The following is a 70,563-nucleotide window of genomic DNA, read 5'->3' as shown; positions in this document are numbered from 1 at the left end:
CAATTTGGATCACACTTTACATTGTGATTTAAACACATATGTAAATAATATAAATAAAACAGAAATTATGGTAAAATGAATTTCAACAACTTTTAAATACAATTTTTAGAGAAAATTTTGTCTTTACAATAGATGTGTAAATTTCAAACAAAGAGTAAATCTGTGGTGTAACAGTTAATGACAATTCTATTTAGAAAAAGAAAGTTGTAAAACAGCTTTCTGAGGGCAGCAGTGAAAGGGGAAGCAAAGATGAAAACCAAAATGGTTTAGAAAAAATTCCCGAAAAGAAGCAGAGAATGAGTTAAACAAAGTGAAAGACAACTGGAAAGTAGGGGGAGGGCATTCAGAAAATGGAAACCAGTGCCTTTCCCTATTTAAGACAGATGCACACAGCAAGGCCTTCAGAGACCCTAAAGGGGAAGGTTCAGGACCACAGAGCCCAGAGGACCAGCAGCATCTGCAACATTCACAATGGTCAGGCCCTGTGCTCTCCTGACATTCCTGGTGGTGATGCACTCCTGGTCAAGCTGCTGTCTGGGATGTGACCTGCCTCAGACTCATCACCTCAGGAACAAGAGAACCTCCACACTCATGGCACAAATGAGGAGACTCTCCCCTCTCTCCTGCCTGAAGGACAGAAAGGACTTTGCATTTCCTCTGGAGAAGGTGGATGCCCAGCAGATCCAGAAGGCTCAAGCCATCTATGTCATGGGTGAGGTGACCCAACAGGTCCTGACACTCTTCACTTCGGATGAATCATCTGATGTTTGGAATACAACCCTCCTAGACACATTCTGTGATGAGCTCTACCAGCAGCTCAATGACTTGCAAGCCTGTCTGATGGAGCATGTGGAGGGGCAGGAACCTTCCCTGAGCCAGGAAGACTCCCTGGTGGCTGTGAGGAACTACTTCCACAGGATCACTGTCTACCTGAAGAAGAAGAAACACAGCCCCTGTGCCTGGGAGGTGGTCAGAGCAGAAGTCAGGAGAGCCCTGTCTTCCTCAGCCAACCTGATGGCAGGACTGATTGAGGAGAAGGAGTAAGTCCTGAGCCAAAGTGATGAGAACTCTCCTGGGCTACAAGACTGCATAAATTCTCCTTTTAAAACTCTCATTTATTTTTGACATGAATTCAACCAACCTGACTAGATGTTTGGCAAAACAGCACAAATTTTATCTATATGTAAGGGCATTTGTTTCTGCATCCATTTGGGTATCTCTGTGTATTACGTGTGTATTTATTTTACTATTTATTTAATTTATTTAAGTTAAATCTTGCAATTTTGTATTTTATTTAATGTAGCAACCACCATATGCAATTAAATTATTTTGAATCCCATTCAATTTTGCTGTATAAAACACTTTGATTTGTTAATTCTGTAACTTTTCAGATTTTTACAGTCTTTTTAAGTTGATACTCTAAACCATAAAAATTTTACAAATGGACACAGTGTTAAAAAATTGTACTGAATACGTGTTCACTGCATAGTGTTTAGACAAACCCTAAATCTATCTCCCTAATTCTCCCAATATATAGTACTCTCTGTATGTAAAGCCAGCATACTGCCTGGTAGGAAGCCAGAGAATCTTGCTCCTGTCACATTGTGACTTAGTCTTCTTTGCCATATGTTTCCCAGAGAAATCTTCCCTCTGAACTCCATGACCTCTGGTACCTTTCATCTACTCTCATTTTTTATGAGTTTAACAGTTTTGGGTTCCAAATATGAGTGAGATCATCATGTACAGTGATAGAAACAGATCACAGAAAAATGATTAGCCTGCCTGAATACCACAGACAAACATACCAAGAAGAAATCAGGAAATCAACCCCATTCATAACAGCCTCGTGAAACATTCCTCAATTAAATCCCACCAGGGAAGTGAAATGCCTCTAAAATTAATCCTTTGCAACACTACTATTCCCTCTCAGTTTTCATGGTTTTTCTTGTCCTCCTACTCCTCTTCCTCCTCCTTCTCACACTTCTTCTCTTGGAGCTTCCAGTAGTACATGGATAGAAGGCCATCTCCTGGAGCTTACGTAGCCTGTCTCAGGGACTCCAACCCTGAGGACAACTGAATCTCTCTCTCAGAAGCTATCAACTGCCATAGTTCCTCAGCTAGAAGGGAACTTTCCTCCATTTTCCAAGCTGGGATTTTGTCCACCCTGGTCTTGTCCATTAGGTCATAGCCACTCTCGGTTCATTAGTGCAGCTGCCCTGCTGTGTCCGAGAACACTACTTTGCTATGGTCCTCATCTACTGCCTCTGGGTCTTGCACTTCTTCTGCTCCCTCTTCTACAATGAATCTCGGGGCAGGAAGTCAACCCTTTATTTTGTGTTCATGGAACAGTTGTAGGTCTCTGTGTTTATTGCCATTGACTGTGAGAGGCTTCTGTGGCAAGGGGTAGTAATCTTGCAGTAACACTTTCTTAGACATATAGTTGTAATGTGAATTCAGGTATTGTGACACCACAACACGGCTTTTATTCTTTTCTATCTTCCTGGTTCCATATGTGCTTTTTTTTTTTAATTTGTTCATTTATGATTTTTTTTGAGACAGGGTTTCTCAGTGTAGTTTTGGTGCCTGTCCTGGATCTCGCTCTGTAGATCAGGCTGTCCTCGAACTCACAGAGATCCACCTGTCTCTGCTTCCCGAGTGCTGGAATTAAAGACATGCGCCACCACTGCCCGGCCTATATGTGTTCTAAAAGTCATACTTCTGGGAGAAATATAACTTAAATTGTGTATTGTCGGGCTGGAGAGATGGCTCAGAGGTTAGAAAAACTGGTTGTTTTCCAGAGGTCCTGAGTTCAAATCCCAACAACCACATGTTGGTTCAAAAATATCTGGTGGCCCACAAACATGTGTAACGAGATGTGGTGCCCTCTCCCAGCCTGCAGGGATACATGCAGGCAGAACACTGTATATATAATAAACAAATCTTATAAATAAATAAAAATGTAATTAAAAAATTTTGTATTGTGTCATGGATTAAATAGGAATTTCCCCCATTGACCTATGTGTTTGAATGCTTGGCCCATGGGGAGCGGCACTATAGGAGGGACAGCCTTGTTGGAGTAGGTGTGGCCTTGTTGTGTGTGACACACAAAGTGTGTCACTGTGGAGGTGGACTTAGAGGTCTTATATGCTCAAACTAGGCCTTATGTGGCAGTCTCCTGCTGCTGCCTGTGGATCAAGGTGTAGAATTCTCAGGTCTTTCTCCAGTACCATGTCTGCCTGCATCCTGCCATGTTTCCTACCATGAAGATGATGGTGGGAACTGAAGTTGTAAGCCAGCCCCAATTAATTGTTTTCCTTTATAAGAGTTGCTGTGGTCATGGTGTCTCTTCATAGCAGTAGAAACCTTAACTAAGACAGATTGCATTGAACCTGAAGATCCCTAGGATATAGAGTCACTTTCATAGCATCACTGTATTTATTCAACACAGATCTTTTCCACTGAATCTTAGTAGGTAATGTTTTTGCTGCTGCTGTCTCATTTGGATGACACGGTGGTTCCTTTCTTCAGCTTTCATTTGCAATGACATCATATTTTGGTTCATTGCAACAGCCAACATCAGGGTTTTCTTCCTAGGAAAGTAGCAAAGAGAAATACAGCAGATGTGGAGACTTCTATCATCAAACCAACACTTCAAGAAAAGACAGGAAGAGTGACTGGAAAAGTATAGACAGTTGAAGTACTGAAAGCCTTCACTGTCTTTGAAAACAGCCTGAACCCCTCTACAATTAGACACATTGGAACTGAAATCAATAAGGAATTGATGGTTTCCAAATATTTTATATAGGGATCAGTGTCCTAGCCCAACACTGAAGGGGAAGTATGTATAAACATATATATATATATATATATATATATATATATATATATATATATATATATATATATATATATATATATATATATATATATGATGCACCATTTAATAGCAGCACATACTATATATAATAATGTACATATATGTGCACACAGCTTTCTTTCTGATATACTCCCAGTACCTGCCTGCTTCCCCAGACCCCATCTTTCAGCCTCATAGACCAGAGGTTTCCTCCTCCCTGATGTGGGAAAACATTGTTTGTTCCTCATTCTCTCCTCATCAACCAGCTCTGCCATTCTACAACTGATCTCTTTTTTTGTTTTGTTTTGTTTTGTTGTGTTTAAATCAGAGTGTTCTTCTAAAGAACTAATACTAACTAGGGCCAAAAACAGAGAGAGGGGTAGGGGGAGCGGAGGGTGGGAAGAAGAAGAGGCAGTGGGAGGGAGAGGGGAGAGAGAAAGGCAGGGTGAGGTGGAAGGGGGGGAAGAGAGGAAACAATCTGCCATGCTTGCAAACATTTAGAGAGGAAGAGAGCCCTCTACTGGCCATCACTTTCAAAGAAGAAACTGTTTAACTCTGGTGTGTTTTCTTTAGAAATTTTTTCCTAGAAGAGTTTTCTTCACAACTAAAACAGGCATTTTCCCCAGAAGAACTGACATCAGTTTGGAAGACTCAATTCCCTTCACTTCTCATCTGAGGGAGGGAGCACCCTCCCAGTTCCCCACGAGTCATGCCTTCTGGACAATGATCTGCTCAACATGCACAAAACAGTCACTAAGGCTTTTTCCCCTCTAGTCTTCTCTAGAGGAGGTTCTCTGGAGAAGGAGGAGTCTGTGTGCAGTCCCCTCAGTTGATAATTACAACCAAGCTCTGTGTCTGACCTCACATCATTTTGACCAGTAGGTAAAGCATTTGGAATGTGTCATGTAACTGAGCAAACCATGCCCCAGCTAGGAATGATGTAAAATAATGTCTGAACTCACAGAAGAGATTCTTCCCCTGCTGCTCTGCCTACTGAGACCAGCAACAATGGGCTTGGTAAATGCACTGATTTATGACTGTTGTTTGAACAATGACTTCAAAAGTTCAGATTACCTCTCCACAATAGAGCATGTCACAAGGGGCAACCTGAATCCTTGTTACAGACAATATTACAGTCACTCTTAATTGGTACAGAATGAACTAGTTCTTATTCATACTGGATTGAGATCTGTGTTTTGCAGGGTTACAGATCAACAGCCCAGAGTATCTTGACCCAACAGCCCCTTTGCATTCTTCAGTACAGATGTAGGGAAGAAGACAATGTCCGTCTGTAGGTTCAGCTGCCAGGGAAACCCTAGAGTTTCATCCACTTCATATATACATATATATAATACCTTGGGAATTTCACATCATGCACCCCAATCCTGCACCCCTCCCAGCACTCCCATATCTATCACTCACCCCCTTCAGCATTGACCTCTGACAGAAATTAATTAAAAACAAAATGAAACAAACATAAAAACCCACCTCAACCCACTGTCTTTCCCACTTCCCCAACCCTTCTTCATTTGTCCTAATGACATCAGGAGATTCAGTATGTCACACAGTATACCTTTTGCTTCAATCAGCCTCACCCTCAAATGATCTTTGCAATGAGTCATTGGTCTGGTTCAAGACTTCTGGCCTCTGGCACACCATCATCACTGGACTCTACAAACAAAAACTCCCCTCATATCCTGTTATTGCCCCAAGTCAGTCATAGAGATCCTTGGGTTATTGCTGTGGGATGTTCTGTATGTTAAATGTGTTGCTCTGATTGGTTAATAAATAAAATACTGATTGGCCAGTAGCCAGGCAGGAAGTATAGGTGGGACAAGGAGAATTCTGGGAAGTGGAAAGCTGAGGCAGAGAGACACTGCCAGCCACCACCATAACAAGCAAGATGTAAGGTACCGGAAGGCCAAGAGCTACATAGCAACTTATAGACTAAGAGACATGGGTTAATTTAAGGTGGAAGAATTAGATAGCAAGAAGCCTGCCACGATAATACAGTTTGTAAGCAATATAAGTTTCTGTGTGTTTACTTGGTTGAGTCTGAACGGCTGTGGGACTGGTGGGTGAGAGAGATTTGTCCTGACCATGGGTCAGGCAGGACTGGAGAAAACTCCAGCTACAGGTTATTGTTCTGTAGGACCAGTGCTCAGGTCATAAATGGGATAGATGATTGGGTGGACAAACCCAGGGGCAAGGATGTGGGTCCAAGTGGTAGCTGAGCTCTTCATTTGGACAGGTGGGACCAGCCTCCTCAGGTCGGGGTTAGAGACAGTTTTCCTAAGCCAATTCCTTTGGGGCCTCCTCTCCAATGCCCACAGTGAGGGGTGTGGTGCTATACATCCCAAGAGGGACTGGGCCAGCTCTCCTGCTACAGTGTCCAGTGAGAGGCAGGGCCAGTCATTCCAGGGCCAGTGAAAGGCAGGGTGCGCTCAGCATGTCCCTTGGATTTCAACATGTACAGTTTTTATGGACCTCTGTGGTAACAGTGGCCATGGACATCAACACAGACACCAGCTGCAGCAGGACTATGGACCCAGACATGGCCTTCAGGAGTAACCCAGGCCAATATGTCTCATCAACTCCTTCTGAAAAGTAACTTGTTAACTACAAATTCCTTCCTTCTGTCAGGTCTAGCCACTCAACTTCATGGTCAGGAGAAAGTTGTCATTGTCACTTTGTATGTGGAACATGCCCACATGAATGTTGCCATGTTGTAGTCATCAGGAGAAGCACAGGAATAGATAAAGGATTATACGATATATAGGGACAGACATTGTGGAGCATGTATTAGGGGAAAATTGATTGATACCAAGTTGATCTGCAGAGCTTGTAATTGAGAAGACTCTGTCAGGGAGTATGATTACTGATGAACCAGAATCTCTGTGTCATTGTGCAACATCATTTAGACATGACTTTCTGCATTCTTTCCTTGGTCCTAATTTTTAAGGTAACTTTAATCATCCTTATGTTTACATAATAGAATAAATTACTATAAAACAGTTCCATACTATTACCTTGCCCAGAAAATATGTAGAGCTATATCATTTTCTACATGTTAGATATAATAATCTGTTTTGGTTCAATAGAATTGGGGAATCAAGAGACAGGAATAAAGAAACTGACCAGGACCATGATGTGAGGAGAGCATCTCAGTGAGAGTTTCTATTGTTGTGAAGAGACACATGACCATGGCAACTCTTAAAAAGGAAAACATCTGGGGATTCTTGACACTTTGACCTCTGGTCATGTGTTTACTGCTGAGCACAAAAGAATGAATCCACTGACACCAGAGCAGTGATCTTCAAGGATTTATGAGGCTAAAAGCCAAGCAAACACCACAGGGTGTGTGAATGCTGATGTCATCAAGATACGGAGAGCACTCAGGGAGTGGGGTGCAAGAAGAGGACTGAGGACACCGTACTGCTGTGCAGCAGAAAGTTGTTGCTATTGCTTCTCAAATGGGACGACATCACTTCCTTTATTTTGATTTCATTTCAAGTGACACCACAATTTCATTTCAATGCCACCAACAACGTCAGTATCTTCTCTCTAGGAAAGTGGAAAAAGAAATAAAATATTCAGTGTAATGAAAATTCAAAAGAGAAATGACATCCACCATGGAGCCACCATCACCATTGAAAAATTATACAGATTGGCAGTACTGAAACTCTATTATGTGGTAGAATCCCTCAAGGCTCTTCTGCTCAATTTTCAAATGGACAAAGACAGAGAGTGTGCAGTATCTACTACTAAAGGAAAACTGCATAAATATCTGTAAGTCAAACTTCTGGGTAATTAATAGGCAATCAGAGTCACTGCTATCATTGTGTCTTCTGGTCTGTATTTCCACCTCCTAACTTCAGGCACAGCAAGCAGCATGTGAAAAATATTGATCACAAAAGTAGTATTGGGAAAAAACCTCAAACACTTATATCTTCCAAGGACAAACTGGGATATTTACACATCACTGCAGATCACAGGGTCTTCTGTTCTTGACATCTGGGGATTCTTGACATTCTGGCCTCTGGCCATGTGCATACTGCTGAACACAAAAGCCGTCCTGATGAATCCACTAAAATGAGAGCAGCTATTTTGTAGGATTTAGGGCGCTAAAACCCAAGCAAACACCACAGTGTGTGGTGAGTGCTGATGTTATCAAGATATGGTGAGCACTTCCAGGGAATGCGGTACAGGAAGACGGCTAAGGAGGCTGGAGAGATGGCTGACAGGTCAAGAGCACTTACTGATCTTCCAGAGGTCCTGCCCAGGAACCACATGGTGGCTCACAACCATCTGTAATGAGATCTGGTGCCAGCTTCTGGCCTACAGTCATATGTGCTGTATACATAATAAATAAATAAATAAACAAACAAATAAATAAATAAATAAATCCTTAATAAGGAGAAGAGGAGGAGGAGGAGGAGGAGGGGAAGAAGAAGAAGAAGAAGAAGAAGGAGGAGGAGGAGGAGGAGGAGGAGGAGGAGGAGGAGGAGGAGGAGGAGGAGAAGAAGAAGAAGAAGAAGAAGAAGAAGAAGAAGAAGAAGAAGAAGAAGAAGAAGAAGAAGAAGAAGAAGAAGAAGGCAGCTGAGGACACTGTGCCACTGTGCAGCAGAGAGTGTGAGTAGACTCAACTCCATAGAAGAAGTCACAGGGCACTTAGAGAAAAGGCAGCAAAAAGGGTTCACAGACTCAAAACTCAGACACAGCTAGAGAAATATACATGCTGTTTTGGGTAATTTGCGTTGGTAGAAAGATCCTCCATACAGGAATGGTGGGCAGAAATGGAGATGTATCCAAGGATCCCGACTTTGAAGGCACTGTGAAGCACAATCCCAACGCTGACAAAATTGGTCCATGACAGAGAGAAATTTCAGAGATGCTCTGTTAACAATAGAAGTCACAATGACTATAAAACAGAGAAGCCCGGAATGTTCTTCATTCAGACGAATGGTCTCCTGGAACACTAAACAGTTCACGAAACCTACAGGCAAAGATGGCATCCCTTTCCATCTTAAGGTCAGAGAACACCAAAAGTGGCAAAATAACGCCAAAACTTTTCCTTAGAGCAAAGCATAGATGATACATCTTATGAGTTTTTGTGAACATATGTGTGTGTGTGTGTGTGTGTGTGTGTGTGTGTGTGTGTGCAGCAAAGATGTAAAGTGAAAGAACAACTTCCATGAATAAGATTTCTGCTCCCACCATGAGTTACAGGGATCAAATGAATATGTCAGTCTTGATCAGGAAGCTCTTGTTGATTGTGCCATAATAACCACCAAATGATCATTCAATAATTACCTAGTAATATACAATACAAACCAAATTTGATCCTTCATGTACTTAAGAACATAAGTGTATTAAGACAACTAGAGTAAAATAACTCAACCTCACAACCCTAACCAACACAGACAAGATTTTCACATGTGCCATTGTTTCAAATAACACCTGTAGACTCACAAAAAATTAGTTGAAACAAAATTGACATTACAATTCAAGTAGCTATATTGAGAAATAAATATGATGCACAAAATTCAACTGCAGCATGGAATTCAAGAAATTTCCAGGCCAAGTATTAGAGGTAAGGTTTTATGGTTTACAAGTGAGTGATTTCACAGAAGAAAGATATATCTGTAATATAAATAGCAACCATAATTTCTTTCAGGAATAAACCCTAAGAAGGTTTGTTGAGGGGGAGCATTAAGAGTGGAAGCAATAATGAAAACAAAAATGGCGGGAAAAAAAATGGCCACACACAAGCAGAGAATGACTGAAAGAAAGTAAAAAGTACATGGGAGAGTATGGATGGGCAACTAGAAAATGGAAACTAGTGCTTTCTCTTATTTAAGACACATGGACCCAGCCAGGAGGGACTTCAGAGAACCTAGAGGGGAAGGTTCAGGACCACAGAGCCCAGAGGACCAGCAGCATCTGCCACATTCACAATGGTCAGGCCCTGTGCTCTGCTGACATTCCTGGTGGTGATGCACTCCTGGTCAAGCTGCTGTCTGGGATGTGACCTGCCTCAGACTCATCACCTCAGGAACAAGAGAGCCTCCACACTCCTGGCACAAATGAGGAGACTCTCCCCTCTCTCCTGTCTGAAGGACAGAATGGACTTTGCATTCCCTCTGGAGAAGGTGGATGCCCAGCAGATCCAGAAGGTCCAGGCCATCCCTGTCCTGCAGGAGCTGACCCAGCAGGTCCTGATCCTCTTCAGCTCAAAGGACTCATCTGCTGCTTGGGAGACAAGCCTCCTAGACACATTCTGCACTGGCCTCCACCACCAGCTCAAAGACCTGCAAGCCTGTCTGATGGAGCAGGGTGAGGTGCAGGAACCTTCCCTGAGCCAGGAAGACTCCCTTGTGGCTGTGAGAAACTACTTCCACACGATCACTGTCTACCTGAAGGAGAAGAAACACAGCCCCTGTGCCTGGGAGGTGGTCAGAGCAGAAGTAAGGAGAGCCCTGTCTTCCTCAGCCAAGCTGCTGGCAGGACTGACTGAGGAGAAGGAGTAAGTCCTGAGCCAAAGTGGAGAGGACTCTCCTGGGCTAGGATCCTGCACCTCACTGCTCAGATTGGGCCTTCTCCAAGATCTCTTTGACTTTGACATCATTGATTCAACTTGCCTGGATAGTTATCCTAATATTGGGTTGTATTGTGTTGATCTGTAAAAGCATTTGCTTATTGATTCAGATGTTTTATTTGTTTGTTGGTTTATTTATTTGTTTTATTTATTTATTAGTTCTTCTGCTTGTTGGCCTATCTACATGATTTTAGTTATTTTTTAATACCATAGAATTTTATATTTCCTTTAAATTAAACCGTTATTGTTAATGTATTTCTTCTAGTCAATAAATTTTTTACTATACATGCTTAATCTTATGTGTCTGCCCACGATCTTTTGAAAACTGTTTGATGCTTCTAAACTGATTCTGTACACTGTAGATATTACACACCTGGACTTGGTAGGAAAAAATACTGAAGCAATGTGTACTGCTTAGACTTAAGAGGTGAGTTGATGCAGCCATCTGGTAGTTCCTGTTCACTGATGGTAAAATCTTACTTCTCTACATGAGATAGTACTCCTCTGAATGTATAGCCAGCATGCTGTACAGAAGGAAACTAGAAAGTCTTGCTTGTGTTCCATTGTGCCTTAGTCCTCCTCACCTGCAAGTCCCCCCTACCTCTCTGGTCTCCCCTAACTAACATTTGACTCCCAATTTCTATCAGATGAACTCGATTGGATTCAAAAGATAAGGGAGACCATAAAACCAACATAAAATGAAGTACAAAACAAATGAGGATTTTCCTACATACCAATAAAGAAGTGAAACATGATAAAAGAAAAAATAGAGTGTCAGCCCTGTCTTGGTGATGGCTTCAATTGCTGACACAATATCATGATCAAAAGCTTTTTGGGGTAGATATGGTTTATTATAGTTTAAGATCACAGCATATTCCATCACTGACAGAGCTTTGGCAGGATCTCCAACAGGGCAGGAACCTGAAGGCAGTGGCTGATATAGAGGTCCTGGAGGAACACACTGTCTACTGCCTTGATGCCTCAGGGCCTGCTCAGCCTGCTTTCAAATACTCATCAGGACCACCTGCCCAGGGGTTGGATCACCCACCGTGTGTTGAACATGCCTACAGCAGTCATCAGTTATTAAATGATATAGAGACTGGTCTCTAGTGCGATTATGTAGAGACATCTTCCCTGGTGAGATCCCTTCTTCCCACATGACCCTATCTGGTGTCAAGTTGAATTTAGAATTATCCAGGGTAAATTCCCTTCATAATAGCCTCAAAAAACATACCCTGAAATAAATCTAACAAGGGAAGTGAATGCAATTCTTCTAAAACGACACAGCTCATCCCTCTCAATTTCATTTTTTTATTTCAATTTTTTTTTATTTTACATACTAAGCGCAATTGCCCCTCCCTCCCCTTCTCGTGCCCTCACCTTCCCCCCATGAAACACCCCCTATTCTAATACTGAGAGGAGATAAGGCCTCCCTTGGGTTGTCAACAAAGTGTTGCATACCAAGTTGAGCACATCTTTCCACTGCTTCATGGCTGACAAGATATCCCAGCACAGGGTTTAGCCTCCCAAAAGCCAGTTCTTGCACTTGGGATAAGTCCTGGTCCCACTGCCAGGGGCCTCACAAGCAGATCAAGCCACACAAGTGTTAGCCACATTCAGAGGGCCTAGTTGGTTCCCATCCATGTCCCCCAGCATGAGTCAGTCCAGTGTTCCTGAGCTCCCACTAGATAGTCAGCTGTCTCTGTGGTTTTCCCCATCATGATCTTGACTCCCCGCCCCCTTTGCTTCTAGGTTCCCACCTCCCTCTCTTCTGATCTCCAGGAGCTCAGCCCAGTGCTTGGACTAGGATCAATGAATCTGTTTGCTAACTGTTGCCAGTGGTGCATGGTTACACCGCCACCTAGTGGGACAGGGGCAACCTCTCAGGGGTCCCATTTCTGAGCATAACTGAATCATCTTCTCACAGCAGTCATCAATTGGAAATAGTTCCTCAGCAAGAGCTGGGACTTCCTGACATGCTCCCTGCTTGAAACTGGGATTTTTTTTCTGTCTCCATCATACTCAGACTGTGCATGAAATCACAGCTGAGATCAATATGGACCTGCAGCTACTATATTGTGTCTACAAACTCCTGTTTCCTACAGTCAGAAACTGTCTCTGGGAATCCCCATCTTCCTGCCAGCTCTTGTGTAAAGAGTACTGCCCTATAGAAGCCAGGAAAGCCATACTGGTTTTGCTCAAACACCTATTCCCTGTACATTAACCACTTGTAAGTGTCTGTGTCCACTCATCTATTGCCAGAAGAACCTCCTCTGAGGAGCACTGAGAGATGCACTTATCCTCTGTGGGATGTGGAGGGTGATGTGTAAAATCAGGCCTTTTGACACCACGGCCATTGCTCTTATTCTTGACATTCGTGCTCTCCAGCAGCTTCCTGTTTCCACAGGTGTCTTAAGATTGATGTTGCTAGGAAGAAAATCATTGAAATTTTGAGTGTGATTGCATTGACTCTCAGTTCATGTTCCAAAATGCACTCGGTTTCATGTAAAATTACTTTATTTTGCAGCCATTGAACTTTTAAGTTCAACACTCTCAACATTGTTGCTGTTGATTCCCCAATGGGATGACATCACTTCCTTTCTTTTACTTTCATTTCAAGTGACACCACAACTTCAGTTCAATGTCACCAAGCAACGTCAGTATCTTCTCTCTAGGAAAGTGGAAAAAAGAAACAAAATATTAAACGCAATGAAAATTCAAAAGAGAAATGACATCCACCACAGAGCCTCTATCACCATAAAAAAGTTAAATGAATAATTATATACATTGGGAATACTGAAACTCTTCTATGTGATGGAATCCTTCAAGGCTCTTCTGCTCAATTTTCAAATGGACAAAAATGAGTTTGGGCAGTATACACTACTAAAGTAAAACTGCATAAATATCTGTATGTCCAAACTCCTGGGTAATAGGCAATCAGAGGCACTGCTATCACTGTGTCTTCTGGTCTGTATTTCCACCTCCTAACTTCAGGCACAGCAAGCACTCAGTGAGCAAATATTGATCACAAAACTAGATTTTGGACAAGCCACAAATACTTATCTCTTACAAATGTAAACTGGGACATTTACACATCACTGTAAATCACAGGGTCTTCTGCTGATGACCTCTGGGGAGTCTTGACAATTTGATCTCTGGCCATGTGTTCACTGCTGAACACAAAACCTTTCTAATGAATCCACTGCAATGAGAGCAGTGATCTTCTAGGACTTATGACCCCAAAAACCAAGCAAACACAACACTGTGTGTGAGTGCTGATGTCATGAAGGGATGGTGAGCATTCTCAAAGAGTTTGGTACATGAAGAGGGCTGAGGACACTGTGCCACTGTGCAGCAGAGTGTGTGAGTCGACTCAAACTCCACTGAAGAAGTCACAGGGCACTTAGAGAAAAGGAAGCAACAAGGGATCACAGTCTCTAAACTCAGACACAGCTAGAAAGAATGTGCATTCCGTTTTAGGTAATTGTCATTAGTCGAAAAATCCTTGATACTAGAATATTCGCCAGAAAGGGAGATGTATTCATGGATCCAGAATTTAAGGCACTAAAAAGCACAACCCCAACACTGACAAAATTGGTCCATGACAGAGAGAAATTTCAGAGATGCTCTGTTAGCAGTAGAAGTCACAATGGCTATAACATAGAGAAGCCTGGAATGTTCTTCATTCAGACAAATGATCTCCTGGAACACTAAATAGTTCATGAAACCTACAGGCCAAGATGCCATCTCTTTCCATCTTAAGGTCAGAGGACACCAAAAGTGTCAAAATAATGCTGAAACTTTTCCTTAGAGCAAAGCATAGATGATACATTTTATGAGTTTTTGTGAACATGTGTGTGTGTGCAGCAAAGATGTGGAGTGAGAGAACAACATCCATGAATAAGTTTTCTGCTCCCACCATGAGTTCCAGGCATCAACATGAATATGTCAGTCTTGATCTGGAAGCTCTTTTTGATTGTGCCATAATCACCACCAAATGATCATTCAATAAATACCTAATACACAATAAAAACCATATTTGTACCCTCATATTCTTCAGAACTCAAGTGTATTAAGACAACTAGAATAAAATAACTCAACCTCGCAACCCCAACCAACACAAACAAGATTTTCACATGTGCCATTGTTTCAAATAACACCTGTAGACTCACAAAAAATTAGTTGAAACAAAATTGACATTACAATTCAAGTAGCTATATTGAGAAATAAATATGATGCACAAAATTCAACTGCAGCATGGAATTCAAGAAATTTCCAGGCCAAGTATTAGAGGTAAGGTTTTATGGTTTACAAGTGAGTGATTTCACAGAAGAAAGATATATCTGTAATATAAATAGCAACCATAATTTCTTTCAGGAATAAACCCTAAGAAGGTTTGTTGAGGGGGAGCATTAAGAGTGGAAGCAATAATGAAAACAAAAATGGCGGGAAAAAAAATGGCCACACACAAGCAGAGAATGACTGAAAGAAAGTGAAAAGTACATGGGAGAGTATGGATGGGCAACTAGAAAATGGAAACTAGTGCTTTCTCTTATTTAAGACACATGGACCCAGCCAGGAGGGACTTCAGAGAACCTAGAGGGGAAGGTTCAGGACCACAGAGCCCAGAGGACCAGCAGCATCTGCCACATTCACAATGGTCAGGCCCTGTGCTCTGCTGACATTCCTGGTGGTGATGCACTACTGGTCAAGCTGCTGTCTGGGATGTGACCTGCCTCAGACTCATCACCTCAGGAACAAGAGAGCCTCCACGCTCCTGGCACAAATGAGGAGACTCTCCCCTCTCTCCTGTCTGAAGGACAGAATGGACTTTGCATTCCCTCTGGACAAGGTAGATGCTCAGCAGATCCAGAAGGCCCAAGCCATCCCTGTCCTGCAGGAACTGACCCAGCAGGTCCTGATCCTCTTCAGCTCAAAGGACTCATCTGCTGCTTGGGAGACAAGCCTCCTAGACACATTCTGCACTGGCCTCCACCACCAGCTCAAAGACCTGCAAGCCTGTCTGATGGAGCAGGGTGAGGTGCAGGAACCTTCCCTGAGCCAGGAAGACTCCCTGGTGGCTGTGAGAAACTACTTCCACACGATCACTGTCTACCTGAAGGAGAAGAAACACAGTCCCTGTGCCTGGGAGGTGGTCAGAGCAGAAGTAAGGAGAGCCCTGTCTTCCTCAGCCAAGCTGCTGGCAGGACTGACTGAGGAGAAGGAGTAAGTCCTGAGCCAAAGTGGAGAGGACTCTCCTGGGCTAGGATCCTGCACCTCACTGCTCAGATTGGGCCTTCTCCAAGATCTCTTTGACTTTGACATCATTGATTCAACTTGCCTGGATAGTTATCCTAATATTGGGTTGTATTGTGTTGATCTGTAAGGGCATTTGCTTATTCATTCAGATGTTTTATTTGTTTGTGGGTTTATTTATTTGTTTTATTTATTTATTAGTACTTCTGCTCATTTGCCTACCCACATGATTGTAGTTAATTTTTAATACCATAGAATTTTATATTTACTTTAAATTATCAAACCGTTATTTTTAATTTATTTCTTCTATTCAATAAAATTATTACTGTACATGCTTAATCTTATGTGTCAGCCACACTATCTTTTGAAAACTGTTTGATGCGTCTAAACTCATTCTATACACAATATATATAACACACCTTGACTTGGTAGGAGATAATACTGGAGCAATGTGTACTGCTTAGAATTAACAGGTGAGTTGATGCAGCCATCTCGAAGTTCCTGTTCACTGAAGGCAAAAATCTTACTTCTCTCTGTTAGATAGTACTGCTCTGGATGTATAGCCAGCATGCTGTACAGAAGGAAACCAGAACATCTTGCTTGTGTTCCATTGTACCTTAATCCTCCTGACCTACGATTCCCCCGACCTCTCTAGACTCCCCTAACTAACATTTGACTCCCAACTTCTATCAGATGAACTTCATTAGATTCCAAAGATGAGGCAGACCATAAAACCAAAATAGAATAAAGTACAAAACAAATGAGGATCTTCCTACATACCATTAAAAAAGGGAAACATGATAAAAGAAAAAAAATGGAGTGTCATCCCTGTCTTTGTGATAGCTTCAATTGCTGAGACAAAATATCATGATCTAAAGCATTTTGGGGTAGAAATGGTTTATTATAGTTTAAAATCACAGCACATTCCATCACTGACAGAGCTTTGGCAGGATCTTCAACAGGGCAGGAACCTGAAGGCAATGGCTCATATAGAGAGGTCCTGGAGGAACACAATGTCTACTGCCTTCATGCCTCAAGGCCTGCTCAACCTGCTTTCTAATACTCTTCAGGACCACCTGCCCAGGGGTTGGATCACCCATAGTGTGCTGCACACTCCTACAGCAGTCATTAGTTATTAAATGATTTAGAGACTGGTCTCCAGTACGATTCTTTAGAGACATCTTCCCTGGTGAGATCCCTTCTTCCCACATGACTCTATCAGGGGTCAATTTGAACTTAGAATTATCCAGGGGAAATTCCCTTCATAATAGCCTCAAAAAACATACCGTGAAATAAATCTAACAAGGGAGTGAATGCAATTTTTCTGAAATCACACATCTCATCCCTCTCAATTTCATTTGGTATCTTTTTTTTTAATTTCAATTTTTTTCATTTCACATACTAAGTTGCTCCTCCCTCCCCTTCTCTGGTCCTCACCTTTTCCCCATCAACCCCATCGCCCAACAACTCCTGAGAGGAGGAAAGGTCTCCCTTGGGAGTCAACAAAGTGTAGCATACCAAGTAGAGCATAGCTACTCACTGCTTCAAGGCTGAGCAACATGTTCCAGCACAAGGTTTGGGCTCACAAAAGTCAGTTCTTGCACTTGGGACAAGTCCTGGTCCCTTTGCCAGGGGCCTCACAAACAGATCAAGCCACACAAGTGTCAGTCTCATTCAGATGGCCTAGTTGGGTCCCATGCAGGTCCCCCAGCTGTCAGTCCAGTGTCCCTGAGCTCCCATTAGTGCAGGTCAGCTGTCTCTGTGATTTTCCCCATCATGATCTTGACTCCCTGCCCGCTTTGCTTCTAGGTTTTCACCTCCCTCTCTTCTGATCTCCAGGAGCTCAGACCAGTGCTTGGACTAGGATCAATGAATCTGTTTGCTAACTGTTGCCAGTGGTGCATGTATACACCGCCATCTAGTGGTACACCGTCAACCTCTCAGGGGCCCCATACTGAGGATAACTGAATCTTCCTCTCCCAGCAGCCATCAGTTGAAAATTGTTCCTCAGCTAGGGCTGGGATTTCCTGACATGCTCCCTACTTGAAACTGGGATTTTATCTATCTCCATCATACTCAGACTGTGCATGCAGTCACAGCTGCTATCAATGTGATCCTGCAGCTACTATATTGTGTCTACAAACCCCTGTTTCCTACAGTCAGAAAGTGTCTCTGGGAATCCCCATCTTCCTAACAGCTCTTGTGTAAAGAGTACTGCCCTATGGAAGCCAGGAAAGCTATACTGGTCTTTGCTCAGACACATATTTCCTGTACATTAACCACTTGTAAGTGTCTGTGTCCAGTCATCTATGGCCCGAAGAACCTCCTCTGAGGAGCACTGAGAGATCCATTTATCCTCTGTGGGATGTAGAGTGTGATGTATAAAATCAGGCCTTTTGACACCATGGCCATTGCTCTTATTCTTGACATTCCTGCTCTCCAGCAGCGTCCTGTTTCCACAGGTGTCTTAAGGTTGATGTTTCTGAGAAGAAAATCATTGAAATTTGACTGTGATTGCATTGACTCTCAGTTCACGTTCCAAGATGCACTCGGTTTTATGTAAAATTACTTTATTTTATGCCATTGAACTTTTAAGTTGAACACTCTCAACATTGTTGCTGTTGCTTCCCCAATGGGATGACATCACTTCCTTTCTTTTACTTTCATTTCAAGGGACACCACAATTTCAGTTCAATGCCACCAACAACGTCAGTATGTTCTCTCTAGGAAAGTGGAAAAAAGAAATAAAATATTCAAGGCAAGGAAATTCAAAAGAGAAATGACATCCACCATGGAGCCACCATCACCATAGAAAAATTGAATGAAAAATTATACACATTGCAAGTACTGAAACATTTCTATGTGATGGAATCCCTCAAGGCTCTTCTGCTCAATTTTCAAATGGACAAAAATGAGTTTGGGCAGTATCCACTACTAAAGTAAAACTGCATAAATATCTGTAGGTCCAATCTTCTGGGTAACTAGTAGGCAATCAGAGTCACTGTGTCTTCTGGTCTGTATTTCCACCTCCTAACTTCAGGCACAAGAAGCACTCAGTGAAAAACATTGATCACAAAACTACATTTTGAAAAACCACAAATACTTACCTCTTACAAATGAAAACTGGGATATTCACACATCACTGCAGATCACAGGGTCTTCTTCTGTAGACATCTGGGGATTCTTGACACTCTGATCTCTGCCCATGTGTTCACTGCTGAATACAGAGCCTTTCTAATGAATCCACTGAAATGAGAGCAGCGATCTTCTAGGACTTATGACCCCAAACACCAAGCAAACACCATACTGTGTGTGAGTGCTGATGTCATGAAGGGGTGGTGAGCATTCTCAAGGAGTGGGGTACAAGAAGAGGGCTGAGGACACTGTACCACTGTGCAGCAGAGTGTGTGAGTCGACTCAAACTCCACTGAAGAAGTCACAGGGTGCTTAGAGAAAAGGCAGCAACCAGGGATCACAGTCTCTAAACTCAGACACAGCTAGAAAGAATGTGCATTCCGTTTTGGGTAATTGTCGATAGTCGAAAAATCCTCGATATGGGAATATTGGGCAGAAAGGGAGATGTATCCATGGATCCTGACTTTGAAGGCGCTGTGAAGCACAACCCCAAGGCTGACAAAATTGGTCCATGACAGAGAGAAGTTTCAGAGACCTCTGTTAACAGTAGAAGTCACAATGGCTATAACACAGAGAAGCCAATGTTCTTCATTCAGATGAATGATCTCCTGGAACACTAAATAGTTCATGAAACCTACAGGCCAAGACCGCATCCCTTTCCATCTTAAGGTCAGAGGACAACAAATGTGGCAATATAACGCCAAAACTTTTCCTTAGAGCAAAGCATAGATGATACATTTTATGAGTTTTTGTGAACATATGTGTGTGTGCAGCAAAGATGTGGAGTGAGAGAACAACTTCCATGAATAAGTTTTCTGCTCCCACCATGAGTTCCAGGCATCAACATGAATATGTCAGTCTTGATCAGGAAGCTCTTCTTGATTGTGCCATAATAACCACCAAATGGTCACTCAATCAATACTTAATATACAATAAAAACCAAATTTGATCCTTCATATACTTAAGAACTCAAGTATTCAGACAACTAGAATAAAATAAGTCAACCTCGCAACCCTAACCATCATAGACAAGATTTTCACATGTGCCAATGTTTCAAATCACACCTGTAGACTCACAAAAATTTAATTGAAAGAAAATTGACATTACAATTCAAGTATCTTTATTAAGAAATAAATATGACACACAAAATTCAACTGCAGCATGGAATTCAAGAAATTTCCAGGCCAAGTATTAGAGTTAAGGTTTTATGCTTTACAAGTGAGTGATTTCACACATGAAAGTTATATCTGTAATATAAATATCAACCATAATTTCTTTTAGGAACAAACTCTAGAGAAGTTTTGTTGAGGGGGAGCATTAAGAGTGGAAGTAATAATGGAAACAAAAATGGCAGAAAAAAATGGCCACACAGGCAGAGAATGACTGAAAGAAAGTTAAAATACATGGGAGAATATAGGTGGGCAATCAGAAAATGGAAACTAGAGCTTTCTCTTATTTAAGACACATGGACCCAGCCAGGAGGGTCTTCAGTGAACCTAGAGGGGAAGGTTCAGGACCACAGAGCCCAGAGGACCAGCAGCATCTGCAACATTCACAATGGCCAGGCCCTGTGCTCTCCTGACATTCCTGGTGGTGATGCACTGCTGGTCAAGCTGCTGTCTGGGATGTGACCTGCCTCAGACTCATCATCTCAGGAACAAAAGAGCCTCCACACTCCTGGCACAAATGAGGAGACTCTCCCCTCTCTCCTGTCTGAAGGACAGAATGGACTTTGCATTCCCTCTGGAGATGGTGGATGCCCAGCAGATCCAGAAGGCCCAGGCCATCCCTGTCCTGCAGGAACTGACCCAGCAGGTCCTGATCCTCTTCAGCTCAAAGGACTCATCTGCTGCTTGGGAGACAAGCCTCCTAGACACATTCTGTACTGGCCTCCACCACCAGCTCAAAGACCTGCAAGCCTGTCTGATGGAGCATGTGGAGGGGCAGGAACCTTCCTCGAGCCAGGAAGACTCCCTGGTGGCTGTGAGGAACTACTTCCACAGGATCACTGTCTACCTGAAGGAGAAGAAACACAGCCCCTGTGCCTAGGAGGTGGTCAGAGCAGAAATAAGGAGAGCCCTGTATTCCTCAGCCAAGCTGCTGGCAGGACTGACTGAGGAGAAGGAGTAAGTCCTGAGCCAAAGTGGAGAGGACTCTCCTGGGCTAGGATCCTGCACCTCACTGCTCAGATTGGGCCTTCTCCAAGATCTCTTTGATTAGGACATCTTTGATTCAACTTGCCTGGATAGTTATCCTAATATTGGGTTATATTGTGTGGATCTGTAAGGGCATTTACTTATTCATTCAGATGTTTTATTTGTTTGTTGGTTTATTTATTTGTTTTATTTATTTATTAGTTCTTCTGCTCATTTGCGTATCTACATGATTTTAGTTATTTTTTAATATCATAGAACTTTATATTTCCCTTAAATTATCATATCGTTATTGTTAATTTATTTCTTCTATTCAATAAATTTTTTACTATACATGCTTAATCTTATGTGTCAGCCACATGATCTTTTGAAAACTGTTTGATGCTTCTAAACTCATTCTGTACACCATAAATATTACACACCTGGACTTGGTAGGAAATAATACTGAAGCAATGTGTACTGCTTAGACTTAAGAGGTGAGTTGATGAAGCCATCTTGTAGTTCCTCTTCACTGTTGGTAAAAATCTTACTTCTCTCCATTGGATAGTACTCCTCTGGATGTATAGCCAGCATGCTGTACAGAAGGAAACCAGAACATCTTGCCTGTGTTCCATAGTGCCTTAGTCCTCTTCTCCTGCTAGTCCCCCCGACCTCTCTGGCCTCCCCTAACTAACATATGACTCCCAATTTGTATCAGATGAACTCGATTGGATTCCAAAGATGAGGGAGACCATAAAACCAACATAAAATAAAGTACAAAACAAATGAGGATCTTCCTACATGCCATTAAAAAAGTGACACATAAAAAAAGAAAAAATGGAGTGTCAGCCATGTCTTGGTGATGGCTTCAGTTGCTGAGACAAACTATCATGATTTAAAGCATGTAGAAATGTTTTATTATAGTTTAAGATCACAGCACATTCCACCACTGACAGAGCTTTGGCAGGATCTCCAACATGGCAGGAACCTGAAGGCAGTGGCTGATATAGAGGTCCTGGAGGAACACACTGTCTACTGCCTTGATGCCTCAGGGCCTGCTCAGCCTGCTTTCTAATACTCATCAGGACCACCTGCCCAGTGGTTGGATCACCCATAGTGTGCTAGACACTCTTACAGCAGTCATCAGTTTTTAAATGATTTAGAGACTGGTCTCTAGTGCGATTATGTAGAGACATCTTCCCTGGTGAGATCCCTTTTTCCCACATGAACCTATCTGGGATCGTTTTGAACTTAGAAATTTCCGGGGTGAATTTCCTTCATAATAGCCTCAAAAAACATACCATGAAATTAATCTAACAAGGGAAGTGTGTGCAATTCTTCTAAAACCACACAACTCATCCCTCTCAACTTCATTTGGTATCTTTTTTTATTTCATTTTTTTTATTTTACATACTAAGCCCAGTCGCCCCTCCCTCCCTTCCTCTGCCCTCACATTCCCCCCAGGAAAAACCCCCCATCTTCTAATCCTCAGAGGAGATAGGGACTCCCTTGGGATGTCAAAAAAATGTAGCATACCAAGTTGAGCATATCTTCCCACTGCTTCATGGCTGACAAGATATCCTAGCACAAGGTTTGGGCTCCCAAAAGCCAGTTCTTGCACTTGGGACAAGTCCTGGTCCCTCTGCCAGGGGCCTCACAAACAGATCAAGCCACACAAGTGTCAGCCACATTCTTAGGGCATAGTTGGGTCCCATGCAGGTCTCCCAGCTGTCAGTCCAGTGTCCCTGAGCTCCCACTAGCTCAGGTCACCTGTCTCCGTGGCTTTCCCCATCATGATCTTGACTCCCCCGCCCTCTTTGCTTCTAGGTTCCCACCTCCCTCTCTTCTGCTGGTCTCCAGTAGCTCAGCCCAGTGATAGGACTAGAATCAATGAATCTGTTTGCTAACTGTTGCCAGTTGTGAGTGGGTACACCGCTATCTAGTGGAACCCGGGCAACCTCTCAGGGGCCCCATACTGAGGATAACTGAATCTTCCTCTCCCAGCAGCCATCAGTTGAATACAATTCCTCAGCTAGGGCTGGGATTTCCTGACATGCTCCCTGCTTGAAACTGGGATTTTGTCTGTCTCCATCATACTCAGACTGTGCATGCAGTCACAGCTGCTATCAATATGGACCTGCAGCTACTATATTGTGTCTACAAACCCCTGTTTCCTACAGTCAGAAAGTGTCTCTGGGAATCCCCATCTTCCTGCCAGCTCTTGTGTAAAGAGTACTGCCCTATGGAAGCCAGGAAAGCCATACGGGTCTTTGCTCAGACACATATTCCCTGTACATTGACCACTTGTAAGTGTCTGTGTCCAGTCATCTATGGCCCGAAGAACCTCCTCTGAGGAGCACTGAGAGATGCACTTATCCTTTTTGGGATGTAGAGTGTAATGCATAAAATCAGGCCTTTTGACACCATGGTCATTGCTCTTATTCTTGACATTCATGCTCTCCGGCAGCTTCCTGTTTCCACAGGTGTCTTTTTTTTTTTTTTTTTTTTTTTTTTTTTTTTTTTTTTTTTTTTTTTTTTGGTTTTTTGAGACAGGGTTTCTCTGTGTAGCTTTGTGCCTTTCCTGGAACTCGCTTTGGAGACCAGCCTGGCCTCGAACTCACAGAGATCCGCCTGGCTCTGCCTCCCGAGTGATGATATAAAAGGCGTGCGCCACCACCGCCCGGCTTCCACAGGTGTCTTAAGATTGATGTTGCTAGGAAGAAAATCATTGAACTTTTGACTGTGATTGCATTGACTCTCAGTTCACGTTCCAAAATGCACTTGGTGTGATGTAAAATTACTTTCTTTTGTGCCATTGAACTTTTAAGTTGAACACTATAAACATTGCTGCTATTGCTTCCCCTCTGGGATGACATCACTTCCTCTCTTTTGCTTTCAAGTGACACCACAATTTCAGTTCAGCTTCATACAACAACGTCAGTATGTTCTCTCTAGGAAAGTGAAAAAAAGAAATAAAATATTCAATGCAACGAAAATTCAGAAGAGAAATGACATCCACCACAGAGCCTCCATCACCATAGAAAAATTTAATGAATAATTATACACATTGGCAGTACTGAAACTCTTCTATGTGATGGAATCCTTCAAGGCTCTTCTGCTCAATTTTCAAATGGACAAAGACAGAGAGTGTGCAGTATCCACTACTAAAGTAAAACTGCATAAATATCTGTAGATCCAAACATCTGGGTAAGAAATAGGCAATCAGAGTAACTGCTATCACTGTGTCTTCTGGTCTGTATTTCCACCTCCTAACTTCAGGCACAGCAAGCACTCAGTGAGCAAATATTGATCACAAAACTAGATTTTGGAAAAACCACAAATACTTACCTCTTACAAATGTAAACTGGGACATTTACACATCACTGCAGATCACAGAGTCTTCTGCTGTTGACATCTGGGGATTCTTGACACTCTGATATCTGGCCTTGTGTTCACTGCTGAACACAAAACCCTTTCTAATGAATCCACTGAAATGAGAGCAGTGATCTTCTAGGACTTATGACCCCCCAAAACAAGCAAACACCACACTGTGTGTGAATGCTGATGTCATCAAGTTATGGTGAGCACTCTCAAGGAGTGGGGTACAAGAAGAGGGCTGAGGACACTGTACCACTGTGCAGCAGAACATGTGAGTTGACTCAAACTCCACTAAAGAAGTCACAGGGTGCTTAGAGAAAAGGCAGCAACCAGGAATCACAGTCTCTAAACTCAGACACAGATAGAAAGAATGTGCATTCCGTTTTGAGTAATTGTCGTTAGTCGAAAAATCCTCGATATGGGAACATTGGGCAGAAAGGGAGATGTATCCATGGATCCTGACTTTGAAGGCACTGTGAAGGACAACCCCAACGCTGACAAAATTGGTCCATGACAGAGAGAAATTTCAGAGACGCTCTGTTAACAGTAGAAGTCACAATGGCTATAACACAGGGAAGCCCGGAATGTTCTTCATTCAGATGAATGGTCTTCTGGAACACTAAATAGTTCATCAAACCTACAGGCCAAGACAGAATCCCTTTCCATCTTAAAGTCAGAGGACACCAAAAGTGGCAAATTATCACCGAAACTTTTCCTTAGAGCAAAGCATAGATGATATATTTCATGAGATTTTGTGAACATATGTGTGTGTGCAGTAAAGATGTGGAGTGAGAGAACAACTTCCATGAATAAGTTTTTCTTGTGATATTGTGTTCCCCGAAATATTGTGCACCCTAATAAACTTATCTGGGGTCAGAGACAGAACAGCCACTAGATACAAAGTCTAGAAAATGGTGGCACTCACACCTTTAATCCTAGCACGCCAGAGGTAGAAATCCCTCTGGATCTCTTTGAGTTCAAGGCCACATTGGAAATGACAGGCATGGTGACACATGCCTTTAACCCTAGAAAGCGAGCCTTTAATCCCAGGGAGTGGTGGTAGACAGCAGAAAGGTATATAAAGTGTGAGGACCAGAAACTTTACAAGCATTTGGCTGGTTAAGATTTTATCTGGATAAGCTTCAGGCTTTCAAACAGCAGTTCAGCTGAGAGCCATTGGGATGAGGACACAGAAGCTTCCAGTCTGAGGAAACAATACCAAGCTGAGAAGTTGGCCAGGTGAGGTTAGCTGTGGTTTGTTCTGGTTCTCTGATCATCCAGTTCACCCCAATACCTGGCTTAGGTTTGATTTTATTAATAAGAACTTTTAAGATTCATGCTAAATCAATATGGTGGTATTGTGTTCCCCAAAATATTGTACACCCTAATTACTGGGGTCAGAGACAGAACAGCCACAATATTAAACATAGAAGTTAGACAGTTGTAGCACACGCCTTTAATCCTAGCATTCCAGAGGCAGAAATCCATGTGTTCAAGAATACAGCTAAGGCTGGTGACTCACGCCTTTAATCCCAGAAAATGAGCCTTTAATCCCAAGGAGTGATGGTAGAAAGCAGAAAGGTATATAAGGCGTCAGGACCAGAAACTAGAGGCATTTGGCTGGTTAAGCTTTCAGGCTTCTAGCAGCAGTTCAGCTGAAATCCACTGAGATGAGGACACAGAAGAATCCAGTCTGAGGAAACAAGACTGGCTGAGAAGTTGGCCAGGTGAGGTTAGCTGTGGCTTGTTCTGTCTCTCTGATCTTCCAGAATTCACCCCAATATCTGGTCCAGGTTTGATTTTATCAATAAGAACTTTTTAAGATTCATGCTACAAGTTTTCTGCTCCAACCATGAGTTCCAGGCATCAACATGAATATGTCAGTCTTGATAGGGAAGCTCTTGTTGATTGTGCCATAATAACCACCAAATGATCATTCAATAAATACCTAATATACAATACAAACCAAATTTGATCCTTCATATACTTAAGAACTCAAGTGTATTAAGTCAACTAGAATGAAATAACTCAACCTCACAACCCTAACCAACATAGACAAGATTTTCACATGTGCCATTGTTTCAAATAACACCTGTAGACTCACAAAAAACTAGTTGAAACAAAATTGACATTACAATTCAAATAGCTATATTAAGAAATAAATATGACCCACAAAATTCAACTACAGCATGAAATTCAAGAAATTTCCAGGCCAAGTATTAGAGGTAAGGTTTTATGGTTTACAAGTGAGTGATTTCACGCAGGAAAGGTACATCTGTAATATAAATATCAACCATAATTTCTTTCAGAAAAAAAAATCTAGAGAAGGTTTGTTGAGGGGGAGCATTAAAAGTGGAAGTAATAATGGAAACAAAAATGGCAGAAAAAAATGGCCAGACACAAGCAGAGAATGACTGACAGAAAGTGAAAAGTACATGGGAGAGTATGGGTGGGCAATCAGAAAATGGATACTAGTGCTTTCTCTTATTTAAGACACATGGACCCAGCCAGGAGGGACTTCAGTGAACCTAGAGGGGAAGGTTCAGGACCACAGAGCCCAGAGGACCAGCAGCATCTGCAACATTCACAATGGCCAGGCCCTGTGCTCTCCTGACATTCCTGGTGGTGATGCACTCCTGGTCAAGCTGCTGTCTGGGATGTGACCTGCCTCAGACTCATCACCTCAGGAACAAGAGAGCCTCCACACTCCTGGCACAAATGAGGAGACTCTCCCCTCTCTCCTGCCTGAAGGACAGAATGGACTTTGCATTCCCTCTGGAGAAGGTCGATGCCCAGCAGATTCAGAAGGCCCAGGCCATCCCTGTCCTGCAGGAGCTGACCCAGCAGGTCCTGATCCTCTTCAGCTCAAAGGACTCATCTGCTGCTTGGGAGACAAGCCTCCTAGACACATTCTGTACTGGCCTCCACCACCAGCTCAAAGACCTGCAAGCCTGTCTGATGGAGCATGTGGAGGGGCAGGAACCTTTCTCGAGCCAAGAAGACTCCCTGGTGGCTGTGAGAAACTACTTCCACAGGATCACTGTCTACCTGAAGGAGAAGAAACACAGCCCCTGTGCCTGGGAGGTGGTCAGAGCAGAAGTAAGGAGAGCCCTGTCTTCCTCAGCCAAGCTGCTGGCAGGACTGACTGAGGAGAAGGAGTAAGTCCTGAGCCAAAGTGGAGAGGACTCTCCTGGGCTAGGATCCTGCACCTCGCTGCTCAGATTGGGCCTTCTCCAAGATCTCTTTGACTTTGACATCGTTGATTCAACTTGCCTGGATAGTTATCCTAATATTGGGTTATATTGTGTGGATCTGTAAGGGCATTTGCTTATTGATTCTGATGTTTTATTTGTTTGCTTGCTTATTCATTTGTTTTATTTATTTATTAGTTCTTCTGCTTGTTGGCCTATCCACATGATTTTAGTTATTTTTTAATATCATAGAACTTTATATTTCCTTTAAATTATCAAACCGTTATTGTTAATGTATTTCTTCTATTCAATAAATTTTTTACTATACGTGCTTAATCTTATGTGTCAGCCACATGATCTTTTGAAAACTGTTTGATGCTTCTAAACTCATTCTGTACACCATAAATATTACACACCTGGACTTGGTAGGAAATAATACTGAAGCAATGTGTACTGCTTAGACTTAAGAGGTGAGTTGATGAAGCCATCTTGCAGTTACTGTTCACTGATGGTAAAAATCTTACTTCTCTCCATTGGATAGTACTCCTCTGGATGTATAGCCAACATGTTGTACAGAAGGAAACCAGAACATCTTGCTTGTGTTCCATAGTGCCTTAGTCCTCTTCTCCTGCAAGTCCCCCCGACCTCTCTGGCCTCCCCTAACTAACATATGACTCCCAACTTGTATCAGATGAACTCGATTGGATTCCAAAGATGAGGGAGACCATAAAACCAACATAAAATAAAGTACAAAACAAATGAGGATCTTCCTACATACCATTAAAAAAGTGAAACATAATAAAAGTAAAAATGGATTGTCAGCCCTGTCTTGGTGATGGTTTCAATTGCTGAGATAAAATATCATGATCTAAAGCATTTTGGTGTAGAAATGTTTTATTATAGTTTAAAATCACAGCACATTCCATCACTGACAGAACTTTAGCAGGATCTTCAACAGGGCAGGAACCTGAAGGCAGTGGCTGATATAGAGGTCCTGGAGGAACACACTGTCTATTTCCTTGATGCCTCAGGGCCTGCTCAGCCTGCTTTCTAATACTCTTCAGGACCACCTGCCCAGGGGTTGGATCACCCACCGTGTGTTGAACATGCCTACAGCAGTCATCAGTTATTAAATGATATAGAGACTGGTCTCTAGTGCGATTATGTAGAGACATCTTCCCTGGTGAGATCCCTTCTTCCCACATGACCCTATCAGGGGTCAATTTGAACTTAGAATTATCCAGGGTAAATTCCATTCATAATAGCCTCAAAAAACATACCTTGAAATAAATCTAACACGGGAAGTGAACGCAATTCTTCTAAAACGACACCACTCATCCCTCTCAACTTCATTTGGGTTTTTTTTTATTTTAGTTTTTTTTATTTTACATACTAAGTCCCCTTGCCTCTCCCTTCCCCTCCCCTCCCTTTATCTTCCCCTCATCACCCTCCCCCCAGGTCTTCTAATCCTCAGAGGAGATAAGGCCTCCCTTGGGTAGTCAACAAAGTGTAGCATACCAAGTTGAGCATAGCTCCCCACTGCTTCAACGCTGAGCATGGTGTCCCAGCATAGGATTTGGGCTCCCAAAAGCCAGTTCTTGCACTTGGGACAAGTCCTGGTCCCTCTGCCAGGGGCCTCACAAACAGATCAAGCCACATAAGTGTCAGCTACATTCAGAAGGCCTAGCTGGGTCCCATGCAGGTTCCCCAGCTGTCAGTCCAGTGTCCCTGAGCTCCCACGAGTTCAGGTCAGCTGTCTCTGTGGTTTTCCCCATCATGCTCCTAACTCCCCGCACCCCTTTGCTCCTAGGTCCCTCCTCCCTCTTTTCTACTGATTTCCAGGAGTTCAGCCCAGGGCTTGGAGTTGGATCCCTGAGTCTGTTTTCTATCTGTTGCCAGTTGTGCATGGATACACCGCCATCTAGTGGAACCCGGGCAACCTCTCAGGGGCTCCATTACTGAGGATAACTGAATCTTCCTCTCCCAGCAGCCATCAGTTGAAAATTGTTCCTCAGCTAGGGCTGGGATTTCCTGACATGCTCCCTGCTTGAAACTGGGATTTTGTCTGTCTCCATCATACTCAGACTGTGCATGCAGTCACAGCTGAGATCAATATGGACCTGCAGCTACTATATTGTGTCTACAAACCCCTGTTTCCTACAGTCAGAAAGTGTCTCTGGGAATCCCCATCTTCCTAACAGCTCTTGTGTAAAGAGTACTGCCCTATGGAAGCCAGGAAAGCCATACCGGTCTTTGCTCAGACATATATTCCCTGTACATTGACCACCTGTAAGTGTCTGTGTCCAATCATCTGTTGCCAGAAGAACCTCCTCCGAGGAGCACTGAGAGATGCACTTATCCTCTGTGAGATGTGGAGGGTGATGTATAAAATGAGGCCTTTTGACACCATGGCCATTGCTCTTATTCTTGACATTCCTGCTCTCCAGCAGCTTCCTGTTTCCACAGGTGTCTTAAGATTGATGTTTCTGAGAAGAAAATCATTGAAATTTTGACTGTGATTGCATTGACTCTGCAGTTCAAGTTCCAAAATGCACTCGGTTTTATGTAAAATTACTTTCTTTTGTGCCATTGAGCTTTTAAGTTGAACACTCTCAACATTGTTGCTGTTGCTTCCCCTCTGGGATGACATCACTTCCTTTCTTCTGCTTTCATTACAAGTGACACCACAATTTCAGTTCAATGCCACCAACAACGTCAGTATCTTCTCTCTAGGAAAGTGGAAAAAAGAAACAAAATATTCAATGCAACGAAAATTCAAAAGAGAAAAGACATCCACCATGGAGCCACCATCACCTTAGAAAAATTAAATGAATAATTATACAGATTGGCAGTACTGAAACTCTTCTATGTGATGGAATCCCTCAAGGCTCTTCTGCTCAATTTTCAAACGGACAAAGACAGAGAGTGTGCAGTATCCACTACTAAAGTAAAACTGCATAAATATCTGTAGATCCAAACATCTGGGTAAGTAATAGGCAATCAGAGTAACTGCTATCACTGTGTCTTCTGGTCTGTATTTCCACCTCCTAACTTCAGGCACAGCAAGCACTCAGTGAGCAAATATTGATCACAAAACTAGATTTTGGAAAAACCACAAATACTTAGCTAGTGCAAATATCCTCAGGACAAACTGGGACATTTACACATCACTGCAGATCACAGAGTCTTCTGCTGCTGACATCTGGGGATTCTTGACACTCTGATCTCTGGCCATGTGTTCACTGCTGAACACAAAGCCTTTCTAATAAATCCACTGAAACTAGAGCAGCCATCTTCTAGAACTTCTGACGCTAAAAACCAAGCAAACACCACACTGTGTGTGAGTGCTGATGTTATCAAGGTATGGTGATCACTCTCAAGGAGTGGGGTACAAGAAGAGGGCTTAAGACACTGTGCCCCACTGTGCAGTAGAGAGCTTTTGTAGACTCAAAAGCCACCGAAGAAGTCACAGGACACTTAGAGAAAAGGCATCAACCAGGGATCTCAATCTCTAAACTCATACAAACCTAGAATGAACCCGCATTCTGTGTTGGTGTAATTGTATAGGTTAAAGAACTCTCAATATGTGAAATGTGGACAGAGAATAGTATACATGGATACTGACTGTCAAGCACATCCCCATGGCTGACAAAAACTGGTCCATGAGAGAGAGAAATTTCAGAGAAGCTCTCTTAACTGTGTAAGTCACACGGCTATAACACAGGTAAGCTCTGTCTGTTCTTCATTCTGATGAATGCTGTTCTGGAGTACTAAACACTTAAGTAAACCCACAGACCAGCACAGCATTCCTTTTCATCCTAAGGACAGAGAAACAACAGTGTAAAGAACACGTTGAAACTTGGTCCTCAGAGCAAAGCATATATGATTAACTTTATGACAGTGTGTGTACATATATGTGTAAAAGTGTGTGTGTGTAGGCACATGTGTGTGCACATAAGCGTGTGTGACTACTAGTCACAGGCTAGATCATGCCACAGCAAGCATGTGGAGTAAGAGAACAGCTTCCATGAACCACTTTTTCATTCCTACCATGGGTTCCAGATTTGGTGGGTAGCCCCATGGCAGGTCTTGGGAGCACTACTCATCAGCATTGGATGAGATGGGGATAGTCTGTAGCATAGGGACAAAATTGTTGTTAATCCCATATTATCAAGTGCACAAGAGCGGCAGACTGGATGGGACTTTATATCCTTACCGGGCCCCTCAGGAGGAAGCCCCCTATGGCCCCAGAGGGGGCCATTCTCCATCAGCCTGGAGTCCCACAGTGCACTGGGTCAGGCATGCTCAGAGCTATGTGAGGCCCCAGGCAGCTCCTGCCTTCTCCATGCCATGTTGCAAAGTTTCCACCAGAGGCTCCCTGCAAGGGGGCCTGGCCTCAAACCTGCCATGTCTGGCCCCTTGATGCTCATGGCCTGCCTTAGCTCCCAGCAGCTAGGTAGCGCCCCCAGTCCCCATGGCAGCCCCTGGGCCACCTGACTGCCACTGCCAGACATGTTTCACAGCAGTGCTCTCCCCACCTGCTGCTGCATGTGCTCTGGGTCAGAGAGCAAGGAAGCAATGGGGTGTTAGAAGTGCTCTTAGTCTGTCCCAGTTCAACCAACGGGACCCTCTGTCCCTTCTGCTGAACATCTGGCCCCAAAGGCTGTCCATGTACAGTTTTTATCTGGAGTCACAACACATACATAACCCAGGCATAAAACATGCACACTTGTGGCCACATTTCTCACACATTCACACAATTATATAGGCAGGACATTCCAACAAAAAGGCAAACAATTTTCCCAGGGAAACAGTGACAGCTGACCAACTCAAAAAACCCTAAAATAAGAGTCTACAGTTCTTGTTAGTGAGGAAAAGAACAAAATTACAACACACAACACAACAAAACAGCTCTCCTGGCACCTGGAGGCAAAACCAAATGGAAGATGCTGGCCTCATGCCATCCAGGTCTGTACAAATCAAATTCAAATACAAATCAACCAAAGGAATTCAAACTCATCCAAAGAACCTTCTGCAGGTACTTCCTGTAAATAGGCCAAAAGGCCCATTTAAAAAAGGATATCCAAATGAAAGTAAGCAAGAAAACACGAACATAAACACAGAATCACAGAAACTTGCTGGCCGGCGTCAGGCTCTATGGGCAGTGTTCTCGGTGGGCTTGGGAGATCCTGGATGAGCCCCCAGATGTTATGCCAAGATGGTGGGTGAGGAACCCCAAAAGACCACCAGAGACCAAATCACTTATGTAAGAGACCAAATCACTTATATAAAAGCAAAGAGCCTTTATTTTAACGCTCTCGTAGACATATAGTTGTAATGTGAATTCAGATATTGTGACACCACAACACTGCTTTTATTCTTTTGTATCTTCATGGTTCCATATGTGTTTTAAAAGTGATACTTCTGGGAGAAACATTTTTTTTTTGGGATTTGGATTATGTGGTGGTTTGAATAGGAAAGGCCTTCATAGACTCATATGTTTGAATACTTGTCCCATGGGGAGTGGCACTATTAGGAGATAGGGCTTTGTTGGAGTAGGTGTGGCATTTTTGGAGGAAGTGTGTCACTGTGGAGGTGGGCTTTGAGGTCTTACATGTTCAAGCTTGGTCTAATGTGACAGTTTCCTTTTTCCTCTTTGACCAAATATTACCCAGACTTTCTTGCTCCTGAATTCCTTGACCTATTCCTATTGTTCTACTCTCAAGTTCTGTGGGTTTACCTGAAAACAAATGTGCTTCATATGAACAGCTAGAGATAAAATCAGTAATCTTCTAGGATTCATGAAACAAACCCAGAGGCCATGACTTCCAGCATGACTTCTGAAGTCATCCTTGAAGCCCTCTGTCATGGAGTAAGTACAAGAGGGAGGGCTGAGGATGAGATTTCACTGTGCAACAGAGAGTGGTAATGAACTTGAGAGCTACTGAGTAAGTCCCATGGTATTAGAAGTAACACCATCCTGGGGGCAGGCTCTGCACACACATACACACCAATGAGGAACCAACTCTGCAGGTCTGGGTGATTGTCACAGGTTGAAGAACACTGTAGACCTCAGTGCACAGGGGGTGAGCAGAAAGGGAGGTGTCAACACTGATCCTGACTTGGAGGGACCAGAAAAAACACAGCCATGTAGTTCTTGAGAGGGAGAATTTATTTCTGAAACGAGAAATGTCAGAGAACCCCTTTGTAATGAGTCACCTATGGAAATAAAGAGGAAAAGCACCATCTGGTTCTCCATTCTGAAGAGACTGCAATGAAGGCTCTGACAAATCTACTACCTAGTTATGGAAGACCAAGGAGCCATGGAATATCTCTTTCAGCTTAAAGTAGGCAAGAAAACTAAGTCGTAAATCTTGTCCCTCTAAGATAAATACCTACACATTGAATGAATTAAATAACTCTGTGTGTGTGCCTGTGCACATACGTATGTGTGCATGTTTGTGTGCACAGGCACAAAACTGTGTTCTTGAAATGGAGGACTGATGAACTTTCAGACAAACACACATGCTAAAGAACTCTGCTATCAGTAGACCATCCCTATGAACATGCTTAACGGATTCCTACATTTCTTTCACCTTCCTAAACATTTGAAATTCACGTTAGTCCTGTTATCCATGTGCATCCACAGGAATGACAGAAAGACAGACTTCCTGAGTAAAAATTCCAAGACACACATCAGAAGGCCATGGAGACTGAGGGGAGGAAAGGGCACTAGGAAGTTTCTGCATAGCAAGGGAAAGCATCACAAGGGTCAGTAGACACAGAGATGAGGGGATGTCCTGTCCGTCCACCTCGACCAACAAGGAAGACGCAACACCAGGCTCTTCACCAAGCAGTTTATTCAGGAACCTTGAACAATCTTCTGACCCCAGGGAAAGCCATCTTCTGACTCCGGGGAAAGCCAGCCCACGCCCTTTATAGCCACTGGGCAACCAACCCCATAGTGCCACGTGGACAATGCCGATAGGGTCAGACATACGCAAGCAAGCCAGATTCCACGCCCAAGCCAAATAAGGAGTTGTTTATCCCAGAGAACACCTGCCATCGGGAAGGCGGAAGCCGGACGCTGGCGCCATCTTTGAGGCGCAGCCGTGCACGGCTCTCTACAGTTCCCCCTTTATTGTTTTAAGCAGCAGGCAAGAGCAGAGGTCTAATCTCTGCCAAAATACAACTTGGACATTGTACTGGTGTTAGTTCAGGTGTCATCCACCCAGAGAACACTTGACCCGTCCGATACCCTTTTTTGCAGAGGTGGGAATTAGGGTATCAACCCACATGCAATTAGACTTGCTCTTCTTGGGTTTTGCAATACAGCTAGACCCAAGTGCAGTGCACTAGCCTCGCATCCTGCGCGATCAAGCTTTTAATGCGGCCAGCCAGGCCTGGGAAGACTGTCCAGCCTCTATGACTGTAAAGGCTTGGATAATCATGGCTGCATTGTGCTGCTGAGAAACCCTTAAACGAACAATGCACCACAGGCACATCAGGGAGATAAGTACCAGTAGGCCTGCCAGGGCACCTAATCCTGCCCACTCCTTTAAAAAGGTGATAGAATTTCGCAGCCAAGACATCATTTCCACAGTGGAGGCCAGGTGCACACGGGTGGAGTTGACCGCAATGATCTCATTGCGCAGGATCTGGGTCAGGTTATCAAACTCCACCGACCAGGTTCCACTCGTGAGTCGATCCTCAGCTGCTTCCACTGGCACGCTTGTCAGAATCAGGGCTATCTGGATCAGGCACATCAGCTTCCGGGGTGTCATCACATCTCTCCATCTGAGGGGCCCGTCACACCAATCATTCAGGTACTCAGATAGGGTCTAGCCGGTCCTGTGGGAAAACACAAACAGAACCTCGTGCCCATGTCAGCACGGGATCGGGGCCATGCCAGTTACCCGTGAGGATATCTTTCCACTTCACCATGCCCTTCATAGGGCTATGTGGATTATGATGCCTATCTTCTGATGAACTTCCCGAGGCATCCAAATTCAAAAAATTTAAGGTGAATAATGCCAGAGAGAGTCTTTCTCTTGGGGTTCGGTCATGGCCTATTCCCCCTTTTTGTTTTTGAAGAATTTCTTTAAGGGACCGATGCGCACGCTCCACAATGCCCTGGCCTTGAGGATTATAAGGGAGACCGTGCGTTAACTGCACATCCATGCCCTGATAGAAGGAATTAAATTTCTGTCCTGTGTACGCCGGCCCATTATCAGTCTTTAATTGCTGAGGTTTTCCCCATGCTGCCCAGGCTTCCAGACAGTGGGAAATGACATTCAATGCTTTCTCCCCAGTCATAGGTGAGGCATGTATAATCCCTGAACAAGTATCCACAGAGACATGCACGTATTTGAGGTGTATTATGCAGTGTCCCTGGGGAAAATTGATGTATGACTGGTGTCCCATTATCCACCATATATGCTCCAGCACCAGTTTTAGAACCAAAGTCAGGGATATGTGTAACATCCAAACTTTTAAGGGACATAAACCACGGGGGTTAATTCCCAAACTAGGGGGATGATGAAAAATAACACGTTGAGGACAATCCATGACTACTTGGCGCGCATCCACATGGGAAAGGGAAAATTTAGCCTGCAAAGTGCGTGCATTCACATGGAATTCTTTATGAAAATCAGAGGCTCGCTGTATAGCTGAAGCCATAAACATCCACACTTGTTGGGTACACTGATCTACTATGTCATTGCCTTTAGCTAAAGGACCAGGCAATCTTGTATGAGCACGTATGTGCTGAACGAAGAATGGATGTTTACGTAGCCAAATCAAACTTTGTAATTGCTGAAATAAGGAGCTCACAGAACTAGAGGGTTTAATCAGTCCTGCACATTCAAGATATTTCAAAGCATTAACAACATAGCAGGAATCTGATATCAAATTAAAAGGAAAAGGGCAAGCTCTAAAACAATTTGCAGCTCCACCTGTTGCAGTGTCCCTGGGGAAAATTGATGTATGACCGGTGTCCCATTATCCACCATATATGCTCCAGCACCAGTTTTAGAACCATCTGTAAAAATAATGCTTGCTCCCACAATGGGTTGAGCGGCAGTCACTTTGGGAAACACCACCGGATGTTCCTTGAAAAAGGTTAACAAGGGATGTTTAGGGAAATGACAATCAATGGACCCTGAAAATGAACAACGTAATATGGCCCCATGCATCTATTGTGGCAGTTAATATTCTAATTTGATTGCTATCATATGACGTAATGAGTTCTTTGGGTGACACTCCAAAATGTTGCACACATAATAAGATTCCTTGTTGGGCAAGCTCTGCCACAGCAGTGGGATAATGCTGTATAGTTTGTGCAGGCGACAACTTTGGGTGAATCCACAACAGAGTTCCATCTTGCCATAAAATCCCTGTAGGCTGTAAAAGGGTAGGCAATATGCATAAGCTAATCTTGTCTGGACTCTGTACTCTCATAAGGAACGCCTTTTGTAGTCTATCTTCTACCTTCTGCAATGCATCCCTAGCCTCTTGAGTTAATACTCTTGGTGAATCCAAGGCCGGATCTCTATTTAAAATATCAAAAAGAGGCTTCAAATCATAGTTGGACATATGCAAACTCCCTCGGACCCAATTTATGTCTCCCAATAACTTTTGGAAATCATTAAGAGTACGAAGATGATCCTTCCTCAGCTATACCTTTTGTGGGACAACCTGATTAAAGGTTATATTAGAGCCTAAATAATGAGCGATCCCATTCTTCTGAACCTTTTCTGGGGCAATGCAAAGACCTTTCTTTCTTAATGCTTCATCCAAGCAGGAATAAGCTTCCTCTAATATTCCTTCATCTTTTGCGGCAAGGAGGATATCATCCATGTAATGGACACATCTTACTACGGGAAAACGCTGCCGCATAGGCGCCAGAGCTGCAGCCACATAGATCTGACACATGGTGGGGCTGTTACCCATGCCTTGAGGCAAGACCACCCACTCATATCTCTTATCAGGTTCCTCATGATTGATGGAAGGGAGAGTAAAGGAGAATCTGGCACTATCATCTTGAAATAAGGGAATGGAAAAGAAACAATCCTTTATATCCACGGCAATAATATGCCAGGAGGCTGGCAGAGCCGATAGAAGCGGTAGCCTTCGATGCACTGGACCCATGACCTGCATCTGATTATTAATAGCCCTAAAGTCATGTAACAATCAACACTTTCCAGATTTTTTTCTAATGACAAATATAGGTATATTCCAAGGGGACACAGAGGGTCGTATATGTCCAGCCTCAAGCTGTTCTTTTACTAGCTCTTCTGCTGCTGATAACTTTTCAGAGGAAAGTGGCCACTGAGGTACCCATACTGGGTCCTCTGTTTTCCAGGAAATGGGAATTCCTTCCTCAGTGGCCCCTATGAAAAACCCAATCCCTGCCTAGGTGGTCTACTCTGCGCCTGAACTGGATCTTTTCTGCCTTGGAGAAACTTCCCCAAACCAAACCTAGGATGACATCCCATCTTCATCATAATTTCCTGAGACTCCTTAGAATATTCATTACTCAATTTGAATCCCATAGATTGCATAAGATCCCTTCCCCAAAGGGACACTGGAAGCTCGAGGACGTAGGGTTGCATAACACCCGAATGGCCCCCTTCATCCTGCTACTGTAATTGTCCTGCACTAATATCTGGTGAATTGGTATATCCTAGCCCTTGTAGAGTTTGAGAGGAGACTTGCACTGGCCACCCACGGGGCCAGTCTTTACGGGCAATGATGCTCCGATCTGCACCAGTGTCCAGGAGTCCCGTTATCTTGGTACCATTAATAGTTTTGGAGACTCAACCATAATTTTCACGATCCCAGTATAATCAGGATCAATCACTCCTGGGTGTACTTTAAGACCTTTTATGGTGGTGGAGGATCTTCCTATCAATAAACCCACTGTGCCCGGCTTCAAAGGGCCTTTAAAATCAGACTCCACTAATTGTACTCCCATCTGCGGAGTCAGTACGAGTCTGGTGGTGGCACGGAGGTCCAACCCTGCTGAACCTGTAGTGGCTCTCCGTGGTTCCTCGGATGACGGAGGGTTGGCCACTGCTCCGGGTTCCCGCCTTGCTCCTGATACTCCACTGCCCCATATATTTGCGGGCCCTGAGGCCGAGGGCCCTGATGTCCATTTTTTGAAAGATTGCCCGTTGTTATAGGCTGACCATTTATGTCCTTGACTGACCTACACTCATTCACCCAATGCTTCCCCTTTTTACACCTAGGACAAAGTCCAGGCTGTGTAGGGCATTGGCTCCTCCCTATTCCTTGGTTACCTTCTCCTTGAGGGCAGCTACATTTGAGATGGCCCATTTTTCCACACCGAAAACGTGCCCCAGTGTTCCCTCCTTTCTTGTTACTAAGTTGTATAACTGCAGCCGCAAGGCCTGCGTTAGTTAGAGGTCCCCCTAATTCTCTGCACACTTTCATCCATACTTCTAGACCTTTGTTCTTATAAGGGGAGATCACAGCCTTGCATTCTTTGGTACATTGTTCATAAACTAGCTGCTTTATAGGCGGCATCGCGGCATCTGGGTCCCCAAAGATTCTGCCTGCAGCCTCGACCATGCGGGCCACAAAATCTGAAAAAGTTTCCATAGGTCCCTGAAGGATCTTAGTAAGGTTGCCGCTCACTTCCCCTTTATTAGGTAGGGACTTCCATGCCCTTGTTGCTAGTTGATTTATCTGGTCATAAACCTGCTGTGGATATCCATTTTGTTGATTGGCAAATCGGCCTTGTCCCAGCAGCATGTCTACATCCCAAGCTGCTTGACCTCTACCTGCAGCCCTGTTAATCGCAGCTTGTTCACTGGCAAATTCTATCAAAAATGCCTTCCAATCTAAATACTGCCCTGCGCGCTGAGACATGCTCGAGCAAGATTCATCCAATCGGATGGAGTCATGCAAAATCTGTGCAGAGCCTCCACTTGAGCAACAGTATATGAGGCTGTGATGCCATAAGTCTGGACAGATTCTGCTAGAGACTTGATGACCTTAAAATCCAAAGGTTCATGGTATCTCTGTTGAGTCTGGGCATTGAGAAACACTGGGCAAGCTAGCTGCATTTCAGTTCTAACCTGTCTCCAAACTTCCGGGTTAAAAGAATTCCCCATAGAGACAACTCTAGACATGGAGGCAGATTCCAGATACAGTGGAGGAGCTGAGGGAGCGGCTAAACACTCAGACTCACATCCTTTAATTCTTTCTCTTTCTCCTTTATTTCTACCCCTTTTCTTTCTTATTCTCACGCTCTGCAAGGTTTCACATAATGACTCTACATCATCAGAATCAGGGGAAGAGATGGGGACTCAGAACGCTCTAGGTCCGAAAGGTCAGGATATAACCTTGTTTTTTCTTCCCCCTTTTTTGTTTTACTTCTGGTAGACGATGCTTTAGCAGACATGGCCTTTTCTGATCTTTCCTCCTGCAACATTTCTAAGGCTGCCTGCCCATTCTCTACCGCATCGCTGCAGCGCTGGTCTTTCAGACACCCTCTCACTAATTTCCAAACTGGTCTAACCCCATGTTTAAGCATCCCTTGTTCTGCAGCGAAGTCTAGATCATGGCCTAACTTTTCCCAGGAAGCTACCGTGAGGCTTCTGGAAACTGCAAACCAAGGTGCCACGACATCACATTCCTCTAGAAATCTTTCTAAAGTACTCTTCTTAATCTCTAATTTCTTTGAAAGGAGCAGCTCGTTAAGAGCCAGAAAAATTGGGTGCAAAGAAGTTGCGCCCATGATACTAGCAGCACTTTTGCCTTCATCTGCTTTCACTTTCTTTAATTTTTCCATCTGCTTTTATGGTGGCTCTACATTTTAATTTTCCCATCCGCTCTTGTCTCGGCTCTACTCTTTAATTTTCCCGTCCGCTTTTGTCGCGGCTCTATGTTTTAATTTTCCCGCTTTTGTCGCAGATCCCCACCTTACCTGGGGACTTACCAGTGCACTGCCCTGACTGCGAAGAGTTCTGAGCCTTAAAGGTTCCCCGTACGGGCCACCACTTGTCGCATCCGCCTTGACCAGCAAGGAAGACGCAACACCAGGCTCTTCACCAAGCAGTTTATTCAGGAACCTTGAACAATCTACTGACCCCGGGGAAAGCCATCTTCTGACTCCGGGGAAAGCCAGCCCACGCCCTTTATAGCCACTGGGCAACCAACCCTGTAGTGCCACGTGGACAATGCCGATAGGGTCAGACATACACAAGCAAGCCAGATTCCACGCCCAAGCCAAATAAGGAGTTGTTTATCCCAGAGAACACCTGCCATCGGGAAGGCGGAAGCCGGACGCCGGCGCCATCTTTGAGGCGTGGCTGTGCATGGCTCTCTACAAGGGGACATGTTTCCAAAGAAATTATCAACAGTAGAGAAGCAAATATTCTAGTTAGATGCGGTTTGGAGGTGAGGGGAATAATGACTCTAATGTTATCCTACACAGAAGGGCTTTTACATAACATAAAACAAATGTAACATTATTGTTGTGGTTATTTAAATTAATTAATTTATTATTTACAGAATGAAGACAAAGACTTTGATATTCCACACACACAGAAATGACCCTGCAGATCCCTAGCTGCTGTAGGAGACATAGAACTGCTTCTCTTATGATGTGACACAAACGTTGTTTACAGGGACTCAGCCATATTGCAGTGTCCTGTGCATGAGGATAAACATCACATGCTGATTAAAATGATTATAAATTTGGTATGATTGTAATAGTACTCATGGCATAGTATTTGAGATCCTAAGCCTTTGAAATCGAGTGTTCAGACACTTTACCTATGTGTGGTTTGGATATGGAATGTCTCTTGAGGTTTCCTGTGCTGGAAGCTGGTACTCATGGGATCAGTGTTCACAGGGAACATGAGCCTTCATAATCCTCAAGGAACAAACTGTATCAGTGAAAACCCGTTGTTTGTTAGAGATGAATGGACTACTAGGTAGCGAGGCTTTGCTGGAGGAAGGTTAGGGGGCTCCATCTAAGGACACACTTTGTCCCTGTCTGCATCTTTGGCCACCATGAAGTGAGTGACTTTTTGAGTCCCATTGTCTTCCTACTATGCGATGGATCCGAAAATCCATGGAGTTAATGTTCAAATTTGTGAGACAAAATAAGTGAAAATTAACCTTTGACATTTTTAATAGCTTCTCACTCTTGTGTATGTATGTGAGTGTGTGTCTATGCAAGTATTTGTGTGTGACTATACATGTGTATCAGTTTGAGTGTGTGTGCATGTGTGTCTGTGTGTATGTATTGTGTTTGTGTATATATGTGAAAAAGTATGTATGTTAATGTATGTGTAAGGCTATGCATGTATGTTTCTGTGTGTTAGTTTGTGTATGTTGTATATATGTGTGGAATGTGTGATTGTGCATATGTGTGTGTTTGTATAAATGTGTTTATATGTGGAAATTTGTGCATGTGTGTGAGTGTTTATCTTTGAATGATGGTATATATTTGTATGTGTTGGAATGTGTACATTGGTGTGTGCTTGTGTGTTTTCTTGTATAGCTGTGTGTATATGTGTTGAAAATCTGTATTAAGTGTGAGAATATGTGTATGTGTGTGTCTGTGTGCATGTGTGTGCGAGTCTGTTTATGTGTGCGTATTGTGGGAATATGTGTATGTGTGTGCATGTGTTTGTCTATCTCTGAGTGTGTATATGCGTGGATATTTGTGTGTTGGTGTATGTATGTACATAATTGTGTGATGGTGTATCAATGCTCTCTGTCTGTGAGTATGTATCTGTGTGTGATGGTATGTGTGTGAGTGTGTTTATGTGTCCTGTGCATGTGTATATGAGAGTGTGTGTCTGTGTGTTTGTGGATGTTCATGAATGAGTGTGTGTATCTGTGTTAGTGTGTATGTGTGTCATGGTTGGGGGGCTCTGTGTGTACCTGCATACACTGAATGTGTGTTTGCAGGCACAAGGTTGTCAAATTGTGAACATAGTGGTTGGAGCCCACCTTATAGGAGTCAGTTTCTTTATTTCAGCAATGGGTTCCAGAAATCAAATACAGCTCATCAAGCCTGAACAACAAGCCTTTACACACCGAGACCTGATGAAGGCATGACAATCATTGGATGAATAACTAAGACACACTGTTAATTCAATTAACATTTTATATAAATTAATAGTAGAATTAATGAAAGCAATTTGAAGAAAATAAGTTTTAGTCTTTAAACATTGGAAAAATTTAAAGTATACCATTGCATCAATACTTTAGCTTAGGAACACTTTTTGCATCATACCATACATTATGACAAATATTTATTTAAATGATAGAAATAAAAAATATAAAGTGAACTACAATAACTTTGAAATATAATTTTTAGAGAAAAATTTTGTCTTTACAATAGATGTGTACGTTTCAAACAAAGGGTGTCTGTCTGTGGAGTAATAGTTAACGATAATTCTATTTAGAAAAAAACTGTAAAACAGCTTTCTGAGGGCAGCAGTGAAAGAGGAAGCAAAGATGAAAACCAAAATGGCTTAGAAAAAATTCCCAAAAACAATCAGAGAATGAGTTAAAGAAAGTGAAAAGACAATTGGGAAATGAGGGGGAGGGCATCCAGAAAATGGAAAGTGGTGTTTTCCCCTATATAAGACAGATGCACACAGCATGGTCTTCAGAGACTCTAAAGAGCAAGGTTCAGGACCACAGAGCCCAGAGGACCAGCAGCATCTGCAACATCCACAATGGCCAGGCCCTGTGCTCTCCTGACATTCCTGGTGGTGATGCACTACTGGTCAAGCTGCTGTCTGGGATGTGACCTGCCTCAGACTCATCACCTCAGGAACAAGAGAGCCTCCACATTCCTGGCACAAATGAGGAGACTCTCCCCTCTCTCCTGCCTGAAGGACAGAATGGACTTTGCATTCCCTCTGGAGAAGGTGGATGCCCAGCAGATCCAGAAGGCTCAAGCCATCCAGGTCCTGGGTGAGCTGATCCAACAGGTCCTGACCCTCTTCACCTCCAATGAATCATTTGCTGCTTGGGAGACAACCCTCCTAGACACATTCTGTGATGAGCTCCACCAGCTGCTCAATGACCTGCAAGCCTGTCTGATGGAGCAAGGTGAGGTACAGGAACCTTCCCTGAGCCAGGAAGACTCCCTGGTGGCTGTGAGGAAATACTTCCACAAGATCACTGTCTACCTGAAGGAGAAGAAACACAGCCCCTGTGCCTGGGAGGTGGTCAGAGCAGAAGTCAGGAGAGCCCTGTCTTCCTCAGCCAACCTGCTGGCAGGATTGACTGAGGAGAAGTAAGTCCCCAACCAAAGTGGTGAGAATTCTCCTGGGCTACAACACTGCATAAATTATCCTTTAAAGACTCATTTATTTTAACATGAATTCAATCAACCTACCTAGATGTTTCAGCAAAACAGCACAAATTTTATCTATGTGTAAGGGCATTTGTTTCTGCATCCATTTGGGTATCTCTGTGTATTATGTGTGTATTTATTTTACTATTTATGTAATTTAAGTTATTTAAATTAAATCTTGTAGTTTTGTATTTTCTTTAATGTAACAAACGATCATATGCAATTAAATTATTTTGAATCCCATTCAAATTTGCTGTACAAAACACTTTTGATTTGTTAATTTTGTATCTTTTCAAAATATTTCAATCTTTTTAGTTGATACTCCAAACCATAAAAATTTTACAAATGGACAGAATATTGAAAATTGCACTGGATACAAATGTTCACTGCATAGAGTTTAGACAAACCCTAAATCTGTCACTCTACTTCTCCCAGTATATAGTATTCTCTGTATGTAAAGCCAGCATACTGCCTGGTAGGAAGCCAGAGAATCTTGCTCCTGTCACATTGTGACTTAGTCTTCTTTGACATATATTTCCCAGAGGAATCCTCCCTCTGACCTCCATGACCTCTGGTAACCATCATCTACTCTCAACTTCTATGATTTTAACAGTTTTGGGTTCCAAATATGAGTGAGATCATGTACAGTGATAGAAACAGATCACAGAAAAGTGATTAGCCTGCCTGAATACCACAGACAAACACACCAAGAAGAAATCAGGAAGTCAACCCCATTCATACAGCCTCATTAAACATCCCTCAATTAAATCCCACCAGGGAAGTGAAACGCCTCTAAAATTAATCCTTTGCAACACTACTATTCCCTCTCAGTTTTCATGGTTTTTCTTGTCCTCCTACTCCTCTTCCTCCTCCTTCTCACCCTTCTTCTCTTGGAGCTTCCAGTAGTGCATGGATACATGGCCATCTCCTGGAGCCTAGAAAGCCTCTCTCAGGGGCTCCAACCCTGAGGACAACTGAATCTCTCTCTCAGAAGCTATCAACTGCCACAGTTCCTCAGCTAGAAGAGAACTTTCCTCCATTTTCCAAGCTGGGACTTTGTCCGGCCTGGTCTTTTCCATTAGGTCATAGCCACTCTCGGTTCATTAGTGCAACTGCCCTGCTGTGTCCGAGAACACTGCTTTGCTATGGTCATCATCCACTGCCTCTGGATCTTACAATTCTTCTGCTCCTTCTTCTACAATGATCCTTGGGGCAGGAAGTCAGTCCTTTATTTTGTGTAGATGGATCAGTTGTGGGTCTCTGTGTTTATTGCCATTGACTGTGAGAGGTTTCTGTGGTAAGGAATAGTAATCCTGCAGTAACGCTCTCTTAGACATATAGTTGTAATGTGAATTCAGATATTGTGACACCACAACACTGCTTTTATGCTTTTGTATCTTCATGGTTCCATATTTGTTTTAAAAGTGATACTTCTGGGAGAAACATCATTTTTTTTGGGGGGGGGGATTTGGATTATGTGGTGGTTTGAATAGGAAAGGCCTCCATAGACTCATATGTTTGAATCTTGTCCCATGGGGAGTGGCACTATTAGGAGATATGGCTTTGTTGGAGTAGGTGTGCCATTTTGTAGGAAGTGTGCCACTGTGGAGGTGGGCTTTGAGGTCTTACATGTTCAAGCTTGGTCTAATGTGACAGTTTCCTTTTTCTGCCTGTGGATCAAAATGCAGAACTCTCAGCTTCTTCTCCAGCACCATGTCTGCCTGCATGTTGCCATGTTTACCACCATGATGATAATGGACTAAACCTCTGAAGCGTAAGCCAGGCCCAATTAAATGTTTTTCTTTATAAGAGTTGCTGTGGTCATGGTGTCTCGTCACAGCAATACAAACCCTAACTTAGACAGGAACCATTCTCTTTCAAACACCATAATTCACATCATATGCTTACACATTACTGTGAGTATTGAAGTAACAGACTACAAAATTATCAAGAAATATAAATGGATAAGGTTAACATAGTTCATGCTATATTGTATTGTTCAGATTCACAGGGAAAAAACACAAAACTTCATTATTTATGTGATTCTATTTATGCAAAATGATACAAAAATAATAATATGTTCATTCACAAAAAAAATATTAGTCAGGGACTACTCCTAGGCTCTTTGGGTATGCTACATGTGCTATTGTGGTATGTGCCTGGCCTTGGATGCCCAGGCTGCACAGCCTCATCTGGAGCTGCCCAAGTGCTGGCACCGCAAACCCGTACAGCCTCCCGAGAAGCATGACTGAGGCAGCCTGCTGTCAGCAGGGCCTCCCAGATCCCTAGAGCCTAAGCCCCGGGGCCAGAGAGCCAGAACAGCAGAATGCAGTGTGTGGCCTGGTGACTGCCACATGGCCTGGTGCCCCGGAGCCTCATGCTCTTCTCATTAGGCATGGTCCTGCTCTGGTGCTCAACCTGCTACAGATCCAGCAGAATGCCACGCTCCTCCCTGACAAGGTGATCGCCAACGTCTTCTCCTCTACCTGGTGGGTGGCCCCATGCAGCCACAGTTGTCAGCCTTCTGTACCCCTATAGTGACGTCACCTGGGAGAACCACATAAGAGCGTGACCCAGTCATGTGTTATATTGCAGTGTTCGTTGGCATCAATCATGCCAATGCCCAATTGGATTTTGTCAATAATGTTCAGCTGTACTTGATTTTAACAGCCTGTCTTTGGGCCTGTGGTGGACTGGACGATTGATTGCCCCAGAAGCAGCCTTAGGCTTGGGCTCATCATCGCCTTCCTAGCTACGCTGATCACTCAGTTTCTTGTGTATGGTGGTGTCTGCCAGTATACATCCTCAGATTTCCTCTGTATTTGTTCTTGGCTCCCATGCGTATTTTTCTCAGGAGGCATCACAGTGGGAAACACAGGACAGCAGTTAGCTATGGGTGATCCGGCAAAGCTCCACAGTGACTGAGCTTCAGAGCATGGTTCAGAGCAGAGGCAGGATGAGGGGACACTGGTGCTGGGTGTGATGAAGACGCTTTTTCCTCAATGTCCCATTTAGACTGGGCTGACGATGATAAAAGACTCCTGAAGAAGGGTTCACATGGTCTCGACTAACAAATGGAGGCAAGGACAACTTACATAAAAGTCTTACCTTGCTCACCCACCCTCACACCTGTCCGTACTGGAACATTCCATCCCAGGCTGTATGTGAGCGTGGGATGGAAGGCTAGCTTCCCAAGTATTATATTTTCTTCATCAATCAGAGCAAGTGGCTGTATTTCAAAGCCTTGGATCAAAATGAACTACCAACCTGTCAGCGCCTAAAGGAGAGAGGTTGATAGTGCTTAACAGACATAAAGAACATGTAGTAAGAATATTTATTCAGAATTAAAATAGAGGGTTGTGTGAGGCAGGGAACAGCAGTGAGTTGAAGGACGGTCACATTACCATTCCCAGTGCAGCCACATCTCCAGGAAGCTCGCAGGTAGACTCTCACATGTGGGTCTCATCCGTGTGGGAACTATGCTTTTCACGGTCAGAGGTTTATAGACAATCCTGCTGAGAGCCAAGGACACACAATGTCGTGACTCCGCACTGTGATTTCACCTCCATTTACATGACGTTTTGTCCAAGATCTGGACTAAGAGTGTCTCTGCTGTTTCAGTGTTAATGAGCCAAAATTGTTTCTGTCACTCCAGAGTGGAGAGGACTTTTTCACAGCTGAATGGAGCTTGCAATCTGTGATCACCTTGTAAAAGGTTGAGTGCACACATCATGTCACTGCATTAAACACGCAGTGCCCTGTATGTGTTAATGGCATAGACCACATGGGACCTAATTTGCAAGTACTGGGTCTTCGGCTTCAAGTGCAATGTGTATGAAAACCAATCTGAGTCTTGTATTCTCTTAAATATTTTATTTGTTTGTTGTTTGTTTGTTTGTTTATTTTAATGCATGAGCTCTTCCAGAGAAAGGTTCTCAGGTCATTTCAGAGCTGTGTGGAGGTGAGCTCAAAATATTAGTATCAGATGTGATGCTCCCTGGGTCACACCCTCCACTACACCCTAGTCCTCTGACATACTCCAGCTCTATAAGTTTAGTAATCTTTACTTACAAATTTGCCCTTTTTTGTATTCTGCAATGCAAGTGGGTTTGTTTTGCTTCAATTCTGTGGCACTGACTCGATGAAGCAGAATTTGATCCCCAGGCAGGACAGGAGCTTGGCGCCTGTGTGGACATTTGGTTTGGGGTTCATTCACATGGTGATGCTCATTGGGGTTTTGCTTATTTTGTTTTGAGGCAAATGTCTGGAATAAATTGGTTTTCAAAAACTACTTTGGTTGAGAGAAAATGGGTTGTTCTGAACTTTGGAACAATCCTTGAAATTTCCTGAAAATGAAAACAAATGATTGGTCCTTTGAAGGCATTCTTCAGCTAAGATTTAACTGTCTTATGAAAACCACAAGTGACTAGAAGCAAAGCAAGTGAACCTGGTAATGTACTTGATTGTATCCAGTGAGGTGTTTCCTCTTAAACTGGAAATAAATCTTTTAGAAATAATGTAGCCAAACACTGTGAATCAAACAAAGGATGTACGTGCCAATAGTTTACTATAGGCACACTGAACCAAAGTGACTGAATTTGTAAAAATGGTAATTAGTACCAACCACATTCACTGTCCCAGATAGGAACACCCATTGACGTTCACATTTACACTAAGTTTGCAGCATTGTGCTCTTTTCCCTTTCTTGAAATTGTTATTAAAGATTCAAAACCAAAAAAAAAGCTTGTCATAAAAAATACAGAGGAAAAATTATTGAATAACATTAGGTGCCTACTGAATCATGAAATTACAGAAGTATAATTGGCAATAGGGTGTATAGTTCTATAATTAATGACATAGGTAGAGATATAAATCCAAATTAGGATTCCACACAAGGTAATGAGGACAGGAAATAGATTTTTATTTGCTGCTATTATGTATAGGCTGACAATCCATTTTGTACCTGAGTAGAGAGGATACAGGTATAAGTCTTCCTGCTTTATTGGTAACGTTTACACACAACAATTTTGGAAAGAGCTCAGACAATACAGACATAGCTCAAAGATAATTTGAAGGATCTTTGCAACCACTCAAAGAAGACAAGACATAAACACAAAAGCAACGCATACCCTAGCCTACAAAGAAAGACCACATGGGGATGGAACTTGTGGCTGTGTGCACATTGACCAAGTCAACCCATGTAACTTGAGAAAACGAACAAGAAAAGGTGGTGTCAGAATTAATTGTACAGTAAGAACATGAATAGAATGAAAATAAACTTAACAAATAGGAAAAAATATCTACTGCTCATCTAAAAACTAAGATAGACTACAATCTAATGACAATAGGTAGAAAACACAAAGATGGAAACAAGGAAGAAAACTGCACAGAAAGGCAAATTCGATTAATAGTGTGCACAATAATCAAAGGAGTATAGCATTCAGAAGAGAAAGATAGAGCATTCCTTAAGTGAAAATATGAGAGACAAAAGAGAGACAGAGAAACAAGATGAACATACTTCAAAGTATATGTAGATTTGAGAAACGTTATATGCACATGTAAGTCATGTATAAATGAGGATGGAAAAATTGGATTGACAAAAAAATGAAAAAGAATATCCACAGAGATGTAACAAGTGAAGAAATGAAAAACTTGAAAACAAAAAAGAAACACATAATCAGAAGAACGACAAAATTAAAAGTTTATGGACTGCTTCCAAAAACCTTCATCAAAGACATCACCAGGGGCCAGCAACTGTCATAACAAAGGGCACATGGAGCTTATACCCAGCAGGAGGAGCACAACACCAATGTATTCAGAACATTCAGCTAAAGAGAATAGAGATCTCAATAAACATATAAGGAGAGAATAAAGGAGAGATACATATAGCCAGGGAAGAGAGAAACAAAACATAAAAAAATAAAGAGAAGCCAACAACTCAGAGAACTCCATAGATATCCAGAAAAAAAAATTCTCACAATGCACTGAAAAAAGGATATAATAATAATCCACAAAGGGGAGGGAGCGGAGAGGGTAATGACAGGGGGAGAGGAATTGAAACTTCTGTTTTGGTTCTAGAGGGACAGTGTATCTGAGGAGTAGCAGAGAATGGGTCACTTCAAGAAAGCACACTGAGGCAGAGGAGGAGGCTATCTATCTTACCGAAAATGCCACTGGACTGTGTGTGTGGTTCAAGCAAAAGAAGGCAGAGAGCTGGCCAGCAGGAGCACAAAACTCCTGCTTCAAGTCCTTCAGGGCTGAAGTCAGCGCTGGCTGGTTCCGGAGCGCGCCTGGGGCAAGCCCTGACCATGCCCTCTTTGGGACCCTCTTCCTTCCCGGGCAGAGCTCTGGTCTTTCCCACCCCCCACTTCCGGCTTCCCCAGGTTGCCAGCTCCTGCGGGAGAGCAGGAAGGCCACCAAGTCCCAAACACACCACTGGCGGGGAGGTTGAGACCAGAGGAAACCATAACCAAACAAAGTGGGGCTCCCTGGGATTGGAGCCTCCACATTTTGCCCGCAATGAGTCCTCTGTCCAAGCGAGTCCGTGTGGGCTTAGGTTCCAGGCCCCCGTGGGCCGAACCCGCAGAGCTCAGGCAGGACGAGGCCGGCGATCGATCGGGCTCCTGTGCGGCGCTCGATTTCGGGCCAATGCACGAGCCCGGTCAGCCAGAGCCCAAACAATGCTGGAGCCTTCAGCCTGCACTATTAAAGTAGAAACCAAAACTCCGTGCCCAATGGGTCTGCAGCCTTGCTATACGCGCGCGCCCCCTGTCGGCCAGCTCCGGAATCGTTACGCTTGGGCATGGTGCCTGGGCTTCCCCTCCTCCTGGGAGTGATGCTGGGCTGCAGCACAGCCTGCTCACTGGACAGGGGTGCATCTTGGAGACTGCACCTGCAGCACAGGGAAGCCGCCAGGTTGTTAGGGCAGCTGAAAAGCCTGCCGGGCCACCAGTGCCTGCAGGACAGAATGGATTTCAGATGTCCCTGGAAGAAAGGGCGGATCACCCAAGAGAAGCAGAAAGAAGATGCCACCTGTTGCCACTCCGAGATGCTCAGGCAGCTCCTCCAGCTCTTCGGGACAGAGGCCAGCAGAGATGCCTGGGCAGAGAGGCCGCTTGGGCAACTTGTCACTAGTCTGTTGAGTGGCCTGGAAGCGCTGGAGGGGAGAGCAGCGGAGCCAAGCCTGTCCTGTGCGCCTCCTTTGGCCATGGCCATCCGCACCTACTTTTTGGGGATCTCCCGCTATCTCGAGGGAAAGGGATACAGCCCTTGCTCCTGGGAGATCGTCAGAGCGGAAATGCAAGTGGCCCTTTCAACATTCCCAGTGCCTGCAGAGAGAAGCCCCAAGAAGAGAAGAAGGTCCATGGAGGAATTCCCGCTGCTCAGCTGACAGCATGCTCAGGGCCTCAAGTCCTCAAGTCAGAACACACACACACACAGAGTCAACTCCGGAACCGGGTGAAAGGGGTCCCAATGGAAAAGGAGGACACGAGCATCCATTTCTTTGAACCATCCCGACGTACGTCACGCTCTCCGAATGGGAGACTTGAAGGGCTGGGTGTGCCATATCGCATCTGTTTCCTAATAAAGCTATGATTCCAAATCTTCTCGATCGGTTTCCATTCCTGGTTGGGGTCGGGCACCAGCCACGGGTGGGAAAGATTTTTCCAGGTGGCAACATGGATTGAAGCTCTGCGGGTCCTGGCTTCCTTCTGTTAGCTAGGAACTCAAGACTCTGGAGTCTGGAGGCAGAAGGCTGCCTCCTCTTTGCTCACTGAAAGGGCCCCAGGGAGAGGGATTGCAAAGCCCCTGGATGAATGCTGCCAGCATGGCCCTCCTGCAAGCCCTGGGCCTTGCGTGTCTCCTTGCCTACCAAGACAGGAGACGCCAACTGTGTCCCTGGTGTTGGCAAGATGGGTGGCCATCACTCTAGGAGGAGTAAGGGTCCAGCGATTCACCTGGGATGGTGCACTGGGACCGGGCGACAAGACTGTCCTAATACTCCAGGAGACAAACAAGGACTCTGACCTGTTCGCTCAGCCTGCATCTGTTCTCACAGGACAGCAGTGCCTTGCGCTTATCAGCCCAAAGCTAGCCACTGGGTGACCAGAGGCATGAGGAGGCACGTGTAGGAACACTGAGGAGACCCTTCCTGGTCACCCTCTTTGTGGCCCTGCTGCTTGCCAGGTTGCTCAGACATGTCTCTTGTACGTTCCCTTCCCTTTATCCTGTGGAGACACACAGCTGCGTCAAATAGCAATAAGAGCCTGGTATGGAGAATGAGACTCACAGAAGATGTCAGCTATTCAAGTTCACAGACTCTAGGCGACTTTCAAGAAGCACTGCAATAGACAGACTCAGGAAGGGATCTAGGCTCTTGAGTGCAGGAGTGTGTGTGTGTGTGTGTGTGTGTGTGTGTGTGTGTGTGTGTGTGTGTGTGTGTGCGTTTGGTGGCTATGAGGCAATGCCACCCGTAGACAAGCTGACTCAAAGGACCCTGGAGGTGAGGGAGACCTGATCATGCAAGTCCTTGCAGAGCACCACAGTGACCCAGACACCACACTGGCTGGCCAGGCAGCCCTGCCTTCTTCATAGACTCCTTCTCTCTAAAGCCAGGGCTGGGATGATTAGAGTCGGCAGGGTGCACTAGGAAGGTTCCTGCCAAACTCCTCGGGCTCTCCTCTGGGTACTGAGTCCCTGGTTCTTCTGCTGATGCCCACTAAGGGCCACCGAGAAGTGAGGCTGACTTCTGGTCTCCTATCCTCTGTCCCCAGCTGCCTTCTCTGCTGCCAGGGCACATTCACCTCCCAGGCTCCCCTTACTGATCCATTCCCCACAAGAAGCAGAATTCCAAGACAGGACACTGGGCTCAAGACTGAGCTGCAGACACATCCCTGGGAAGTCTGCTCACGGAACATTCTAAGGAGCTCCTGGTGAGGGGTATTGCAGAGCCTAGCCTTCCTCTCCTCCAAGGTCCCATAATAGGCCATCCCAAGAGAAGAGAGCCATGCCTCATGCAGACCCAGGTCTTCCCTGGCCAAAATGATCAGCTGACGACTGAGAACCCACTGAGAAGCCCAAGAGCTCAGGTGCCCCACAGGCCACCCCTGTCCCACTGGAAGGTGCACCCCGGGGTATTGAAGAGTGGAGGAATCCCAACAAGAAGCTCAGACTACACCAAGCAACACAGCGAGATAGAGGCTGCACATGAGTTGTGAGCACTGTGGCTCCTGGCCTGGGCCTTTTCCTGGAGAGGCAGGTAGGTGCAAGAGATGGTGTGGATACCCAGCAGGTGGCTTCTGGAACTTCCCAGTGCCTGTGGTCCCCCAGCACTTCATTCAACTTCCAAGGTGGTGTCAGTTCCCGGGTTGCACGTCCCTTTCCCATTCCTGTTCGTTGTATGGAGTGCTTGGGAGTTGAGAGACATTGGTGCTTTCCCCACTCTCAATCTCCTTGAAAACCACCTGTGTAGGTGCTGCTGTTGTTCCTGAGGTCAGCTTCTTGGGATCAGAGTGTCCTGTGGTCTGCCCGGGAGTCATGAAGTTGCCTGGGGAAGAGGAGAAGGCAGCTGAGCGGGGCTGACTGACTACTGGGATCCGATGTCCTTGTGAGTGAAGAAGGGTCAGCGGCAGAGGGACAGAGGACCTCCCTCCGGGAACACTGCTCCTGGGGTGAAGAAGGGCAAAGGAGGCCCTGGGAACTCCTGAAAGCCTGCTGGACAAACAGCAGGTTCAGGTTGCCCTGCACTGCTTCCACAAACCTCCATCAGAGTCACCAGGCTCCACCCACTGAAACAACAGAGAAGTACTTGGAGCCTCAGGCCGGCAAGAGGAGCCCAATGCCCACGCTTTAGGACCATTCTGCTAAAGACAGAAGAGATCTGACTAAACGTTTCAAGAGAGAATGAGGGAGAGATCCATATAGCCAGGAAAGAGAGAAACAAATATAAAATAAAATAAAATAAAATAAAATAAAATAATTAGAGAAGTCGACAATCCCTAGAACTCCCTAGACACCCAGTGAAAGAATTTCTGAAAGCAAGCTGAGAAGAAGAGGACATCATCATAATCCGGGGGTGGGGGGGAGGGCCGGGGCGGGGCGGGTCCAGTCACTAGGAGGGGTGTTCAAACTTGTGTTTCCGTTCCAGAGGGACAGTGGATCTGAGGAGGCCCAGAGACTGGGTCACTTCAAGAAAGCACACAGAGGCAGAGGAGGAGGCTATCTATCTCACTGAAAATGCCATTGCGCTAAGGGTGTGGTTCAAGCAAAAGAAGGCAGAGAGCTGGCCAGCAGGAGCGCGATCCTCCTGCTTCAAGTCCCTCTGGGCTGAAGTCAGCGCTGGCTGGTTCCGGAGCGCGCCTGGGGCAAGCCCTGACCCGTGCCCTCTTTGGGACCCTCTTCCTTCCCGGGCAGAGCTCTAGTCTTTCCCAAACCCCACTTCCGGCTTCCCCAGGTTCCCAGCTCCTGCGGGAGAGCAGGAAGGCCACCAAGTCCCAAACACACCACTCGCGGGGAGGTTGAGACCAGAGGAAACCATAACCAAACAAAGTGGGGCTCCCTGGGATTGGAGCCTCCACATTTTGCCCGCAATGAGTCCTCTGTCCAAGCGAGTCCGTGTGGGCTTAGGTTCCAGGCCCCCGTGGGCCGAACCCGCAGAGCTCAGGCAGGACGAGGCCGGCGATCGATCGGGCTCCTGTGCGGCGCTCGATTTCGGGCCAATGCACGAGCCCGGTCAGCCAGAGCCCAAACAATGCTGGAGCCTTCAGCCTGCACTATTAAAGTAGAAACCAAAACTCCGTGCCCAATGGGTCTGCAGCCTTGCTATACGCGCGCGCCCCCTGTCGGCCAGCTCCGGAATCGTTACGCTTGGGCATGGTGCCTGGGCTTCCCCTCCTCCTGGGAGTGATGCTGGGCTGCAGCACAGCCTGCTCACTGGACAGGGGTGCATCTTGGAGACTGCACCTGCAGCGCAGGGAAGCCGCCAGGTTGTTAGGGCAGCTGAAAAGCCTGCCGGGCCACCAGTGCCTGCAGGACAGAATGGATTTCAGATGTCCCTGGAAGAAAGGGCCGATCACCCAAGAGAAGCAGAAAGAAGATGCCACCTGTTGCCACTCCGAGATGCTCAGGCAGCTCCTCCAGCTCTTCGGGACAGAGGCCAGCAGAGATGCCTGGGCAGAGAGGCCGCTTGGGCAACTTGTCACTAGTCTGTTGAGTGGCCTGGAAGCGCTGGAGGGGAGAGCAGCGGAGCCAAGCCTGTCCTGTGCGCCTCCTTTGGCCATGGCCATCCGCACCTACTTTTTGGGGATCTCCCGCTATCTCGAGGGAAAGGGATACAGCCCTTGCTCCTGGGAGATCGTCAGAGCGGAAATGCAAGTGGCCCTTTCAACATTCCCAGTGCCTGCAGAGAGAAGCCCCAAGAAGAGAAGAAGGTCCATGGAGGAATCCCCGCTGCTCAGCTGACAGCATGCTCAGGGCCTCAAGTCCTCAAGTCAGAACACACACACACACACACACACACACACACACACACACACACACACACACACAGAGTCAACTCCGGAACCGGGTGAAAGGGGTCCCAATGGAAAAGGAGGACACGAGCATCCATTTCTTTGAACCATCCCGACGTACGTCACGCTCTCCGAATGGGAGACTTGAAGGGCTGGGTGTGCCATATCGCATCTGTTTCCTAATAAAGCTATGATTCCAAATCTTCTCGATCGGTTTCCATTCCTGGTTGGGGTCGGGCACCAGCCACGGGTGGGAAAGATTTTTCCAGGTGGCAACATGGATTGAAGCTCTGCGGGTCCTGGCTTCCTTCTGTTAGCTAGGAACTCAAGACTCTGGAGTCTGGAGGCAGAAGGCTGCCTCCTCTTTGCTCACTGAAAGGGCCCCAGGGAGAGGGATTGCAAAGCCCCTGGATGAATGCTGCCAGCATGGCCCTCCTGCAAGCCCTGGGCCTTGCGTGTCTCCTTGCCTACCAAGACAGGAGACGCCAACTGTGTCCCTGGTGTTGGCAAGATGGGTGGCCATCACTCTAGGAGGAGTAAGGGTCCAGCGATTCACCTGGGATGGTGCACTGGGACCGGGCGACTAGACTGTCCTAATACTCCAGGAGACAAACAAGGACTCTGCCCTGTTCGCTCAGCCTGCATCTGTTCTCACAGGACAGCAGTGCCTTGCGCTTATCAGCCCAAAGCTAGCCACTGGGTGACCAGAGGCATGAGGAGGCACGTGTAGGAACACTGAGGAGACCCTTCCTGGTCACCCTCTTTGTGGCCCTGCTGCTTGCCAGGTTGCTCAGACATGTCTCTTGTGCTTTCCCTTCCCTTTATCCTGTGGAGACACACAGCTGCGTCAAATAGCAATAAGAGCCTGGTATGGAGAATGAGACTCACAGAAGATGTCAGCTATTCAAGTTCACAGACTCTAGGCGACTTTCAAGAAGCACTGCAATAGACAGACTCAGGAAGGGATCTAGGCTCTTGAGTGCAGGAGTGTGTGTGTGTGTGTGTGTGTGTGTGTGTGTGTGTGTGTGTGTGCGTTTGGTGGCTATGAGGCAATGCCACCCGTAGACAAGCTGACTCAAAGGACACTGGAGGTGAGGGAGACCTGATCATGCAAGTCCTTGCAGAGCACCACAGTGACCCAGACACCACACTGGCTGGCCAGGCAGCCCTGCCTTCTTCATAGACTCCTTCTCTCTAAAGCCAGGGCTGGGATGATTAGAGTCGGCAGGGTGCACTAGGAAGGTTCCTGCCAAACTCCTCGGGCTCTCCTCTGGGTACTGAGTCCCTGGTTCTTCTGCTGATGCCCACTAAGGGCCACCGAGAAGTGAGGCTGACTTCTGGTCTCCTATCCTCTGTCCCCAGCTGCCTTCTCTGCTGCCAGGGCACATTCACCTCCCAGGCTCCCCTTACTGATCCATTCCCCACAAGAAGCAGAATTCCAAGACAGGACACTGGGCTCAAGACTGAGCTGCAGACACATCCCTGGGAAGTCTGCTCACGGAACATTCTAAGGAGCTCCTGGTGAGGGGTATTGCAGAGCCTAGCCTTCCTCTCCTCCAAGGTCCCATAATAGGCCATCCCAAGAGAAGAGAGCCATGCCTCATGCAGACCCAGGTCTTCCCTGGCCAAAATGATCAGCTGACGACTGAGAACCCACTGAGAAGCCCAAGAGCTCAGGTGCCCCACAGGCCACCCCTGTCCCACTGGAAGGTGCACCCCGGGGTATTGAAGAGTGGAGGAATCCCAACAAGAAGCTCAGACTACACCAAGCAACACAGCGAGATAGAGGCTGCACATGAGTTGTGAGCACTGTGGCTCCTGGCCTGGGCCTTTTCCTGGAGAGGCAGGTAGGTGCAAGAGATGGTGTGGATACCCAGCAGGTGGCTTCTGGAACTTCCCAGTGCCTGTGGTCCCCCAGCACTTCATTCAACTTCCAAGGTGGTGTCAGTTCCCGGGTTGCACGTCCCTTTCCCATTCCTGTTCGTTGTATGGAGTGCTTGGGAGTTGAGAGACATTGGTGCTTTCCCCACTCTCAATCTCCTTGAAAACCACCTGTGTAGGTGCTGCTGTTGTTCCTGAGGTCAGCTTCTTGGGATCAGAGTGTCCTGTGGTCTGCCCGGGAGTCATGAAGTTGCCTGGGGAAGAGGAGAAGGCAGCTGAGCGGGGCTGACTGACTACTGGGATCCGATGTCCTTGTGAGTGAAGAAGGGTCAGCGGCAGAGGGACAGAGGACCTCCCTCCGGGAACACTGCTCCTGGGGTGAAGAAGGGCAAAGGAGGCCCTGGGAACTCCTGAAAGCCTGCTGCACAAACAGCAGGTTCAGGTTGCCCTGCACTGCTTCCACAAACCTCCATCAGAGTCACCAGGCTCCACCCACTGAAACAACAGAGAAGTACTTGGAGCCTCAGGCCGGCAAGAGGAGCCCAATGCCCACGCTTTAGGACCATTCTGCTAAAGACAGAAGAGATCTGACTAAACGTTTCAAGAGAGAATGAGGGAGAGATCCATATAGCCAGGAGAGATAGAAACAAATATAAAATAAAAGAAAAGAAAAGAAAAGAAAAGAAAGAGAGAAGCCGACAATCCCTGGAACTCCCTAGACACCCAGTGAAAGAATTTCTGAAAGCAGGCTAGGAAGAAGTAGACATCGTCATAATCCGGGGGTGGGGGAGGGTCGGGGCGGGGCGGGTGGAGTCACTAGGAGGGGTGTTGGAACTTGTGTTTCCGTTCCAGAGGGACAGTGGATCTGAGGAGGCCCAGAGACTGGGTCACTTCAAGAAAGCACACTGAGGCACAGCAAGGGGCTATCTATCTGAGGACAGGAAATGCCACCGGACTGTGTGTGTGGTTCAAGCAAAAGAAGGCAGAGAGCTGGCCAGCAGGAGCGCGAACCTCCTGCTTCAAGTCCCTCCGGGCTGAAGTCAGCGCTGGCTGGTTCCGGAGCGCGCCTGGGGCAAGCCCTGACCCGTGCCCTCTTTGGGACCCTCTTCCTTCCCGGGCAGAGCTCTAGTCTTTCCCAAACCCCACTTCCGGCTTCCCCAGGTTCCCAGCTCCTGCGGGAGAGCAGGAAGGCCACCAAGTCCCAAACACACCACTGGCGGGGAGGTTGAGTCCAGAGGAAACCATAACCAAACAAAGTGGGGCTCCCTGGGATTGGAGCCTCCACATTTTGCCCGCAATGAGTCCTCTGTCCAAGCGAGTCCGTGTGGGCTTAGGTTCCAGGCCCCCGTGGGCCGAACCCGCAGAGCTCAGGCAGGACGAGGCCGGCGATCGATCGGGCTCCTGTGCGGCGCTCGATTTCGGGCCAATGCACGAGCCCGGTCAGCCAGAGCCCAAACAATGCTGGAGCCTTCAGCCTGCACTATTAAAGTAGAAACCAAAACTCCGTGCCCAATGGGTCTGCAGCCTTGCTATACGCGCGCGCCCCCTGTCGGCCAGCTCCGGAATCGTTACGCTTGGGCATGGTGCCTGGGCTTCCCCTCCTCCTGGGAGTGATGCTGGGCTGCAGCACAGCCTGCTCACTGGACAGGGGTGCATCTTGGAGACTGCACCTGCAGCGCAGGGAAGCCGCCAGGTTGTTAGGGCAGCTGAAAAGCCTGCCGGGCCACCAGTGCCTGCAGGACAGAATGGATTTCAGATGTCCCTGGAAGAAAGGGCCGATCACCCAAGAGAAGCAGAAAGAAGATGCCACCTGTTGCCACTCCGAGATGCTCAGGCAGCTCCTCCAGCTCTTCGGGACAGAGGCCAGCAGAGATGCCTGGGCAGAGAGGCCGCTTGGGCAACTTGTCACTAGTCTGTTGAGTGGCCTGGAAGCGCTGGAGGGGAGAGCAGCGGAGCCAAGCCTGTCCTGTGCGCCTCCTTTGGCCATGGCCATCCGCACCTACTTTTTGGGGATCTCCCGCTATCTCGAGGGAAAGGGATACAGCCCTTGCTCCTGGGAGATCGTCAGAGCGGAAATGCAAGTGGCCCTTTCAACATTCCCAGTGCCTGCAGAGAGAAGCCCCAAGAAGAGAAGAAGGTCCATGGAGGAATCCCCGCTGCTCAGCTGACAGCATGCTCAGGGCCTCAAGTCCTCAAGTCAGAACACACACACACACACACACACACACACACACACACACACACACACACACAGAGTCAACTCCGGAACCGGGTGAAAGGGGTCCCAATGGAAAAGGAGGACACGAGCATCCATTTCTTTGAACCATCCCGACGTACGTCACGCTCTCCGAATGGGAGACTTGAAGGGCTGGGTGTGCCATATCGCATCTGTTTCCTAATAAAGCTATGATTCCAAATCTTCTCGATCGGTTTCCATTCCTGGTTGGGGTCGGGCACCAGCCACGGGTGGGAAAGATTTTTCCAGGTGGCAACATGGATTGAAGCTCTGCGGGTCCTGGCTTCCTTCTGTTAGCTAGGAACTCAAGACTCTGGAGTCTGGAGGCAGAAGGCTGCCTCCTCTTTGCTCACTGAAAGGGCCCCAGGGAGAGGGATTGCAAAGCCCCTGGATGAATGCTGCCAGCATGGCCCTCCTGCAAGCCCTGGGCCTTGCGTGTCTCCTTGCCTACCAAGACAGGAGACGCCAACTGTGTCCCTGGTGTTGGCAAGATGGGTGGCCATCACTCTAGGAGGAGTAAGGGTCCAGCGATTCACCTGGGATGGTGCACTGGGACCGGGCGACTAGACTGTCCTAATACTCCAGGAGACAAACAAGGACTCTGCCCTGTTCGCTCAGCCTGCATCTGTTCTCACAGGACAGCAGTGCCTTGCGCTTATCAGCCCAAAGCTAGCCACTGGGTGACCAGAGGCATGAGGAGGCACGTGTAGGAACACTGAGGAGACACTTCCTGGTCACCCTCTTTGTGGCCCTGCTGCTTGCCAGGTTGCTCAGACATGTCTCTTGTGCTTTCCCTTCCCTTTATCCTGTGGAGACACACAGCTGCGTCAAATAGCAATAAGAGCCTGGTATGGAGAATGAGACTCACAGAAGATGTCAGCTATTCAAGTTCACAGACTCTAGGCGACTTTCAAGAAGCACTGCAATAGACAGACTCAGGAAGGGATCTAGGCTCTTGAGTGCAGGAGTGTGTGTGTGTGTGTGTGTGTGTGTGTGTGTGTGTGTGTGTGTGTGTGCGTTTGGTGGCTATGAGGCAATGCCACCCGTAGACAAGCTGACTCAAAGGACCCTGGAGGTGAGGGAGACCTGATCATGCAAGTCCTTGCAGAGCACCACAGTGACCCAGACACCACACTGGCTGGCCAGGCAGCCCTGCCTTCTTCATAGACTCCTTCTCTCTAAAGCCAGGGCTGGGATGATTAGAGTCGGCAGGGTGCACTAGGAAGGTTCCTGCCAAACTCCTCGGGCTCTCCTCTGGGTACTGAGTCCCTGGTTCTTCTGCTGATGCCCACTAAGGGCCACCGAGAAGTGAGGCTGACTTCTGGTCTCCTATCCTCTGTCCCCAGCTGCCTTCTCTGCTGCCAGGGCACATTCACCTCCCAGGCTCCCCTTACTGATCCATTCCCCACAAGAAGCAGAATTCCAAGACAGGACACTGGGCTCAAGACTGAGCTGCAGACACATCCCTGGGAAGTCTGCTCACGGAACATTCTAAGGAGCTCCTGGTGAGGGGTATTGCAGAGCCTAGCCTTCCTCTCCTCCAAGGTCCCATAATAGGCCATCCCAAGAGAAGAGAGCCATGCCTCATGCAGACCCAGGTCTTCCCTGGCCAAAATGATCAGCTGACGACTGAGAACCCACTGAGAAGCCCAAGAGCTCAGGTGCCCCACAGGCCACCCCTGTCCCACTGGAAGGTGCACCCCGGGGTATTGAAGAGTGGAGGAATCCCAACAAGAAGCTCAGACTACACCAAGCAACACAGCGAGATAGAGGCTGCACATGAGTTGTGAGCACTGTGGCTCCTGGCCTGGGCCTTTTCCTGGAGAGGCAGGTAGGTGCAAGAGATGGTGTGGATACCCAGCAGGTGGCTTCTGGAACTTCCCAGTGCCTGTGGTCCCCCAGCACTTCATTCAACTTCCAAGGTGGTGTCAGTTCCCGGGTTGCACGTCCCTTTCCCATTCCTGTTCGTTGTATGGAGTGCTTGGGAGTTGAGAGACATTGGTGCTTTCCCCACTCTCAATCTCCTTGAAAACCACCTGTGTAGGTGCTGCTGTTGTTCCTGAGGTCAGCTTCTTGGGATCAGAGTGTCCTGTGGTCTGCCCGGGAGTCATGAAGTTGCCTGGGGAAGAGGAGAAGGCAGCTGAGCGGGGCTGACTGACTACTGGGATCCGATGTCCTTGTGAGTGAAGAAGGGTCAGCGGCAGAGGGACAGAGGACCTCCCTCCGGGAACACTGCTCCTGGGGTGAAGAAGGGCAAAGGAGGCCCTGGGAACTCCTGAAAGCCTGCTGGACAAACAGCAGGTTCAGGTTGCCCTGCACTGCTTCCACAAACCTCCATCAGAGTCACCAGGCTCCACCCACTGAAACAACAGAGAAGTACTTGGAGCCTCAGGCCGGCAAGAGGAGCCCAATGCCCACGCTTTAGGACCATTCTGCTAAAGACAGAAGAGATCTGACTAAACGTTTCAAGAGAGAATGAGGGAGAGATCCATATAGCCAGGAAAGAGAGAAACAAATATAAAATAAAATAAAATAAAATAAAATAAAATAATTAGAGAAGTCGACAATCCCTAGAACTCCCTAGACACCCAGTGAAAGAATTTCTGAAAGCAAGCTGAGAAGAAGAGGACATCATCATAATCCGGGGGTGGGGGGGAGGGCCGGGGCGGGGCGGGTCCAGTCACTAGGAGGGGTGTTCAAACTTGTGTTTCCGTTCCAGAGGGACAGTGGATCTGAGGAGGCCCAGAGACTGGGTCACTTCAAGAAAGCACACAGAGGCAGAGGAGGAGGCTATCTATCTCACTGAAAATGCCATTGCGCTAAGGGTGTGGTTCAAGCAAAAGAAGGCAGAGAGCTGGCCAGCAGGAGCGCGATCCTCCTGCTTCAAGTCCCTCCGGGCTGAAGTCAGCGCTGGCTGGTTCCGGAGCGCGCCTGGGGCAAGCCCTGACCCGTGCCCTCTTTGGGACCCTCTTCCTTCCCGGGCAGAGCTCTAGTCTTTCCCAAACCCCACTTCCGGCTTCCCCAGGTTCCCAGCTCCTGCGGGAGAGCAGGAAGGCCACCAAGTCCCAAACACACCACTGGCGGGGAGGTTGAGTCCAGAGGAAACCATAACCAAACAAAGTGGGGCTCCCTGGGATTGGAGCCTCCACATTTTGCCCGCAATGAGTCCTCTGTCCAAGCGAGTCCGTGTGGGCTTAGGTTCCAGGCCCCCGTGGGCCGAACCCGCAGAGCTCAGGCAGGACGAGGCCGGCGATCGATCGGGCTCCTGTGCGGCGCTCGATTTCGGGCCAATGCACGAGCCCGGTCAGCCAGAGCCCAAACAATGCTGGAGCCTTCAGCCTGCACTATTAAAGTAGAAACCAAAACTCCGTGCCCAATGGGTCTGCAGCCTTGCTATACGCGCGCGCCCCCTGTCGGCCAGCTCCGGAATCGTTACGCTTGGGCATGGTGCCTGGGCTTCCCCTCCTCCTGGGAGTGATGCTGGGCTGCAGCACAGCCTGCTCACTGGACAGGGGTGCATCTTGGAGACTGCACCTGCAGCGCAGGGAAGCCGCCAGGTTGTTAGGGCAGCTGAAAAGCCTGCCGGGCCACCAGTGCCTGCAGGACAGAATGGATTTCAGATGTCCCTGGAAGAAAGGGCCGATCACCCAAGAGAAGCAGAAAGAAGATGCCACCTGTTGCCACTCCGAGATGCTCAGGCAGCTCCTCCAGCTCTTCGGGACAGAGGCCAGCAGAGATGCCTGGGCAGAGAGGCCGCTTGGGCAACTTGTCACTAGTCTGTTGAGTGGCCTGGAAGCGCTGGAGGGGAGAGCAGCGGAGCCAAGCCTGTCCTGTGCGCCTCCTTTGGCCATGGCCATCCGCACCTACTTTTTGGGGATCTCCCGCTATCTCGAGGGAAAGGGATACAGCCCTTGCTCCTGGGAGATGGTCAGAGCGGAAATGCAAGTGGCCCTTTCAACATTCCCAGTGCCTGCAGAGAGAAGCCCCAAGAAGAGAAGAAGGTCCATGGAGGAATCCCCGCTGCTCAGCTGACAGCATGCTCAGGGCCTCAAGTCCTCAAGTCAGAACACACACACACACAGAGTCAACTCCGGAACCGGGTGAAAGGGGTCCCAATGGAAAAGGAGGACACGAGCATCCATTTCTTTGAACCATCCCGACGTACGTCACGCTCTCCGAATGGGAGACTTGAAGGGCTGGGTGTGCCATATCGCATCTGTTTCCTAATAAAGCTATGATTCCAAATCTTCTCGATCGGTTTCCATTCCTGGTTGGGGTCGGGCACCAGCCACGGGTGGGAAAGATTTTTCCAGGTGGCAACATGGATTGAAGCTCTGCGGGTCCTGGCTTCCTTCTGTTAGCTAGGAACTCAAGACTCTGGAGTCTGGAGGCAGAAGGCTGCCTCCTCTTTGCTCACTGAAAGGGCCCCAGGGAGAGGGATTGCAAAGCCCCTGGATGAATGCTGCCAGCATGGCCCTCCTGCGAGCCCTGGGCCTTGCGTGTCTCCGTGCCTACCAAGACAGGAGACGCCAACTGTGTCCCTGGTGTTGGCAAGATGGGTGGCCATCACTCTAGGAGGAGTAAGGGTCCAGCGATTCACCTGGGATGGTGCACTGGGACCGGGCGACTAGACCGTCCTAATACTCCAGGAGACAAACAAGGACTCTGCCCTGTTCGCTCAGCCTGCATCTGTTCTCACAGGACAGCAGTGCCTTGCGCTTATCAGCCCAAAGCTAGCCACTGGGTGACCAGAGGCATGAGGAGGCACGTGTAGGAACACTGAGGAGACCCTTCCTGGTCACCCTCTTGTGGCCCTGCTGCTTGCCAGGTTGCTCAGACATGTCTCTTGTGCTTTCCCTTCCCTTTATCCTGTGGAGACACACAGCTGCGTCAAATAGCAATAAGAGCCTGGTATGGAGAATGAGACTCACAGAAGATGTCAGCTATTCAAGTTCACAGACTCTAGGCGACTTTCAAGAAGCACTGCAATAGACAGACTCAGGAAGGGATCTAGGCTGTTGAGTGCAGACGTGTGTGTGTGTGTGTGTGTGTGTGTGTGTGTGTGTGTGTGTGTGTGTGTGTGCATTTGGTGGCTATGAGGCAATGTCACCCGTAGACAAGCTGACTCAAAGGACCCTGGAGGTGAGGGAGACCTGATCATGCAAGTCCTTGCAGAGCACCACAGTGACCCAGACACCACACTGGCTGGCCAGGCAGCCGTGCCTTCTTCATAGACTCCTTCTCTCTAAAGCCAGGGCTGGGATGATTAGAGTTGGCAGGGTGCACTAGGAAGGTTCCTGCCAAACTCCTCGGTCTCTCCTCTGGGTACCGAGTCCCTGCTTCTTCTGCTGATGCCCACTAAGGGTCACCGAGAAGTGAAGGCTGACTTCTGGTCTCCTATCCTCTGTCCCCAGCTGCCTTCTCTGCTGCCAGGGCACATTCACCTCCCAGGCTCCCCTTACTGATCCATTCCCCACAAGAAGCAGAATTCCAAGACAGGACACTGGGCTCAAGACTGAGCTGCAGACACATCCCTGGGAAGTCTGCTCACGGAACATTCTAAGGAGCTCCTGGTGAGGGGTATTGCAGAGCCTAGCCTTCCTCTCCTCCAAAGGTCCCATAATAGGCCATCCCAAGAGAAGAGAGCCATGCCTCATGCAGACCCAGGTCTTCCCTGGCCAAAACGATCAGCTGACGACTGAGAACCCACTGGGAAGCCCAAGAGCTCAGGTGCCCCACAGGCCACCCCTGTCCCACTGGAAGGTGCACCCCGGGATATTGAAGAGTGGAGGAATCCCAACAAGAAGCTCAGACTACACCAAGCAACACAGCGAGATAGAGGCAGCACATGAGTTGTGAGCACTGTGGCTCCTGGCCTGGGCCTTTTCCTGGAGAGGCAGGTAGGTGCAAGAGATGGTGTGGATACCCAGCAGGTGGCTTCTGGAACTTCCCAGTGCCTGTGGTCCCCCTGCACTTCATTCAACTTCCAAGGTGGTGTCAGTTCCCGGGTTGCACGTCCCATTCCCATTCCTCTTCGTTGTATCTAGTGCTTGGGAGTTGAGATACATTGGTGCTTTCCCCACTCTCAATCTCCTTGAAAACCACCTGTGTATGTCCTGCTGTTGTGTCTGAAGTCAGCTTCTTGGGATCAGAGTATCCTGGGGTCTGCCCGGGAGTCATGAGGTTGCCTGGGGAAGAGGAGAAGGCAGCTGAGCGTGGCTGACTGACTACCTGGGTCCGATGTCCTTGTGAGTGAAGAAGGGTCAGCGGCAGAGGGACAGAGGACCTCCCTCCGGGAACACTGCTCCTGGGGTGAAGAAGGGCAAAGGAGGCCCTGGGAACTCCTGAAAGCCTGCTGCACAAACAGCAGGTTCAGGTTGCCCTGCACTGCTTCCACAAACCTCCATCAGTGTCTCCAGGCTCCACCCACTGAAACAACAGAGAAGTACTTGGAGCCTCAGGCCGGCAAGAGGAGCCCAATGCCAACGCTTTAGGACCATTCTGCTAAAGACAGAAGAGATCTGACTAAACGTTTCAAGAGAGAATGAGGGAGAGATCCATATAGCCAGGAGAGATAGAAACAAATATAAAAGAAAAGAAAAGAAAAGAAAAGAAAAGAAAAGAAAAGAAAAGAAAAGAAAAGAAAAGAAAAGAAAAGAAAAGAAAGAGAGAAGCCGACAATCCCTGGAACTCCCTAGACACCCAGTGAAAGAATTTCTGAAAGCAGGCTAGGAAGAAGTAGACATCGTCATAATCCGGGGGTGGGGGAGGGTCGGGGCGGGGCGGGTGGAGTCACTAGGAGGGGTGTTGGAACTTGTGTTTCCGTTCCAGAGGGACAGTGGATCTGAGGAGGCCCAGAGACTGGGTCACTTCAAGAAAGCACACTGAGGCACAGCAAGGGGCTATCTATCTGAGGACAGGAAATGCCACCGGACTGTGTGTGTGGTTCAAGCAAAAGAAGGCAGAGAGCTGGCCAGCAGGAGCGCGAACCTCCTGCTTCAAGTCCCTCCGGGCTGAAGTCAGCGCTGGCTGGTTCCGGAGCGCGCCTGGGGCAAGCCCTGACCCGTGCCCTCTTTGGGACCCTCTTCCTTCCCGGGCAGAGCTCTAGTCTTTCCCAAACCCCACTTCCGGCTTCCCCAGGTTCCCAGCTCCTGCGGGAGAGCAGGAAGGCCACCAAGTCCCAAACACACCACTGGCGGGGAGGTTGAGTCCAGAGGAAACCATAACCAAACAAAGTGGGGCTCCCTGGGATTGGAGCCTCCACATTTTGCCCGCAATGAGTCCTCTGTCCAAGCGAGTCCGTGTGGGCTTAGGTTCCAGGCCCCCGTGGGCCGAACCCGCAGAGCTCAGGCAGGACGAGGCCGGCGATCGATCGGGCTCCTGTGCGGCGCTCGATTTCGGGCCAATGCACGAGCCCGGTCAGCCAGAGCCCAAACAATGCTGGAGCCTTCAGCCTGCACTATTAAAGTAGAAACCAAAACTCCGTGCCCAATGGGTCTGCAGCCTTGCTATACGCGCGCGCCCCCTGTCGGCCAGCTCCGGAATCGTTACGCTTGGGCATGGTGCCTGGGCTTCCCCTCCTCCTGGGAGTGATGCTGGGCTGCAGCACAGCCTGCTCACTGGACAGGGGTGCATCTTGGAGACTGCACCTGCAGCGCAGGGAAGCCGCCAGGTTGTTAGGGCAGCTGAAAAGCCTGCCGGGCCACCAGTGCCTGCAGGACAGAATGGATTTCAGATGTCCCTGGAAGAAAGGGCCGATCACCCAAGAGAAGCAGAAAGAAGATGCCACCTGTTGCCACTCCGAGATGCTCAGGCAGCTCCTCCAGCTCTTCGGGACAGAGGCCAGCAGAGATGCCTGGGCAGAGAGGCCGCTTGGGCAACTTGTCACTAGTCTGTTGAGTGGCCTGGAAGCGCTGGAGGGGAGAGCAGCGGAGCCAAGCCTGTCCTGTGCGCCTCCTTTGGCCATGGCCATCCGCACCTACTTTTTGGGGATCTCCCGCTATCTCGAGGGAAAGGGATACAGCCCTTGCTCCTGGGAGATGGTCAGAGCGGAAATGCAAGTGGCCCTTTCAACATTCCCAGTGCCTGCAGAGAGAAGCCCCAAGAAGAGAAGAAGGTCCATGGAGGAATCCCCGCTGCTCAGCTGACAGCATGCTCAGGGCCTCAAGTCCTCAAGTCAGAACACACACACACACAGAGTCAACTCCGGAACCGGGTGAAAGGGGTCCCAATGGAAAAGGAGGACACGAGCATCCATTTCTTTGAACCATCCCGACGTACGTCACGCTCTCCGAATGGGAGACTTGAAGGGCTGGGTGTGCCATATCGCATCTGTTTCCTAATAAAGCTATGATTCCAAATCTTCTCGATCGGTTTCCATTCCTGGTTGGGGTCGGGCACCAGCCACGGGTGGGAAAGATTTTTCCAGGTGGCAACATGGATTGAAGCTCTGCGGGTCCTGGCTTCCTTCTGTTAGCTAGGAACTCAAGACTCTGGAGTCTGGAGGCAGAAGGCTGCCTCCTCTTTGCTCACTGAAAGGGCCCCAGGGAGAGGGATTGCAAAGCCCCTGGATGAATGCTGCCAGCATGGCCCTCCTGCGAGCCCTGGGCCTTGCGTGTCTCCGTGCCTACCAAGACAGGAGACGCCAACTGTGTCCCTGGTGTTGGCAAGATGGGTGGCCATCACTCTAGGAGGAGTAAGGGTCCAGCGATTCACCTGGGATGGTGCACTGGGACCGGGCGACTAGACCGTCCTAATACTCCAGGAGACAAACAAGGACTCTGCCCTGTTCGCTCAGCCTGCATCTGTTCTCACAGGACAGCAGTGCCTTGCGCTTATCAGCCCAAAGCTAGCCACTGGGTGACCAGAGGCATGAGGAGGCACGTGTAGGAACACTGAGGAGACCCTTCCTGGTCACCCTCTTGTGGCCCTGCTGCTTGCCAGGTTGCTCAGACATGTCTCTTGTGCTTTCCCTTCCCTTTATCCTGTGGAGACACACAGCTGCGTCAAATAGCAATAAGAGCCTGGTATGGAGAATGAGACTCACAGAAGATGTCAGCTATTCAAGTTCACAGACTCTAGGCGACTTTCAAGAAGCACTGCAATAGACAGACTCAGGAAGGGATCTAGGCTGTTGAGTGCAGACGTGTGTGTGTGTGTGTGTGTGTGTGTGTGTGTGTGTGTGTGTGTGTGTGTGCATTTGGTGGCTATGAGGCAATGTCACCCGTAGACAAGCTGACTCAAAGGACCCTGGAGGTGAGGGAGACCTGATCATGCAAGTCCTTGCAGAGCACCACAGTGACCCAGACACCACACTGGCTGGCCAGGCAGCCGTGCCTTCTTCATAGACTCCTTCTCTCTAAAGCCAGGGCTGGGATGATTAGAGTTGGCAGGGTGCACTAGGAAGGTTCCTGCCAAACTCCTCGGTCTCTCCTCTGGGTACCGAGTCCCTGCTTCTTCTGCTGATGCCCACTAAGGGTCACCGAGAAGTGAAGGCTGACTTCTGGTCTCCTATCCTCTGTCCCCAGCTGCCTTCTCTGCTGCCAGGGCACATTCACCTCCCAGGCTCCCCTTACTGATCCATTCCCCACAAGAAGCAGAATTCCAAGACAGGACACTGGGCTCAAGACTGAGCTGCAGACACATCCCTGGGAAGTCTGCTCACGGAACATTCTAAGGAGCTCCTGGTGAGGGGTATTGCAGAGCCTAGCCTTCCTCTCCTCCAAAGGTCCCATAATAGGCCATCCCAAGAGAAGAGAGCCATGCCTCATGCAGACCCAGGTCTTCCCTGGCCAAAACGATCAGCTGACGACTGAGAACCCACTGGGAAGCCCAAGAGCTCAGGTGCCCCACAGGCCACCCCTGTCCCACTGGAAGGTGCACCCCGGGATATTGAAGAGTGGAGGAATCCCAACAAGAAGCTCAGACTACACCAAGCAACACAGCGAGATAGAGGCAGCACATGAGTTGTGAGCACTGTGGCTCCTGGCCTGGGCCTTTTCCTGGAGAGGCAGGTAGGTGCAAGAGATGGTGTGGATACCCAGCAGGTGGCTTCTGGAACTTCCCAGTGCCTGTGGTCCCCCTGCACTTCATTCAACTTCCAAGGTGGTGTCAGTTCCCGGGTTGCACGTCCCATTCCCATTCCTCTTCGTTGTATCTAGTGCTTGGGAGTTGAGATACATTGGTGCTTTCCCCACTCTCAATCTCCTTGAAAACCACCTGTGTATGTCCTGCTGTTGTGTCTGAAGTCAGCTTCTTGGGATCAGAGTATCCTGGGGTCTGCCCGGGAGTCATGAGGTTGCCTGGGGAAGAGGAGAAGGCAGCTGAGCGTGGCTGACTGACTACCTGGGTCCGATGTCCTTGTGAGTGAAGAAGGGTCAGCGGCAGAGGGACAGAGGACCTCCCTCCGGGAACACTGCTCCTGGGGTGAAGAAGGGCAAAGGAGGCCCTGGGAACTCCTGAAAGCCTGCTGCACAAACAGCAGGTTCAGGTTGCCCTGCACTGCTTCCACAAACCTCCATCAGTGTCTCCAGGCTCCACCCACTGAAACAACAGAGAAGTACTTGGAGCCTCAGGCCGGCAAGAGGAGCCCAATGCCAACGCTTTAGGACCATTCTGCTAAAGACAGAAGAGATCTGACTAAACGTTTCAAGAGAGAATGAGGGAGAGATCCATATAGCCAGGAGAGATAGAAACAAATATAAAAGAAAAGAAAAGAAAAGAAAAGAAAAGAAAAGAAAAGAAAAGAAAAGAAAAGAAAAAGAAAAGAAAAGAAAAGAAAGAGAGAAGCCGACAATCCCTGGAACTCCCTAGACACCCAGTGAAAGAATTTCTGAAAGCAGGCTAGGAAGAAGTAGACATCGTCATAATCCGGGGGTGGGGGAGGGTCGGGGCGGGGCGGGTGGAGTCACTAGGAGGGGTGTTGGAACTTGTGTTTCCGTTCCAGAGGGACAGTGGATCTGAGGAGGCCCAGAGACTGGGTCACTTCAAGAAAGCACACTGAGGCACAGCAAGGGGCTATCTATCTGAGGACAGGAAAT

At 46.8% G+C, this 70,563-nt stretch overlaps 8 protein-coding genes and 1 pseudogene across 8 annotated transcripts; all 9 read left to right on the top strand.

Annotated features, from left to right (window-relative positions):
• Positions 1-471: 471 nt before the first annotated feature.
• Positions 472-1,044, top strand: LOC128097318 (interferon alpha-12-like). Its single transcript, XM_052717727.1, has one exon. The coding sequence runs from the start codon at positions 472-474 to the stop codon at positions 1,042-1,044; it is 573 nt and encodes a 190-aa protein (XP_052573687.1).
• Positions 1,045-9,813: 8,769 nt separating this feature from the next.
• Positions 9,814-10,386, top strand: LOC128097263 (interferon alpha-12-like). The gene has a single exon (XM_052717637.1). The coding sequence runs from the start codon at positions 9,814-9,816 to the stop codon at positions 10,384-10,386; it is 573 nt and encodes a 190-aa protein (XP_052573597.1).
• Positions 10,387-15,111: 4,725 nt separating this feature from the next.
• On the top strand, positions 15,112-15,684 carry LOC128097287 (interferon alpha-12-like). The gene has a single exon (XM_052717690.1). The coding sequence runs from the start codon at positions 15,112-15,114 to the stop codon at positions 15,682-15,684; it is 573 nt and encodes a 190-aa protein (XP_052573650.1).
• A 4,718-nt stretch (positions 15,685-20,402) lies between these two features.
• Positions 20,403-20,894, top strand: LOC128097290 (interferon alpha-12-like). The gene has a single exon (XM_052717691.1). It carries the CDS (start codon positions 20,403-20,405, stop codon positions 20,892-20,894), a length of 492 nt encoding a protein of 163 aa, XP_052573651.1.
• Positions 20,895-26,944: 6,050 nt separating this feature from the next.
• LOC128097255 (interferon alpha-12-like) lies at positions 26,945-27,517 on the top strand. Its single transcript, XM_052717629.1, has one exon. It carries the CDS (start codon positions 26,945-26,947, stop codon positions 27,515-27,517), a length of 573 nt encoding a protein of 190 aa, XP_052573589.1.
• A 15,754-nt stretch (positions 27,518-43,271) lies between these two features.
• LOC128097283 (interferon alpha-13-like) lies at positions 43,272-43,841 on the top strand. The gene has a single exon (XM_052717686.1). The coding sequence runs from the start codon at positions 43,272-43,274 to the stop codon at positions 43,839-43,841; it is 570 nt and encodes a 189-aa protein (XP_052573646.1).
• Positions 43,842-46,066: 2,225 nt separating this feature from the next.
• LOC128097900 (insulin-induced gene 1 protein-like) lies at positions 46,067-46,822 on the top strand (annotated as a pseudogene).
• Positions 46,823-50,699: 3,877 nt separating this feature from the next.
• LOC128097002 (interferon alpha-6-like) lies at positions 50,700-51,287 on the top strand. Its single transcript, XM_052717208.1, has one exon. The coding sequence runs from the start codon at positions 50,700-50,702 to the stop codon at positions 51,285-51,287; it is 588 nt and encodes a 195-aa protein (XP_052573168.1).
• Positions 51,288-58,868: 7,581 nt separating this feature from the next.
• LOC128097001 (interferon alpha-6-like) lies at positions 58,869-59,456 on the top strand. Its single transcript, XM_052717207.1, has one exon. It carries the CDS (start codon positions 58,869-58,871, stop codon positions 59,454-59,456), a length of 588 nt encoding a protein of 195 aa, XP_052573167.1.
• Positions 59,457-70,563: the final 11,107 nt, after the last annotated feature.

The sequence above is a fragment of the Peromyscus californicus genome, unplaced genomic scaffold (genome assembly GCF_007827085.1).
Source record: "Peromyscus californicus insignis strain IS unplaced genomic scaffold, ASM782708v3 Scaffold_5__1_contigs__length_169319896, whole genome shotgun sequence".
Taxonomy (NCBI): Eukaryota; Metazoa; Chordata; class Mammalia; order Rodentia; family Cricetidae; genus Peromyscus; species Peromyscus californicus.
This window is presented reverse-complemented; position numbering and strand designations above follow the sequence as displayed.

What these genes read in the sequence shown, in the direction of transcription:
- LOC128097318 (XM_052717727.1), top strand. Translation starts at nt 472, where the DNA reads ATGGTCAGGCCCTGTGCTCTCCTGACATTCCTGGTGGTGATGCACTCC.
- LOC128097263 (XM_052717637.1), top strand. Translation starts at nt 9,814, where the DNA reads ATGGTCAGGCCCTGTGCTCTGCTGACATTCCTGGTGGTGATGCACTCC.
- LOC128097287 (XM_052717690.1), top strand. Translation starts at nt 15,112, where the DNA reads ATGGTCAGGCCCTGTGCTCTGCTGACATTCCTGGTGGTGATGCACTAC.
- LOC128097290 (XM_052717691.1), top strand. Translation starts at nt 20,403, where the DNA reads ATGGCCAGGCCCTGTGCTCTCCTGACATTCCTGGTGGTGATGCACTGC.
- LOC128097255 (XM_052717629.1), top strand. Translation starts at nt 26,945, where the DNA reads ATGGCCAGGCCCTGTGCTCTCCTGACATTCCTGGTGGTGATGCACTCC.
- LOC128097283 (XM_052717686.1), top strand. Translation starts at nt 43,272, where the DNA reads ATGGCCAGGCCCTGTGCTCTCCTGACATTCCTGGTGGTGATGCACTAC.
- LOC128097002 (XM_052717208.1), top strand. Translation starts at nt 50,700, where the DNA reads ATGGTGCCTGGGCTTCCCCTCCTCCTGGGAGTGATGCTGGGCTGCAGC.
- LOC128097001 (XM_052717207.1), top strand. Translation starts at nt 58,869, where the DNA reads ATGGTGCCTGGGCTTCCCCTCCTCCTGGGAGTGATGCTGGGCTGCAGC.